The sequence below is a fragment of the Perca fluviatilis genome, chromosome 9 (genome assembly GCF_010015445.1).
Source record: "Perca fluviatilis chromosome 9, GENO_Pfluv_1.0, whole genome shotgun sequence".
Classification (NCBI taxonomy): domain Eukaryota; kingdom Metazoa; phylum Chordata; class Actinopteri; order Perciformes; family Percidae; genus Perca; species Perca fluviatilis.
In genome coordinates, this window is record NC_053120.1 from 17195329 (window position 1) to 17261639 (window position 66311).

The window sequence follows — 66311 nt, forward strand, 5'->3', positions numbered from 1 at the left end:
ATGAGTCACACCTTTCACCATGAAAAATTGTCCTCCAAACTTCTGTTTCAACATGCCTACAGTACACAGATGGGCATGAAGTTAGAAGAGACCTTCTTTTTCAGCTATACTTCCGGGTGCGTTCATGTCTAAAGGAGGCAAAGGAAATCAACTACAACTCTCTCAGCATTTCCCAGATAATGTATTGTCAATGTATCGTCGCTTTGCTTAAAGAACAAAACATTTGTTTTGTCTGCGCTGCATCTATGGAGACATTTACTACAGGTATGACCCTCTGGCTATGTTTAGGCAAAGTTAAGTTAGTTGTTTTCTTCTGCAGCATCTTTTCCACTACTACAGCTCATTAGAGTAAAAACGGCTGGTCTTCGTCGACATTTTTGTATGTCATTTAGCTGACTCTTTTATATAAAGTGACTTACAATTGCTATATAAGTCAGAGGTCACATGCCTCAGGAGCAACTAGGGGTTACGTGTCTTGCTCAGGAACAGATTGGTAGATGTATCACAGTGGGAATTGAACCCAGGTCTCCCACACCAAAGGCATGTGTCATAGCCACTGCACCATCACCACCCTACACTATGTCAGCCATAGTGTCACAGAGTGTGTGTGTGTGTGTGTGTGTGTGTGTGTGTGTGTGTGTGTGTGTGTGTGTGTGTGTGTGTGTGTGTGTGTGTGTGTGTACCTGTTTTACTATATTCGTGGGGTCCAAAAACCGGGGACTACAGTATACTTGTGGGGTCTGCACAGCCTCGTGGGGACCAAAATGCTGGTCCCCACGAGTTTAAAGGGCTGTTTGAGGGTTAAGACTTGGTTTTAGGACTAGGGTTAGAATTAGGTTATGGTTAAGGTTAAGGTTAGGGTTAGGGTTAAGGTTAGGCATTCAGTTGGGATGGTTAAGGTCAGGGTAAAGGGGCTAGGGAATGCATTATGTCAATGATATGTCCCCACAAAGATAGTAATACAGACTTGTGTGTGTGTGTGTGTGTGTGTGTGTGTGTGTGTGTGTGTGTGTGTGTGTGTGTGTGTGTGTGTGTGTGTGTGTGTGTGTGTGTGTGTGTGTGTGTGTGTGTTTTTTTATGGATTCTCTCTTTGTGTGTTTATTCCAAATTAAGTATCTGAATATACTGAGCATTAATCACTTTCCACTTCTGCCTCGCTCGACAGATTAAGTTAAACAAAGTTGTGCCAGGGAACTGTTTTCTGTTCCAACAGCTGAAAACTCTCTTGGTTGCTTACCACTGAGCAGCTTTACTGGACTTCTTTTAGAGAGCCGTTAACCAACATCCTGATTTACCAGCAGCTAGGTGGATGGTGCATGTTGTTTTGCACCTGGATAAAATATTATAATTTAAAGAAAATGTCTTATGTATGAAAAATTATGACTCATGTTGCACAACATCAGAATCATGGTTTGAAGTCATGAAGGTGAGAAATAGAGTCCAAGTTTGCAAAAATGTGTAATGTAATTATTGGCAGAGACAAAAGATATTTTATAGGCGAGTTGCACTGATTAATATGTATTCCCCTCATTTCCCATTTAAGAATTGTATAAAAGAAAGAAAGACATTTAAGATTACTTCCTTGGTGATTAGACTCACTCTTGTGGTAAAGTGCGGGTACATAATTGCTGGTCACTATAATCTATGGAGCAGTTATGGGATTCAGGTGGTGTGGTGATCACAAGCATGCTTGTTCTGTGTGCATGATGAATAGATGTCAGATTCAGGTTAAGGTATGTTGATTTTTTTTCTTCTATTTCCATTTAACGTAATACTGTGTTGGGTACGATAGATTGTTGAAGTGGCTTCTGGGCCTTTACATAAACTAATATCTCATCTGTATATAGGCTGATTTTGTGGTTAGTGATAAGAATTTGGGTTTCTGTTGTGTCTGTGTTTTGTCAAAATTGCAGACTCCTCAATACCTATGCTGACCAGAGATTGAGAGCCCAAAGACCTTTTCCTGATCCTTGTGTGCACTGTGAAACTCTGTGAAGTTAATCTACAAAGGATGATGCTATCAAGAATTTTGGGTTCACTTTTTCAAAAGCTTTTTGTCAAGTGATGTTCTGTTTCATATGGAGCGGTTGGCCAAAAGTGATTGTAGAATTCATTAGGTCTGTATTGGATAAAGTGATTGCCAACTATAACCAAGGTCTAATTCACACGTGTTAATTTTTCAATGGATATCCATTTTCTTAAAGTACTTGGGAAACTTTGATTGTCTAGGTGTTAATACCTGTATCTCTTATCACGATTTTAGAAATTGAACAGTTTCTTAGGAGAGAGAAAACGTGATCATCTAAATTTGGGATATAGGTATCAAATGATTATTATTATTATTATTATTATTATTATTATTATTATTAATGATTATCAGGTGAACTACCCAGGCGACCTAAATCTTTTGTTTTAGCTGGTGAGGTGATGTTATGGATAGTGATTTACAGTAATGAGATGTGAAATATATATCAAATATATTTATTGTGTGAATGTAGATACCTTTGGTATATGCGCTATGGATGGCCGTGTGTGTGTGTGTGTGTGTGTGTGTGTGTGTGTGTGTGTGTGTGTGTGTGTGTGTGTGTGTGTGTGTGTGTGTGTGTGTGTGTGCGTGTGTGTAGTCATGTACAATAAATGCATATAACAAAATAGATAGAGGTGGGTTATGTGAATGTGAGTGAGTAAATGTATGGATGTGTATGTATGGATGTAGAAAAGAGGGGCCACTGGTGAAGTGTTTGTTAGGAAATATATGAAAAAGGGTGACAATTGTCTTGCCATGGTATTGTCTGATTCTGCATAATGTTGAGGAAAACACTCAGAATTCTTTTAAGGTGTTAGCCGGAGTGGAGTGTAATATAATTTACTAGGATACAATGATCTTACATACACAGATCTAGCCACAAAGAGAAAAATGGAGCAGAGCAGCTAATGTATACTGTGAACAGAATGGTACAGTAGGAACTGATGCATGCAAACTAAATTGTGAGGTTAATAGGAGTTTCAGGCTGCTCTGTAGTTAAACAATAGAACCAATATTTAGTTTACAATGACATATAGAGAGTAATGAAGTCGACGTGATGAGATCAGAGAGGGTTAGATTGCATGTATGAAATCACAAAAGCAGACAATAGGGCACTTCAAGGTGTCTCTGATGAGTCTTATGTTCTTTGTATCTCCTAAATGTGCATTATTTTCCTTTATCACATACACAGATTCCTGTTTAGGCAATACAGAGTATACTGCTCTGTAATTTGTTTGTTTTGAGAAAACTACAAATGTGTATGTGTATGCAGGTTGTCTGTAAATATACATATGGTTATGAAAATTTGAATGGTATTGTGGAAACGTGCTGTGTCTGTGCTGAGATGAGCAAGGAGTATGGGTGGAAAATAGATACAGATTGACCACCGCTGAGTCCATGTTCAGATATAAAAGTGCACAGTGAAGAATTTTTTTGAATTATAGTTAATAGGTGATAAAATAATTTTGATTAAAGAATTGACCATCTACATACAATTTGTAAGTATGTAATTGTTCCTCCACCATTAAACATGTCCTATTTTCCAGGTTCTTGCAACTCTCCACAGGCTTAATTTTTCCATTTTTTTCTCCGCGATGGTATAGCCAGTTATTTTATGCCATGGTGTCACCAAGCGTGTTATTTTACTCAACAGCAAGGAACATCATCATGAAGGCTAACGCTTGTGTAGGGTCATGCTATCCCCAAGAGATCACCCTGCTTGTTTTCCTTGTTACATTTAGCTGAGGTTTTTGTTTAGTGTGTTTGGTGAGCTGTTCCTGGCTGAAATTGAGACTGTCCTTCAAGGGCTGGAGCTTTTTGTGTAAAGACCTCAATAAAATGTAATTCTGGATTCAAGAATGGAAAGATTTGAGTCTAAGAAAGGATTTTATTGGGGCACTGTTTCAGGAAAGGTCTTCTGTGAGTTAATGAGATATGGCTTTGTGTCTGGAAACTGTGCAAAGTCGTTGGTAGCATAAGGGCAGTTGGATATTGTGTTTAAATAGACCTTTAAGTAGAATATCTGCAAGAGTGGTCTCAGATAGAATTTAACGTTGATGAAATAAGGCTCAAGAGTGAAAACAAAAGGCCTCCCTTTTGTCCATGTCTTCCTTTTTCCTTTAGACTCGCACCCTCTTAATCTCAATATTTCTTTAAGTTCTGCATCCACATCATATATTTTTACAACAGAACTTGCCATTTGTTTTTGAACAATATTTTAATGTACTTTGTGTTTGTGTCTCATTGTGGGTGAAATGCTTCTTTGATGCATTTCTGTGGGTCTGATCTAAAGTAATCCGCAGCTGACTGAGTGAATGAATGGCACTTTCAAGTCAGGAACCCTAATGAAGCCAGCTTCTCTGGACAAATGTTGGTTTAGTTAAGCTACATGGAATCCCTTAGTGCGCTTCAGTGTATTTTCCGTGTTTTATAGCTAGGTCTGTGTGTCTGCACCTTAAATCGTCAAGAGTCCTTTTGTTTCCTAATTCACAAATTTTTACTTTTTATATATTATTATATATATTTTAGTGTACAGGTATAGATAACATGTAGAGTATGTTGTTTCTAAGATTTGATCTATGTACAAAAAAGACAAGGCCATCTTGATATTAACATTATCACAGGTGAATCTATAACCTTTAACCTCCACCACTGTGTGCCTCAGGAACCACATGTAAAATTAGAGCGGTGACCTGAGTACATTAGCATCTGACCCTTAATGCAATTGGCTACCAAATGGACCACTTTGAAGTTCAACCTAACAGAACCTGCCTGTTTGTTCCCAGCAGCTGGACGCTTTGTTTTAGAGGCAGGGAGGAACCGCAAGGCCACCACAAACAGTGATGCTTTGCAGATTGCCTTGATGTTGAGGACGTCATTCTTCTGGCTCTTGTTCACGTTCTTCCAGTTAGCATTTTATTTGGTTGTGTTTTGTTTTTGTTTTTGCAGCATGTTTCAGTTACACTTTACTTTAACTTTTCTACATAAGACTGACATGACACTGTCATGAACGTGTCATAAAACATTATAAACAAGTCATAAACGTTTATGACATAACTCTTTTTTAGTAAGTGTCATTCGGTTTTGTCATGACACGTTATGGTTAGGGTTAGGGTTAGGGTCAGGGTTCATGTGTCATGACAGTGTCATGTGAGTGTCATGTATTCATGACAGTGTCATGTCACTCTTATGTAGAAAACTTAAAGTAAAGTGTTACCCATGTTTCTATATTTGGTTGTGTTTTCTGAGTTTGCAGCATTTTGTTCTCTAAATGCTGCACGTGTTGCAAAATTGGGTGTTTTATGCATTTTGCTTTTGTTTGATCTATTTGCATGTGTTTTTTTAGGCTGCAGTGTCTTTATCTTCATCACCACCAAATTCCATATGACATAGTTTGCATTAATGCATCATAGTTTTGGAAAAGCTCAGTTTGCCTTGTAACATGAGGCAGGTATTTTCAAATGTATCCACTGTGCACAACACTGCCTTTTAGGTGTATGGCAGGTCAATACGCAGAGAAGACATTTAGTTTCAGTTTAGTGTGAACATGGTCTCAGCTCATAACATTCACATCTAAACCATATATGTCACCTTAGCACTGTACGCTTGAAATGGTATCCAATACATTACATCCATTTATACGATAGTAGGAAAAGTGTTTTGGTCTGTTAGTTTCTTCAACGTTATGTCTCTAATCTTGGCTTTACTCTGCACTGCATGTGTTTAAATCTTCTCTCACATACTCAGTGTATAAAGTGTATAAATTGTAGTTATTCGCACACCCACCATTTCATTCCTTATCTCAAACCCTTTCATCTAGCACATGGGGGACAGATGAGGAAATATCAGTAGCGCTCTTGTAGGAGGAAAACATCCACACAGGCCAAAAGCAAGGCCATAGTTTGATAAAGTCAGTGTATCCACTGTGTTGTACTTTGTGTGTGTGTGTGTGTGTGTGTGTGTGTGTGTGTTGTGTGTGTGTGTGTATGTATATATATATATATAAATATTTTTTTAATTTATTTATTTCATATATTTTTTCTCTTTCCATACTACTTTGAACTTAGTTTGAAGACAATGCAGCGTCTGTTGTACGTTTTGGTTTTCGGTTGTATATTTTTGTGTGTATATATATATATATATATATATATATATATGTGTGTACATATATATATCTGTTAAACTCAAAAATCTACAAAAAAAAAATAATAATAATAATAATACATGTTTCAAATTAATCTAAATGTGTGAGGAATAAATTTCAAGAAATTCAGCAAATACAGTACAATACATTAACTTACACAGTGCCAACAGAAAACTGAATGATTCATTAAAGGTTATTGGCTTATTGTACATTGATTGTACAGGTGTACCTCACACAAGGGGAAAGTCATACTTCCATTAGATTTTCACATAAAAACCAAATTTATTATTAATGTGTGATGCACCATAACCTTTTGCTGGCAGCCTCACTCATCACTGACATCAAGCAGTGATGCCACATTTTGCAAAATTTGGTTGTCCACTGCCCCATATTCTCAGGATGATGCATATCGGTCCTACTTTTAGGTAGAAAAGCACAAGAATTTGACCCTTTTTAAATCTATTTCTGCTGCTGAGCCCTGGATAAAGGAAGTCATAATTATAAAGCCTGGAATGAATAAAACTATCACGTCTCCGGGTCAGCACATGAAAGAAAACACCTCAATCTTAATAATGTGCCTTAGCTGAAAATGATTGCACCACTTTTGTTACCACTTGAGCATCAAATGATAGGTCTGTATCAGAGATTACACCAAGATTACAGGCCTATATCTTCAAATTGGCAAAAGGTTGCCCAAACTATAAGTATGATGGGCGTGGGTGGAGAAATTTCTCACTGATAATGATAGTTACTCCATCACTGTCATTCTTGTTCACATTTTTGCTGTATGTAGACTCTTTCATGCTGTCCCTATCCCTTGTGTTGTCCTTCGGGTCCCCGGGACCTGTTCAGTTTAGGGAGCGTTCGGTATTTATGGACTGGACCACCGGAGGAAAATAGGGGAGGGTCATGTCTTTTTATTCTTTGTTGAGGGGAGGGTCATCCAACATTTTTTAGTGCAGAGGGGGCTGACGATGGGAGCAGCAGGACGCAAAAAACAAAAATGACTGTTGCTAGTCTGGACATCTTACCGTGCCAAGGTTGCAATAAAGGTTTCCTAAATGCCACATTTGATGTCAGCTTACTAATTGATTGCGAGTTTTGTAGATTTGGACTTAAGTTTATTCCACTTTGTTTAAACGGCGAAGTGGAGGAAGCCTAGTCACGAGTCCATAGCAACCAGTTTGTGTGTTGAATGTTACCCAGAGTGCTTTGCTGAATGGTCTCAATGTTTTATTGTTTTATTTCATGTGAATACTAGTTTACTAGAGGAGTAACTTAGTAGTTAAAGTAATGCAGTAATGCAGGAAGTGTGCATTTAGTTTCCATGCTTTTGCGTTTCCACAACTATTTTAGTGAGTACATCTACTGAAATGGCCACCACACCATAACAGAGGAGTGTGATGCGTCAGATGAGAATGCAGAGGTTTAGTCACATATGTCATTGCTATAAAAAAACAATGGGACTCTGTATATCTTTGCCAAGCGCAAACCAGTACAGAAGGTATTGATAAATTATTGGGGGAGGGTCATTCCTTTTTTCCAAATTGTTTTGGAGGGTCATAGAAAAATGATTATTGGTGATGGGAAGGTCATGTCTATTTTGACTAAAGGTCCCAATACTCCTCCAGTGGCCCCTTAAATAAATAACGAACAGTCCCTTATTTGACGTTTTTGCATTGACCTGGCATTGAGCTTCGGGTCCCCCGGGGACCCTTGCGTACTATGTGATGTCATTTCACGTGAACAGCATGCTGCGATCAAACGCGTTTGGACAGACTAATACAAAATGTAAATAAACTAAGTCCCCATGACATGGACAACACAAGGGCTATTGGATTGGATCCAGATTGTGATTTTGATTTTATAGTTTGTGTTGATCCAGTGACAACAGCCTTATTCCCAGGCTCTTATCGGTGAGAACTTGTGAGGCTGGCCAAAATGTGAGTCTTCAGTTGTTTAGACACTCCTGTAGATGGACTATTTGAAAATATTGACGATCATGGTTCATTTGGTGTGCGTGCGTGTGTGTGTGTGTGTGTGTGTGTGTGTGTGTGTGTGTGTGTGTGTGTGTGTGTGTGTGTGTGTGTGTGTGTGGAAAGTGGGCAGAAGAGAGATAGAGAAAGAGGAAGCAGACGAGTAGATGCGGCCGGTTCAGAGTTGGTGGAATACGTTTAAGTTTTGTACACAGTGTGTGCGGTGTCTGAAATAAACCCCAGACTGAAAGCCAAGTTCATTAATTTGCTCACCAGAAACGGGATTCTAACCCTGACATTATTCATTTTATAACGTCGGCCCTGGAGGTAACGAGTCTCCCCTGGTTTTCTGACCACGGTCGGAAACTTAGCAATCAGGAAAGGTTAACACATTGAAAATTTTAAATTAAACAGCTTATTAACGTGCGCCTGTTGCCCCGTGTGCGCTGATGCGCTCATCTGTTGACATTTCTGAATGCCTTCCTACAGTTACTTAATAAAAGTGGGCTTTCCACACAAACAAGCATGTGTCATTAATATGAGAAAAAAAAAAATTTTTTAGATTTTAACTGTGTCGGACGCGGGCCGGGCTCGGACAGAATAATGCGCCTGTGCGCGCTGAAGTAGAGCAAAGCCAAAGTAAACAACTACTATTCTGTCTTTATTGTTAGACCTTTGCAGATAAAAATTTGATAATTGAAAAACAGTATTTTACCCATCCACCGAGTACTTTGTAAATAGCATCTCCAAATTTAGCGTCACCCCTCACCTAAACCAAATGGAGATTTTACAGTAAGTGAGAACGCATCTGACATGGACAATCTCCTGTTGTGTACTACATTCAATTCAATTCAATTCAATTTATAGTATCAAATCATAACAAGAGTTATCTCAAGACACTTGTGTAGGTCTAGACCACACTCTATAATTTACAGAGACCCAACAATTCAAGTAATTCCCCCAAGAGCAAGCAGTTAGTGCAACAGTGGCAAGGAAAAACGTCCTTTTAGGGAGAAACCGCGGGTGGTGACGAAAACTTCCTTTTAGGGAGAAACCTCAGACAGACCCAGGCTCTTGGTAGGCGGTGTCTGACGGTGCCGGTTGGGGGTGTGATGAACAGTGGCAATAATAGTCACAATAAAGATAATGGAACTATGACTAGAAATAGCAGTTGTAGTAGTTCATGGCGTAGCAGGGCATAGCAGGACGTAGCAGGGTAGTAGGACCACGGTGACAGATGCAACCATGATTTAGGTGCCAACCTAATCCAAGGAAAACTGCTGGGCGAAAAAAAACATAAGGACTCCGGGGAATAAGCTCCCTAGAGTTAAGTTAGTAACAAGCATTTCTGGGACATGTATGCACACAGATGGAAAGAGAGAGGAGAGAGGGGCTCAGTGTGTCAAAGGAAGTCCCCCAGCAACAGCATATTTAAGAGCTGGTGCAAGGCAAACCTGAGCCAGTTCTATAAGGGTTGGTAGATGAATCTGACGACTATGAAGAGAAGCGGAGAAGAGAAGGGGGTGTCGTGTCTTTAGATATACACCCTCCCTAGCCGGTCTAGGTGAACGCTGCAACTCCTCACTCCCTAACTATAAGCTTTATCAAAAAGAAGAGTTTTAAGTTTACTCTTAAATGTGGTGACTGTGTCTGCCTCCCGAACCCAGACTGGGAGCTGGTTCCACAGGAGAGGAGCCTGATAGCTGAAGGCTCTGGCTCCCATTCTACTTTTAGAGACTCTAGGAACCACAAGTTACTCTGCATTCTGGGAGTGCAGTGCTCTAGTGGGACAATAAGGTACTATGAGCGCTTCAAGATATGATGTTCATGACCATTGAGAGCTTTGTAGGTCAGGAGAAGGCTTTTAAATTCAATCCTGGATTTTACAGGAAGCCAATGCAGAGAAGCTAATATAGGAGAAATATGATCTCTTTTCTTAGTTCTTGTCAGAACACACGCTGCAGAATTCTGGATCAGCTGGAGAGTCTTAAGGGACTTATTTGAGCAACCTGATAATAAGGAATTACAGTTGTCCAGCCTGGAAGTAACAAATGCACAGACTAGTTTTTCAGCATCGTTTTGAGACAGGATGTTATGAAGGTGAAAAAGACTGTTCTTGAGGTTTGTTTTAAGTGGGCATTAAAGGATATATACTGATCAAAAATAACTCCTAGATTTCTGACAGTAGTGCTGGAGGCCAGGGCAATACCATCTAGAGTAGCTATATCTTTAGATAATGAGGTTCAGAGGTGTTTAGGGCCCAGCATGAGTGAAAGGGAAACTCCAAATTATGTCGGGACCTAATTCCTCGGATATTGTCCAAAGTTCAAATGTGAATTGGGCTTACCATACCATAGGCTACTTCACCTATTAGCTAATGTATTTTTGTGAAGGAAGTACCATCTGCAATCACATCAAAGCAAATTTCTTGCAAGTGAAAACTTATTTAGGCAATACAGCTGATTCTGATCTTATTGTGACATACTGTAATTGAATTTCCATAGTGGTCATTGACCAGATTATGCCAAGAAAAGGTGCAGTTAGACTATTTTCCTCAGACTCAACACACATTTATGGATTTTACATATTCATCAGGCAAGAAAATTAATATTATTAATATATCATTAATAATCCTGTAATCTCTCTTTTACCTTCATTCCTGCTAGATTCTCCTTGTAACTGATTTAGAGGCCTGCGCTTAGCTGAAAATGTTTGGCAGCCGTGATACACATCTGCACTGCATATTTCAATCTGAACAAGTCATTCAGTTTTATAAACTCTGTGAAGTTCAGATTCTAAATAAAACCTGAAAACAAAGAAGTAAAAACATCTGCTGATGGGATGTGCAGCTTTTTCCAGTTGTTCCAGGCTAGTCTTGAATCTAATCTCAGAGTCGTTAAATTAGGTTGATTACTCCATTTGCTTGAGTCTCTAGTCAGCAAAAGTCTTGCTACATTTGTATTAGAAACATTATTGTCGGACAGCAACAAAAAAAGAAGAAATCCTATGTTTTTGTGTGTTGACTAATCTTTCATTGACCCCTTTCTACAGCCTGTAGGGACCGCACCTCTATCTTCCCATCACACATACTCATGAGACAAATACCCCTTTTACCCCCACTGTGCACCACTGACTAACTCCAGTTCAGTGCTTAATGACTTTTCTCTGTTGCTCATTCTTCTGCCTAAAATACTGTGGTGTCTTCCCAGAGCCCTTCCCCTTTTGTCTTCCGGGGAGGGATTTCAAAAGGAAGCCTGTCTGGGTGGGAGAGATGAGTATCTGAGCTTCGGGGGAAGAGTGCAGATGATCGTGGGCTCCTGCTAACAGCCTGCTGCAGTACTTCATTTAGGACTTTATCAGATGGGACTTGTTGGGACTTGATGTGTGTGGCATGTTTCCCACCTCTTTCTGTGACTATTGTTTGTGTTATTAATTTTACTAGTGCAGAAAGATGGTTCGGATGGAGGAGTGCAAATCCAACTGAGAGTCAACTTGGTTCTTTAAAGAGCTTCTGTGCTGGTAAGACACATTTTAATCACTTTGTAAACAACCTTTAAAAAAAGAAGAAGCCATGTTTATGTTTATAAAACATGACAGATTACCTAAAATGTATCATTTAACGTATCTAAACTGTAGAGGAACCCCAAAAAATGTTTTAATATAGAATTGTCTTTAGTAGGGTCTTTATGATATTAGTTAGCCCACCCTTCCCTTGTACATTTATTATTAAAAATGTTGTTACAGTTTATCAGAATAAATAGAGTTGTTATAGGATTCGTATTTGTCAGGGCACCCAGTAGAAGTTGCATTTTGTCAATTTTAATGGTTTTGTTTTGTTTTGCTGCTATTAATTTGCAAATGTAAATGCAAGCATTAGACATTGTTTCAACAAATGTAAAACTGTGTAAGAAGTCACATTTCAGAGACATTCAGTAGCCTACCATTGATAGAAAGCTGCACTAACTTAGTTCAGTCTTATTCAAATATCGACAAACACAGCCTTCGGATTATTATAATGCAATTATAGAACTTTGTTTCACCAATTAAAAGTGATCATTCAAACTTTTCAAAAATCTTTTCTTCAAATAAGAATTTATTTTGAGCTTAATGGGTAATAGGCTACATGAGATCAACATTGGCCAGGCTTTATCAATTAACTCCAACTGATGATGCATATGTTAAAATAAACAAAAGCTCAACCCCTGTGGGAGAATTGTTTACCAGAAACTGAAACCTTTGACCCTAGATTTTTGGAAATGGTGCTGGATCGTGTTTCAACGCAGTTTCAGAAGATGTTTCTTCAATTCTGAAAGCACAACAGCACACTGTCAGTGACTCATACAGTTGGTATATCATAAGATATTGCTTCAAATGACGTATGTCTTCCTAAATCAAACATTCATGCTCTTTCTCTTTCTCTCAAACCTCTTTCTACCCAGCCTGCAAACACATATTGCCTAAGGGTCAGCTCCACAATCTTTGAAACTTGAAACTGTCTTCTCTCTCTCTCTCTCTCCCTCTCTCAGAATCAGTTTTATTGACCAAATATACTTACATACACAAGGAAATTGACTTTTGTCTCTGTACAAAAAGTAATAGTGCAAAGTAGTGTGCAAGATGCATATTGGAATAAGTATGTAATGTGTAGAGACGTGGGTGAGTGGCCAAAGTGGGGATGACCCCACTTATCCGCAGTTCAGTAGAGTGATGGTACTCTCTCTCTTTCTCTCTCTCTCTCTCCCTCTCTCTCTCTCTTTCTTTATCTAGCAGGCTGATAAGTTTATTTGTTCACCTCACTGAGAGCATAATGTCAAAACCATTGCATTGGCCAAGTAGACTAAATGCAATAGAATTTGGCTATGGCTTGTTTTTATAGTCTTGCATATGTATTGCTCACTCTCATGTGATTTTGTCCCTTTTGCCTTTATAAATTCATGCATAACAACCTTTTTTATTAAGGGACATTATAAATACATTTGAATAAGATGTTTGTAATACGAACAAGGAAAACAAATCATTATGACTGACTGAGCAGGATATTAGATGGACAGCAGACTGTCTCAAAAATGGTTTCATTTCAAGCAACCACAAGTACAATAGCTAATGTTTCACATCACAAACCTTTATTTGAATAGTGTCTCGTGATCCATGGCAGTTACCTATCCTCAGTTCAGTAACCTCTCGACAGATATTTTGCACACACTCTGCATTCTCCATGGCATAGAGTACATGCACCTCATCATTACGCTTCTGTGGTTTCCCATTAGTTTGAATAGGAAACCACTGGTCTGCCTCAATGAAGCAATTTTGATTATGACATATTGATTTTAGATGCTAACAGGGTCTTTTAGCTAATGGCACACTCTAAAGGTTTACAGGGTCATACAAGAGCTGGCGCCAAGCACGTCTGTCTCATCCTAGCATCCCCTAAGGTATGAAAGGACCTGTGTAGTTAGCTTTTAGCGGAAGATTCTCTCATTTCATGTGTCTTTACATTTTCAGACTTTTTGGAAGAAATCGACAATTAGGCAGACAAAAGAATATTGGCTACTGGTTAATAACAATACGTATTTAAAAGGATTATAACGTTTGAACAATGTGCACTGAACATCACTTATGCAGCACATTTCTTATGCCCACTTTGTTAATGCCAGAATAGAATCAAATATTTTCTTCTTAAATGTATGTAATACAATTCCTATCCTTAAGGTCTCAATTGCAGGGGCATTTTGTCATCAGGACATTTCAAGATTTCAAGATTTTCAAGACTGTCAAAGCATTTAACCCAGGTGTGAATCAGCCACAGCATATAAGTACTAAAGTAAAACAGCAGCAAAATTGATTTAAAAGGAAAAAAATAAGTAAACCAACTCAAACTCAACTGTAATTTGTGTGCTGCATGCAAGTTACCTTCTAATTTTGTTTTTGCTAAATTAGAAATGAATTAGTTTCACAGAATTTCATGATCTGCAAATACATTCCAAACAAATCAGTAGCTGGCATGCATGAAGTCTTTATAAACAGCAACACCAGTCCTGTCTAAAGGCTTAAACTTAGGACTGAAGTAACAGTAACAGTGCTCAAGGACTGTTGAATTTGAAGACATTTTTTTAACGAGATGGAAATGATATACTGTATGGGATTCAACATGTTTTCACCCACTGTTAGTAGATTTGTTGTTTCTCACTTTGGAGATTGGAATTCAGGGGTGGGGCTGGCTAAAAAAAAAGGCACCCATTTGCTGTTTTTGTTGTGGTGCAGCTGAACCGTCAGATGTTTTAGTTTTTTCCTGGAAAAGTACCAGCGTGTGCTACATCAGGCATGTAAAAGTCTGCAATGCAGCAGTGCTCAGTTGCATCATTACACATGATTGTGTTTTGTGCCAAAAGTTTTTATTTTTTTCTTCAGTTCCCCAAAGTTTAACACTAATATTACAGAATATTTATGAGAGAAGTAATAAGTGTTGGAACTTAATGCAAAAAGCGGGAACACATTAAAATAACAGATGGTGGTAATGATGGTGGTGAAATAAAGTAAGGGCTGATAATAAGTAAATTACTGAGATCTGGACAAACAACAGGAGCGGTCAGATGATCAGACAGGTTCTAAACCCCCAGTTCACAAAGAGAAATTGAAAGAAAATGGTGAAATAATTACAACTATCCTTTGTAATCATCCATTAGTTTACAGCCCAATTTCTTAATTCACCTTTGACTTGCTGTAGTTGTGCAACTACTATTATTTTTTGTAGTTTCAGCGCTTATTCTCATTGGTAACAATTATTGTATCTACCAAGTAAATTGCTGAGATCTGGGCAAACAACAAGAGCGGTCAGATGATCAGACAGGTTTTCTGGGTGTTGAATTTGATAGTTTTCAAACAAATATCTCTCTCTGCCACCAAATGCAAAGTTTTCTAGTGCAGTTTTTAGTTCTATAATGATCCATCCAGTTTTCTTTTTCTTTTCTCTTTCTCTTCTTTTAGACCCAATTTCCTTCTTCCTAAAAGTTGTATTGTATCTTGAAAAACATTACACCTACAAGGACATAACACCTACAGTATAGTATATCCTTACTCCTTTTGTTCACTGATAAAATTAGTGTCATTTTAGTGAAAGTTATTTTTGAATGGTGACTTGAATACATATAGTTGGTTCATCATCATTACATCGTATGGGTTTATTTGGGAAAGGTTCATCATCGTACATCATGGTATTTTAATACTTCCTGTTCATTTCTGTATTTTATTCAGAATGATATCAATACCCACATGATGACCACATCAATAATGTATCTATCAAATAATTGTGTATCTATTTGTTTAAGTAAAATGATGCTTATTTATTTCCCATATTTGATTTCACTTCTCAATATCCGGCCTAATGCGTACCTCCACTTTGCTTGAAGCCAGTCTCATACCATCTGACTATAACAGGCAGTATATTAGGGACAGAACACTAGGGACAACATCATAGACTGATTGCGATATTATGTGTTTATTTCCTGTTTGTTACTCTGTCAGTACTGTTCACATAACTGCATTTCCTGCCAGGATATGACAGCTCTCTCTGTCTATATCAGTCTTTGTGTCACTCTGTCCCATGCTGTCCCTGTCTGCTTGTGTTGTGGGTGTTCTGTACTTGCTGTATATGAGCTGTTACATTGACTTTCAATGAAAAGTGCACTCACTGTACTCCAAGATGCTTTGGATTTAAACATTTTAAAGGATATAGTCTTATTTTTTTGTAGTTTCACTACTACTCGCTCATTCTAATTGGTAACAATTATTGTACCTACCAAGTAAATTGCTGAGATCTGGACAAACAACAGGAGCGGTCAGATGATCAGACATGTTTTAAACCCCCAGTTCAGAAAGAGAAATTGAAAGAAAATGGTGAAATAATTACAGCGACTATCCTTTGTAACCATCCATTACAGTTTACAGCCCAACTTCCTAGTTCACCTTGCTGACTTGCTGTAGTTGTGCATGCACAGTTTTCCTATAAAATGAGAAAATATTACCAACATTTTCAGTAGAACCTTCAAATAAAGTTTGTTTAATCATCTGACCAACTCCTGTTTCCCTCAATATATGCAGCCATGTTCCAAGATCATGCAAATACTTTGGTAAATACAGAACAGTGATATAATAACCAATACAAAATATGAAAAGTAACATTTTAATAAACCAGAATGAGCCTTTAAAGGTCCCATGACATGCTGCTTTTTGGATGCTTTTTTATAGACCTTAGTGGTCCCCTAAAACTGTATCTGAAGTCTCTTTCCTGAAATTTAGCCTTGGTGCAGAATTACAGCCACTAGAGGCAGAGCTTTCCTTAGTATGTGCCATTTCTGTGTCTGTAGCTTTAAATGCTATTGAGGAGGAGAGAGGTGGAGGGTGGGGGTGTGGCCTTGACCCATTGCCATGCTTTGCTTGTTTTCAAGCCATGATGTCTCTCTCTTTGTCATGGGCAGGCCAAATTCTCTGGGCGGGCAAAGCAGAGAAAGGGGAGGTAACCTTGCTCCTTATGACCTCATAAGGAGCAGATTCCAGATCAGCCCATCTGAGCTTTCATTTTCTCAAAGGCAGAGCAGGATACCCAGGGCTCGGTTTACACCTATCACCATTTCTAGCCACTGGGGGACCATAGGCAGGCTGGGGGAACTTATATTAATGTTAAAAAAACTCATAAAGTGACATTTTCATGCCATGGGACCTTTAACATTTTTTATCAAAAGACTGTGATGGACTGCCAACCAATAAAGGGTGGTTCCTGCAGCCGCACATGACTCTAGATAGGAATAAGCATTTATATACAAAAAAGTTGATGGATAAATGGAAACCAATTTTCAGCACCAGCAGTTTCAACATACTCAGTTTGAATAAAGAGTTGATAAGCACCATTTAGCATTGTATCAACAAGAGTAAAGAAAAATACCATGCCACATTTGAAGTGCAACAAAACTCTCATAGTAGCTGGACAGTTTGCTCATTTCATTGGTATTGAATGTTTCAATATTTGACTTTTCTCTTTTTACTTTTGAGGTCGAAGAGAGAAATGAAATTCCTCACACTGGTATTGTCTTTCCATCTCTGAGTCATCTGAAATCAACGACCCCACACCAGCTGACCACCATGAATGCCTCCGCCGTGCCACTCGTCAACAACACCCCACTCTGCTACTCTGTCAACAGCCCTCCATTCAAATATCACCCTACCATCGCCTCGGCATACTTCTCATCCATCTTCGGCACTTTGGGTCTCATCTCCAATCTCATCGCCTTCATAGTTCTCCTCAAGTCCTTCCAGCAGACACATAGCCGCTCACGCTCCTTTTTCCTGATCTTCCTGGGTGGCCTGGTGGTCACTGACTTCATGGGTCTTCTGGTCACTAGCTCCATCGTGATCTCCTTCCATGTTACGCACTTTAATTGGCGCTATTTAGATCCAAACTGCCACTTCTGCAACTTCATGGGTATGTCCATGGTCTTCTATGGACTGTGCCCACTCATGCTTGGTGCCGCTATGGCTGTGGAGCGTTTCTTTGGCATCAACCTTCCATTTGCACGGACCACCAGCATGCCCAAGAGACGGACGGTCTACATGGTGCTGATGGTGTGGTTGATTGCAGGCGGCATAGCTTTGCTGCCCCTAACGGGCATTGGTAGCTACCACATGCAGATGCCCGGCTCCTGGTGTTTTTTCAACATCAGCTCGGAGGGAAATGATCTGGCCTTCTCCCTGGTCTTCTCTCTGGTCGGGTTGATGTGCATCACTGTGTCATTTTTGCTGAATACGGTGAGCGTTGTGACCCTAATCAGGGTGTGCTGCGGACAGGATAGGACCCAGCGTCGCAGAGACTACGAAATAGAGATGATGGTTCAGCTCATCCTCATCATGGTCATCGCTTCTATCTGCTGGTGCCCCCTTCTGGTGAGTTTGCATTTTAAATAAGTAGGCCCTATATGTGTGCATGCAGTATGTTAAGGACTGGCTTTATGCAAAATGATAAAGCTTCCTGGCTTGGGATGAGGCTAGGCACATTTTTTTAGCAATTTACTATAAACATCTTAGAATAATTATTCACTAGAAAGCTATTCACAAGACTTTATCCTTTCATTGGCTCCATATTTCTCTTTATCATACAAAGATTTTGATTCTAATTTGTAAAAGCATCTTAAAATGTGTGATCTAATAGACTAAACTTTGACCAAAACTAACAATGAAACAACTTCACGTATAAGGTTGTTGATGGGAAGATGTAAACACACAGTTATGGTATGGCAAAGCACTTTTAGTAATTGTGTCCACCAAATAACGGGTTTCTCAGGTATCTAAAAAACACCAGACCCAGACCCATCTATCCCCTGATATCAGCGCTGCCTTGTTTAAACCATAATAAGGCATCACAAGGTCCTAAGCTTCTTTTCTCCACCCCCCTCTATATGCTTCATTTCTCCTTAGCAATGCAGCTTCCTATCTAGTTGATCTCTGATCTCTGACCCCTTAATGGCTTAGTTGAGATGACACATCTCAGCTTTAGACCAGGGTTTAAATCAGTGTCTTTAAAAGGTAAAACTCCAGTTTATTACAACTTGGACTATACTTGTGTAGCTATTGGTTCCGTCAGTTCAGTTGCGCTCACCAATGTAATTAGTAATAACATGGCAACATCACTAAAAATAGTCCCAACAATCACACAGGTTTCTTGATTTAACTTTGACCGCCAGTGCCATAGTTGCGTGCATTTATGATATTTTTAATGAGAGATTATTAGCTGGTGGTAGCTAATCTGGCAAAACTGTTGCTTGTTCACAACCTGTATGGAGTCTTTTAACTGTTCTGCTGGAGGATTAATAAAGCTCATAACTATAGAAGCCCCATGAAGAATTTACTCCAACCTACTTAATCTCCACCACTGACATCCTCTTCCTTGCCTCTCCTTCCACTGTGTCCTCATCAGAGTAAGGAACAAAAGTGCCAAAGCTACAGTACCTGACTGGTACACATATTGTTCTGCAGTCCTATTTAACTAACTGAAGTTGTGTGACACTCTGCACAGATATATATTCTGATGAGCGTGGTGACTCCTGATCCTGTAAGCGATGAATTTGTTTTGTTCTACATACGAATGGCCACCTGCAATCAGATATTTGACCCCTGGATATACATCATGTGTAAAGTGTCCCGGCTAAGGCGAGTAAAAAGTAAAACGAAAACTTTGAAAGGTTATTACAATAACACAGCTTCCCTATCGTAACTGCACACCCCCATCATAACTTTGGGCTGTGGATGACCGTCTACCTCAGCATGTCCTAAACATCTGCCAATGAAACTTACGGATAGAACACTGTTTACTCCATGCCTTACAGCTTCCAAACCATTACCCATAAGTTCCAAGTATTATTGGAAGCATGCTTCATAGTGCATCCAGTGTCTCATCTTGGTATTGCTACTGCTACCTACACTTTCCATTCCTAGTCAGTTAATAAACAGTTCACTTAAATAGTTTCAGCCCTTTGTCATGATTGTTTATTGCCCTTGCGTCTGCTTTCATTCCCTGAAACTAACAGATGGTTTCTCATCCAAAACAACAACTACAATCTGCAGGTCATTAAACTATCAAGCGTAACAATCTGCAGATTGTAGTTGTAATTGTTTAGTTACTCAAACATTTCTTTGAAGCAGAGCTGCAGAAATCTTTACAGATAAGGGTTAAACATCAAGAAAGTTATTCAAGCTCAGTAATGTAATGCTCGTGAAAAATGCATTCTCACTACAGTAACTTATCTAGCTTGAAATAGCCTGTTGCCAGTAAGCAAACCGTGAATGCCACCCTCTGTGAAAGTGGAAGCAACTAAGCTAACATGCACACTGGACAACTGTGCCTCTTTGGAGCACCTCTGCCTCTGAGAAAAAGTTTGCCTTACTAAAACTGTGGTTTGCATTTCATTACAACACTTGCATGCAACAGTTTTTTATATTTATATAACTTTTTCCTTGCACTGCTCTGGTGTAAACCACAGTTGAACCGTTTTTTTGGCAACAGCTGAATTTGGAACAGAGACAATAATAAGCCATGTCATTCCTTAAGGAGCTTGTTAGCATGTTTTCCCACCACAAGAGACTCTTGGGCTAAAGCTTATAAGGCTATGCCTCACATAAAATTATGCAGCTTAATTAAAGCAGGGGGGTAATTATGTTGCAGAAGCTACTGCCTCAGGATGGCCATGGAAAATTGGTTGAGCTATTCCCTGTGTGTGTGTGTGTGTGTGTGTGTGTGTGTGTGTGTGTGTGTGTGTGTACGCGTGCATTTGCAATATTAACCAATTTCATCTTTTCCCTCTTGTTACTTATTTCTAACCTCTCCTGCCCACTCTTTTCAACTATAATTTGCTGTATTTCGTAATTTACATCTTTTTTCTTGTTTTCTTCTTACTGTTTGACTTCCTCTCTTCAAACCTCTCATCCCTCCCCCACTTCTTCCCCCCATCATTTGCCTCATTGCCTCTTCTTTTCTTCATCCTTATGCCCACTTCAACCAGATCTTTATTGCACAAACTGTGCTATCCGGACGTTCCCTCCAGATCAAATCCCTCCTGCTATGGCTACGCTTTGCCACCTGGAACCAAATCCTGGATCCGTGGGTATACATCCTGTTCCGAAGATCAGTTCTTAAGAGAGTCAACCCCCGCCTTGACTGGTCTCGGGGCTCCATCATGAGCTTGTACCCGTCTTTCACCGACACCGTCCGAAGGTTCACACAATCTTCACTTAGGATCACCCTGAGCCAAGGTGAAACAGAAGAGATGCCACCTCCTACTCCGTGATTGTTTGGATTTGAGTTGTTGCCACAGACTGAGTGACATCGTTGGGGTTATTAGTATGTGTTAGACTGTGTTTTCAAGCTCTGACGGAGTTTTCATGTTAACTGTGACCAAGATAAGAAGCAGGATTGCACCAATATTTTGTTATTTTATTGCATACCTTTGAAACAGTATTAGCAATGACACTTTCATTTAGAGCAACGTTTAAAGAGAGAGACCACTATACAGTGCACAGCAGTCACCTAAAATAGATTTAAAGCTATCTACATGGATTGCCCTTTTCTACATGTACTGTACTGTTCCAACTTTTTACAGTGTATATGGGCATTCTGTGGTAATTCAGGTGATACTTCATTCTGATGGGGCATGATGCCTTTTATGCTCATGTACACTTTGTTCAGATGCTCTTGAGTGTCACATTATCATTTAATTGTTTTTTCCAGCTCATACTGTTCATGTTTTGTTCCCTTTCTGAAAGTATTTAGCTGGATTTTGAAGGAAGATGTGAAGTGAAGATGCTTTAACAAAAATGAAATATAGCTTAGACTGCCAGAGGCATCCTACATTATTTCCATTTCAAGAGTTTATACAACACATGACAATGCATGTGTTTTCTATGTGTCAAATGTTTTGATAATGCATGCAAATCAAACCAAACTTTCCAGACCCTTGAAATGATCAGTTATTATCTTTTTCAGAATCCCTGAATGGGACCCTCTAGTTCAGTCCTCATGCTTGTCATTAAGCGACACACACAGGTTTGGCAGAAGAAGAAAAAAGGAAAATAAAGTGGATGCCAATGAGAACCTGATTATTGTACAAATATTTACGAAGACCCTGACATTTTTAAGATTATGTTGTCAATGATAGAACAATCCACTGTCAACTTCAGGCAGGCAAACAAATATGTACAGTAACAGTATTATTTTGAGATGTATTATGCTGCATGAAGGGTCATATCTACATAAATAGTTTGAAGTCGTTATCTGCTAAAGAACAAGACTATGTCAAAACCTAGTTAGTGTATGGTCAATGTGCTTAATTGTGGCCAAATTGTTACAGGAATATTCAGCGGTGGTGTCTCTAATGTGAATATAAATGAAATCTTCATCTGTAGTGGTCCAGTAATACCTTTGTTTGTATACTGAAGTAGCATATCATATGACATGGTTAAGATAAGTTTGACACAAATAATTGAGGACTGCTTTTCAACATAATGATGTTATTTTCAACAAGTTACTGTTCTGGATTACTCATTTGAAGTGTTATGTGTAATTAATGTTGCTTTGTTAAACAGACCAGACCTAGATTTCACCCCTTGACATTTATGAACCACAGCCTTAAATATTGGTCTTGAGGTAGTCTCGCTTTACCAAATCTACCTCCGCAGCGCTGCGGAGGAGAGTCTGGCTAGTCCACACAGCATTCCGAGATGGGAGAAAAACGTGCTGTGGTTTATTGGCATTTCTTTAAACCAATCACAATCGTCATGGGCAGCGCTATGCGCCGGACAGAGCCACGGTGCTGCTGCAAAATAGCCTCGGGAAGGACCTTGTTTTGGTGGAACCTGTACGTTCAAAGGTTGTTTTAGTCGTGCAACAGAAAACTCAGATTGAACCATAGACTGTTAATATTAATGAACAGGGCATGTGTGACGTCACCCATTGGTTTGTGGAAATCTGCTATGAGTCGTTGAGTTTGTCGTTACGGGCGCAGCCATCCTGGTTGCGGATGTGACGATTATTGCCCATTAATATGAACAGTCTATGGATTGAACAGATAGTCTAGCTAGCTGTCTGGATTTACCCTACAGAGATCTGAGGAGCAGTTAACCATAGTCCTCATAGATCGACCAGAGTTTTAAATGCCAACACAAAGAAAGTGAAAGGTAAATGAAAATGAGGGACATCTGGAGGAATTACCGGCGGCACCGGAGTAATCCCGGAAGTGGAATGTCATGGATATAGACTAGTCTTGAGGAGATGCAGCATTTATTCATGGACAAATTGAAACCTACACTGTACATTTACTAGCACCTCACAACTTCACTGTTTATTTCTTCTCTGCTTTCTTTGGTGCCTACTCCTTTTTGTTTCAGTAGTTAAAAACATGAGAAAAAAATGTTAAGTAACCACACAAGGTTAAGTGCAAGTGTGAGTAAGGGTAAATGAGAAAATACACGTCTAAATTTGGGTGAACTGACACAAAGACGACAGGCTTACTTAATTATCTTACTTTACTTTTATCTATTTTATTATCTTACATTGGAATCAGTGAATGATGGTGGAAGCCAGTACTCCAATATAAAAGTAAGTCCAATATTTCCATCTGGAGAAAGTAAAATTCCTTCTTCCTCTGGGCCTCACTGCAGTGCTAGCTTGTTATTTCTGCATCTCTCAGAGATGTTTAACTGAAACGTCAACTGAGAAGGTGTTTATGATAACACTGAACAGGGAGTGGGGGATGATTTAGTTGTTCAAATGTTCAGTTGATAATTCAAATTCAGCCTGATCATTTGGGCAATGTAATAGCAACATGGTAACATTGTAGATAGAAAATTACAATATAAATATAATAAAGTTAAACTAAAAGTCATTTTTTGCTCTACTAGATTACTCTGTCACCCAGCTATCCATTCCACACTGATCTATTTTACACATTGCATTATCACTCATGTCCATCAGAGTGTCACTCAATTAATTACCAAACCAATCACTGATAACGGCTGAGATGTGTCTTGCTTTAACTCTTTAGGAGTATCACCCAGTGAAAATGAAGTGTAAATGTTGAATGTGAAACGTGATTGTAACTATAAATAAAGAATTAGTAAAATGCAGAAAATAAAACTTTTATATGGGCTTTTCTGTTAAACACACAAAGGCTTGACAACTATGATTTCAACCTTTTTACTAACAATTTAAACATGTGAAATGTGCCATACATTTTCAGGTCTTCATTAAGAGGTGCAATCATATACAAAGAGTTAAAAGAAAACATCGCTATTAGACAAATACTGATGTAGCTGAAACAGCGTAGCCAGAATGAGTGAAGTCGAGTCAAACTGCATTTTGAAATTTGGCAGTTCAGTGTTTACTTGCTTACATGTATGCAACAAATATAACTTTAATACTTTGTTTAAATTGTTTGATAAGCCAGAAAACATGAAACTTTCAAACTCCAATATGTAGTTTGATGTTTCTTTTTAGTTTTGGTTTATTTTACAGTAAATACTCTCCAATGCAGAGACAGACAGAGAGCACCACATTGGAACTAAGTGGTACTGAAGTATAAAGACGGCAACAAACTGGTCAAGTATATTTACATTCTCTCTTTGAATCAAACCAGAAACATTTCCTGTGAACTTATAGCAAAAGTGGGAAGCAAGTGAATATGTGATACAAAGGTATTTTAATATTAGTGGGGCACAAAGACCTTCATTTCGTTCAGGCAACAATCGCTGCAGGGAACCCCAAGGAAATGGTTTGTATGCACACAAGATAGCTTTGTTTGTCTTCCTTTTTTGTTTTATCATGGGAATTTTGGGCTTGGTTCCTGTTTAACAGTAATGATAATGTATGAAAATGTGATTCGCAGAGCAGGGCCATACATCTGGAGAATATCCCTGTGATATTAATTATCATATGATTACATTTTCAGATGACAAATTTGTCTTAAAACAGTTCATATCAGTCACTTAGAATATTTAAATTGCAGTTTCTTTTTTGAAGTTTTAATTGCACTGGGGACAATTGGTAATTGAAAAGAGTAAACCAATTCTATATAAATATAATGCAACCTGTGCAAACATATTATAACTTACACTAGCTTGCATAGATTATTGGTAATGGCAAAGTAGACCAATACATTCTGACTTTGGGATGACCCAAAAATGTCTCCTTGTTCCTCCCCTGTTTTTCCAGAGGAAACAGGTTTACGTAGCTTATCTAACTTCCTTGATTCCTAGATGGCTTGCTGATTGTCCCCTTGTGTTTCCTGACACATTAGCATGTTAGCATATCCTTTACATAATGGTCTATACGGGAAGGAAGCCATAAAAAACATTTTGTATACTTTTTCTATAATCAAAAGAGATTTTGTTTTTGTGAACTAGCTAATTTGACTGTTACTGTTTTCCTGAACAAGATCATCAGCTAAATTCCTACACCATAAAGGTTCATTTCATCCTTGAGTCTTTCAGTACAAATGTAGTTAAAAACTACACTGCAATTTTCTGTGTTTTGTGTTTATTGTAAAGATTTGTCAAACAATATTAAGAGTTTATGGGCAGATTATTGTAATTTGACTGTTCAAAGGGAAATGGTTGAATTAATTGCAGTCCCTGGCATGGTTTTAATTAAAGTGATTAAAAGTTAAAAGCTTCTACGCATTCCTTTTTTCCCCAGTTAAATGTACCAGAGAAGAGAGCTCTCTCTTTATCTTGCTGTTGTGTATACGGTAAATTACTCTACATTTGACCATTCTTGATATCTCCAATAGCTCCCCATACATCAAATAAAAACACATCAGGGAAAGCAAAATCTCCCAGAACTGAGTCCAAGGCCTCTGCAAAGTCATCAGGGTTCTTCTTGTCTTTACCTGCTTCCACGATGGTGGTTGCTGCAGAAAAGAAGGGACGGAACAAGTTTTTAATCAGTCCAGGTTTAACTAACTACCGCCAAATGCTGGTAAGGCATCAAAAATGTATTTAGATATAGCTAATATTATATTTTTGGTAGCACTTTACATTACACCACAGTAATAAGATGGTAATAGTTATTTTGATGTTCAAATTACATAGCAAACCGAATCAGTTAACCAGCAGGCAAAATTGAGTGTACTGTAATCCCCACGTTAAATGCACTGCCAGATTGTTTAAATCTGAACAACAGGAACTGAAAAATAGTTTGTTTCTCTAAGCCTGAAGATATCTGAATAAAAGGACGGCATGTATCCCCCAGTGATAGATGATTTCTAGATGAATGTTGTTGCATTAGGTCAACAACAGAAATTTGATATCAACCTTGTCTTGTCTTTGAGAGTAAATCATATTTTTTCAAGTGCCTTTCTCACCATTATTTTTTGTTAAAAAAAAACTCCACAATATTTGGATGAAAATATTCAGCCAAACAGCAGATGAGATCATGAGACTTTTTTTTTTAAATGAGGTCTCAATAGCCAAACATCCATTTGAAAAACAGGCCACTGACCTTGGAAGTCTGGGAAAGGGCAAACTAGTATCATTGAAAATGTTAAGTATGTGGCCGGGTCGGCTCAGTGGGTAGAGTAGGCGCACATATACTGAGAGGCTTATGCCTCGACGCAGAGGTCCAGGGTTTGAGTCCGACCTGTGACGATTTCCTGCATGTCTTCCCCCTCTCTCTCCCCTTTCTCACCTAGCTGTCCTATCAATTAAAGGTGGAAAAGCCCACTCAGATTCCTGATTAATCCAAGGACCACTCTCCTGTGCTGACAACACAATTTGTCTGCTTACACTATTGTTGTTGATTGTAAAAGTTTATTCTTGAAAAATCTGGACTCAAGGTCCACTTTGTAACTTTTAAAATCTTTCAACCTCTTTTTACGGTTTTCCTCGTAAAAAGGATTGAGCGTGAAATGACATGCATGAAATCTCCATTAAAAATTTAGCAAACTTCACCCACAGGAAGATGGAGACAGTGAGGATGCAGATAAAAGCGCTAGTCAAACAACCAATGGTATTGCTATCCTCGAACACGAGCACTGAATACTGAAGCTCAGAGGTAAAACTATGGAGACAGAGTAAGTGCTTAATGTGCTAAACTAAAAATACTAAATTACCAAACACACACATAACGGCCCTGGAGGTACACTTCATCATTATAAATTATTTGTGGTGAGTATACATTATGGGGACTTTTCCTTTAATCCGACCCCGGGCTGAATTGGACTGGCCTATCTCAGCATGCAAGACAGGCCGTGAGTGAGGCAGTTTGGCAGTCTTTTACAGCCCACAGTAAACCCCACTGACTTCTGGATCTGTGTATGAACATGTTCTTACATCCACACAAGGCCTCAAATGTGCTGTGTATTTTAAGGACCCGAGTGTTACGTGGGTGGTCTTACCGAGTTCCAGATCTCTGATGCCCATGTAGCTCTCCAGCAGGTCGTCCACTTTCTTCATGGCACGTTCATCAATATCATTCTGCTGGCAGAGCAGACAGGAAAATACAGAGGTGTTAGTGGATTTCATGGTGTTCGCACTCTAGATATGGTGATACAAAGCGTACCTTCTTATGCCAAAACATGTAAGAGCCAAGCATATCTAGGGCTATTGTTTATCACTTATCTTTATGTTATATATAAATACATCAAAGTTTATAGATGACATTGAGTATTGCTGGTAGGTCTTCACTGCTTGTTCTATTTGTTCCTTCTTGAGTTTACCCCAGGTAATTTTCTCAGAGGATTTGCATCATAGTTCAGTGTGATGTGAAACATCCTGCACGGACGTGTAGGAAGTCAGAATAATTTAGTTTACAGAGGTCACTTCCGGCGAAGCTGATGGAGACATTGTTCTATAAGGAATAATGGATATTTTGTGACTGTGTGTTGATTTGTGATCAGAGTCAACTGGGGCTGTTGTTCAGTTCAGGTCAGGGTTATTACTAAAACTGAAACTAAAACTAAAACTGAAGTAAGGAGTGGAAAAATAGCTTTTGTAAACTGAAAATAAATACAAAATTATACTAAACTAAAACAATTTTGCATGGTATATAACATGGTTCTAACATTTATTTCAGTTTTCGTTTTTAAGATAATATTTAACTACCGAAAAAGACAGCATGAATTTCTGTCAACTCTCGTGACATTGATAGTAGTTAAGCAGTCATTGTCCAGTAGAGCGTGTGAAACTCACCACTTCCTGAACTGTAGCAGCACCCTTGGAGCGAAGACGCAGCGTCTCCCTCCCGTTTACCATCTTGCCCTCGGTAGATTTTGGCGCTCTCGTCCTCATTCCGATCATGTCTGACCACACACACACACACACACACACACACACAGACAAGATGATAGCTTATTAATTAAATTAATCAAATTAAAGAGATAATCTGTAGAATTTTTATTTGTGACATCGTCACAGTGGTCATCTGTCCTTTTCAACATTGTTTCTGCAGGCGGCACCCTTTCCTGTGTGACCATTGTGGCTCTTACTGCTAACCACCATGTTCTGCTTCTATCATTTAGAAACCACAAGTCTTTCCCACACAGTACATTTCTCCGAGGATAGACAAAGACCAAAGCAACAAACTATAATTCACATACTGTTGTTCGGATGTGCATTTCTTGTCTCTTATCATAAGACATGAAATATTGTTTTAATAACTTGGTGTATGATAAAATGAGAAGTCATTTTTAAAGAGGCATGCTGCCTGTTGGCAAGACATTTCAAATCAAATTTCAGTGTGTAGTTTGTTGTGATGTTGTGTCCCACCTACACAAAGAACAGTGTCGAAGCCAGTCATGTTTATGCGTTTTTATTATTAGGATGTCTCCAAAGTTACAGTAAAGGAATAGTTGTGTAATAGAGTTAATGTGTACCATGTTCCCTAACTGACAAGCCTAATAACTTTGTTTGTGTTAACAATTATGTTGCTTGCACTCTGCGCGCCATGTATTCTCTCTCTATAATATTTCTGATATTTAGGGCCATAAAGAGCCCTACATTCTGTTACATTCAGGATCGTAATTACTGTAATAAATCATTTTACACATGAAATCGAATCCATCGCATGCAGATTTGGCAGCCAGCCATCACGTGTGTGTTTCAATTATAGAGAGATTTACTTCACACCCATTAAAATTGTGAATGGCAGGTTTATACAGCGAAATGACTCTGAGGGGATGTGTCATACCAGATACAAAGCTGCTACTCCTGTTTAATTGTAGACGAAGCTTCCAGGAGGTTGTTTCTGTATTCCTATAAAAGGTGTTCTTAATTTCCTGTGTTGCATGTCTTATGCCTGAAGATGAATTGTAAACTAATTAAAAAAAAACTGAAATTCATTACTGTGCAGTATCTACTTTTTGAAGATCCTCGTTTTTTCCTGTGGCTGATGAAAAATACCTCAAGCCTTTTCAATTTTGTTTCGGTACATGATTGAGAATGAAAACTAATTTCAGTAACTGACTTTAAAGAGGTGATTAGCTATTCAATTCAATTCAATTTTATTTATAGTATCAAATCATAACAAGAGTTATCTCGAGACACTTTACAGATAGAGTAGGTCTAGACCACACTATATAAATTCTAAAACCCCAACAATTACAGTAATTCCCTCAAGAGCAAGCATTAGCAGTGGCTATTGCGACAGTGGTAAGGAAAAACTCCCTTTTAGGAAGAAATCTCGGCAGACCCAGACTCTTGATAGGCGGTGTCTGACGGGGCCGGTTGGGGGTGTGATGAACAGTGGCGATAATAGTCACATTAAAGATAATGGAACAGTGACTTCGAAGGTCATCGTGGAAGTTAATGTCATAGCAGGGCACATCGTGTCATACTGAGTAGTGCAGTCTCCTATACTGGATCCTGTGCGTATGAACATCACAGCAGGGAGCTGCAGCTATGCACTGCATATTTAATTTTTCACAAAAATAATTAACAAAGTTCTTCAATTTCTCTGTAATATTAAAGACTGTAAACAAGAACTGACAACCAAAGAAATATATTTTGTTTCTATGTTTTGCTAAGCGTTTTTCAAAGTTTATTTATTCAGATCTCTTCTAAAATAGCCATACTTTTCCCTGCAGAGCTACCATCTACTGTCACATAAGATTCTTCGGGCTAAGGCATGAGAACCGTAATACTGGTCAATTATTTGTAGCTGCTCAGTTTAACAACTTTTCCAGGCTCAATGGCAGCTAGCCAGTAATCTATTCAATGTTCCTATCTCCTTTTCCTGTTTGGCTGATGATATATGGAAAAGTACCAGAGAAGGCTGAAATCCATCAACCACTAGGAACAACTGAGGATAACAGAGTCTGGGGACAGTAGAATGTGGCCTTATTAGGAGAAATCATCTGTTGGTGCTACATCGTGCATGGACAGTCCGATCATAAGACACTTACCTCCGGGGCAGCTTTTGGCGCTGATAATATTTAATATCAGTTTGAATAATCATGGCCAACACACAATTCTGTTTTATGAGAGCTTTAGATGACAATAATAGTAATTTTTCATGCGTTTTATTCTATGTTTTCACTTCCTGGCAAAATCTTTGCTCTTGGTACTGAGCCTTTTCATCCCATTATTTAATCAGGAATGGATTTATACCGTGGAAGGCAAGTGATTACAAAGTCAGATGTGTGCAGAGACTATTGAGTGTTAATGGTATCAGTGTACAGACCCAGTGTCAACTCATATAGGGTAAAGGGACAGCAGTGCCTTTTCATTATAGTATTTGTCATATGTAGGCAAGCAATATTTAGCGTCAGGCCATGTTAGATTAAAGCCTTTGTAATTTTTTCTTTGCAGAAATGTACTACAAGGTGAACCCCATCTGTAAATGATATGTTTGCTTTCAACCGCCGACTGATTTAGGAGTGCATGTCTAGAATTCTCAATCTTCATCTGTTCTGCACATGACAGTGAAGCCCAGTCATCTAGAAACATTTTCCACTCACCAAAGGCTTTTTTGGGCCCTACCAGGCGGAGGGTGAAGGGGATGCCTCTTGGTTGCTCTTTTAGCATCTTTGCCACCTCGTAGTGTCGACAGCCTACAATGCTCTGGTCATTGATGGCCTCGATGTGGTCACCAACACATACTGTCTTCAGCTGGTCTATAGTGCTGCCTTCCTTTATCCTCTGAAAGAAACAAATTGAAATGTTTCACATGTGTTGAGATTCCCAGTTTGGAGCCTTCTACAAATTGAGATGACAGTGCCCAGACTGTTAAGCTCTGCCACTTGTTTACCTTGATGAAAGCATATCCAGCTCCATTGTCTGTGATAGTGAGGCCCAATGCGTCTTCCGTCTTCGTAACCTCAACCTCCTTGGTCTCCCCTCTGACATGAGCGAAGATGAAGTCTTCCAGTCCGATCTGGCCACCCAGTAGCTTCTGCATGTCCACTTTATGAGAGTTGAGGGTGCAGAACAGGATCTAATTCGAGGAAATGGACCAAAATGTTAGTTGTTTCTGTTAATTACTTAGCAGAATCCACCTATGCAAAAGTGAAACACATATTATATTTTATTTTTATGATATGATGTCCACACTCTGTAGTAAACAAGATTAAGACTCCACCAAGTTTTCCATTTACAAATATAATAATGTAATACTATTACATTTACTATTTTAAAGTGCCCCCTAAATATTTGAGAGCACATTATTCAATTAGAAAAAGTATACTATTGTTAATTTTTAAATAATGTCAGTAACATTGCCCAAGACTAACTACAACTTCAACCTAATTTTGGTTTAAACAAGTGCATGTAATAGCGTAGATATGGACATTCCTAGCAAATTACTTTTAATAAAAAAAAAATGTTTTGGAAAAACATAATTCCCTAACTATTTACAATACATGTGATAGTTTAGTTTCTGTATAGTTTCTGTGGCATTCCATCAGAATTCCTTTAGCTGTGCTGTATAGAGATTAAACAGCAGAGGGCAGTAAAGTCAACAATTTGAATTAGCTATTGTGGCCATTTTGTATGAGTCATAAATGTGACAACTCATTAACAGCCTCTCTATATTTTAAGATCAATGTTTGAGTCAATCACAGCACACATACTGTTTGATTAAGCATGTTTCTGTTTGTTTGAGGGCTTCAATCATGCTTGTTTTCAAAGGTTTGTTGCTGAATTATTGATTGAAAATGATAAGTGGCTGATAGTAAGATACTGTAAATTCTTTTTTCCAAAACATATAGATGTTATCAAATGTAACTAACTCTCAAGATTACACCATTTATCAGCCATGTATTTGAGCAAACACTGGCACAACACGTGACTCTCTCCAGGCTGCCCTTTTTAAAATGTATTTATAGTTTACATAGATTGTTTTTGAAATAACTTTAGTTTTTGCAAATTCTTTTTGTTTGTTTGATATTCTGAAGCCTGAGGTTGAAGTTCAACTTTGACTTCATAATCCATGACGGAAATTCAAGATAAACCGAGTGAACTGTTATCTCACTTGGAGCCGTTCCTGTTAGATATTGCTCATAGTAGTTCTCTTGGCAAGTGGAACAGTCTGCTTGCAGTCCAAGGTTTTCTTTGGCATCTGGCTGTGCTGTAACTTTATGCTGCTGCTGTTCAGTCCCGAGGAGGTCAAGGGAACTGCTCTCACTATCACCATCTAGTTGCCTACTATTTCCTATAGGAAGTCTTGTATCGTGAATTCTGACTGCAGTTCAAGGTCTGCAGTTCAAGAAATACAGGCCGTTAAATCAACTATTATTTGAATGTCTGACAAAACCATTCAATTATTGGTAAAAGACTTATTAATGTCTTGATTAAACAACAAATCATGCAAGACCAAAATAGGTGTGTTATTAATGTTATTGATTATTTATTAATCATTCTAGTCTTCTGAACTAGAAATATCAGTTTTTTTTAAAGGTCCAGTTGTTCATTATCAAAATCTGTGTTGCCCGTTCACAAACTTGTCCTTTTTCATGAATATTTACCTAAACCATCAATTCCAAGTATTCCTTTTGGCTTGAAATTTTACATTTGCATTCGCATGAACTGGGGTAGACGCTCCATATTCATGCGCCATCTTGTACTACGTTAGCCGGTAAGGGACATACAGGACATGATAAACTCACAGGTGCTGCTAATGCTGCTAATGGGTATCGTCGCTTCCTGGCCCCGGCAAGTTTGAAGAAGGAAACATGGAGGACCACACATATTCAAAATCCAAATTTCAGGAACAGACAAAGAAACTTCTTCTTCGCCCAGAAAAAGAAAAAGGATATTGAAAAGAGCAAGAGCCCGGCTTTTTGAAGCGTGAAGGCTATCGTAGCTGTAATACGTACTTTGAACTGTGTGGTGCGAGAGAGTTTATTGCGATATATGATCTCAACGCTAGATGGGAGAAATTCCTACACATTGGACCTTTAAAGCAACATCTGACAAAAACGTCAAAGTCTCAAGGTTTAAAAGATAAATTTTTTGCATTTATTATTATGTATTTCTTACAATGTGAGGCTCCAACAATGCATTGTTTACGATTAATGGTAATCTATCTGACCATTATTTAAATTGCTTATTCTTTCAGGACTGCTGGAGATTATCCCAGCATACACTTGGCAGAGTTTACCCTGGACAGGCTGCCAAGCTGCCACATGGCTTACATATAAGAAGACAAACACATTCACAGGAATTTAGAGTATCTAATAAAATTTGGACAAGAGTGTCTGATATATCAGGTAATACATCATACAAATTGTTATGCATACGTTTTCGTACGATATCATACAAACCCATTTATGAGAATGCATTGGAGAGTTACAACATACAAACGCCATGCAGACTGCACACAACAGATGCAAATAAACAGGATCCTTTTGCACAATCATGGTTGGTAGTTGTGTTATAAGATCATCAAGGTTGGCTCTTATGAAATGCACATATTCCTCATCTCCAGTCATTGATATCCAACAAGTTCATTGATAGGAAAGCCTTCATGCATGGTGGCCTTCATAATACTGATAAGTAATAGATTAGTTGAATGTTAATTGCTCTGTTGCCATAAAATACTGGAGAACCATGCAGTACAGCAACTTTCCGCCACCATTATCCTTATTTAACTTTTTTTTTTAAAAGATGACACTATTTTTACAGTGTATCCTTGTAGTATAATGTTGAACTGCATAAACAACCACAGCTTAGTTAAGTAAACCAATTTCTACAGACAAAGCATGCATATGCACAAGACAGAAAATCGGTTGCTTACACATAAAGCCCTGCTAGTTTTGTCCCACACACTCTTTGATCACTCTACTGTTGCATCTACTTCCAGCTTGTCTGGATAAATGTCATCTAAATGCCTGTACAAAATACAAAAATTAATTGTAGCCATTGATAAGTCTTTCTGTGACATCTGCCTGTGGCCTTTGATCGTGTTTAGCATTGAGAGCAGTATCAGGCTGCATGCATGGTTTGGCCTGCCCCGACCCGCTAAAGGTTTAGCTATTAGACTCCTTCTCAAGGATTCTGACCTTGTGAGCAGCTGCCTGCTGTAACCTGACTGCATAACCTACCACACCTTTAATCCCCATGCAGTGCTATGAATTAACTGTTTAGTCCTATAATGTTGTATAACCATTTTGGAAATGGTTTACTATTTAATGTCTCTAAAACACAGACAGTTCAGTCACTTGTTACAGCTTCACTCAACACAGTATTTAGATTTTTAGGGTTATGTTACTTCTTGGAGTGTTTTAAAAGTGAACTCCATTTTTACACACAAAAGATCAGCATACTAGTCATGTGGAGTACTAGTGAGACTGTGAAAACAGTTGTTTTCTAATGTCTTATGTGGCTCTGGAGGAGCTTTGTCAAGTCCGAGAAAAAAAAACCTTGCTATGTTATCGGGGGATTATCTTGGATTGGGTTTGGACGCCACAACAACATAAAAGAAAACCTGTGTTTCAAACTGAGTTTGAAAGATGTGGGCATTCACAAGGCAAGAAGTGTCCAATGAAAAGTTTCTAATATTTGCATCATGGGAAATGTAGGACCAAGCGTTTTTGGAGCTTCACCCATAGGGACTACCTCTGCCTCTGCTGCTTCTACACTTAATCACTGGAGTGCCCCTTTGAAAGGCTGTTTTTACTTGAGTATTTGACCACTTTAGCTTGGTTTCTGTTTGAGCTGAAATGTAGCACTGCTGGACGTAATGCTGATAATCATCTGTCCGATTATTTTTAATTAATTAGGCAAAAGAGCTACTGAAATTTTGACAATATTTGCATCAATGTAACTGAGCACCTATATCTTATCCCCAAGTTTGTAGTTTGAATAACTTTCAAAGCAAACTTTTCGTCACCTGGTTTTGTTTTGCTCTAAAGTCACTTCCCTTACTATAGGCCTATCTTGTTGTGTTGTATGTACTACACATAACATTATCTGGTTATTTGTTTCCATTATTGATCCTGGTCAAGGTGCAGACAAGAACAAAGTATGGCAGACAGTAGTGAGACCAAAAGATCTTCAATAGTGCATCATGGAAAATAGCCTAGAAAGGAAACCTAATACCTATTTGCAACTTGCCTGCCAGAGCAGAAATGCAAGAAAGGAATAACACCTTTTTTATTATCTTGAGTGTATCTTAACAGTGTGTCATTTCTCACAAAACTGGAAATGCCACTAATGAGCCTAATCATGTTTACATGCATAGCTTGGTTTGTTCTGTACCTCTGAGGGCGAGATGTTGAACACTTCAGCGATCTTGGCGTACAGCTCCTTGACGTTGGTGAATCCGTGAATGCGGCCTGTGGGACTCCCATGAGCCAGCTGGGTGTGGAAGATGAGCTTAGGTCTCGGGTATTCTGGTGGCCCTGATGGTGGCGGTGAAGGTGGAGGAAGCGGAGGCGCTGTAGGCGCCACACTCCCCTGATTCTGGCTCTGGTTCTGGGCCTTCTGCTCCTCCATGGCCTCAGCCCCTGCTGCTTTGTCCTGCGGGCTCAAAGCCTCCCCGTTCTGCATCGGGCCCCAGCTCAGGTAAGGGCCTCGTCTGGGAGCCCTGGTGGTGCACTGCTCTGGCAAAGTGAGAAACTCTGTCCTTCCCCCCGCTTAGCCGACCAACCAACAAATAGCCACCCAGAGCTTTGGGGTGAAGAGCGCAGATGAATTAGTGATGAGTGTAGCCCGGTAACAGTAGCTGGAAGAGGCCAGCCAGACCCTGCTGGGTAGAAACCCAACACCCTTTGAGTTCAGGACTGCGTGTGTTACACCTGAGCCTCTGGCAGCTCACGCATAAAGATCACAAACAAAACACATCGGGTTAGGTTTTTTATACACATGACACGGTTAAGACTCTAATCCCCCAGATCAGTCTGGGTGCCAGACAGGCATGACCCTGAATATGTGATCATCCCTCTGAAGTGTGAAATTGCCCAGTATATTACCACATAATAAATGATTTCCAAAGTGGACGGCTAGGAGATGGCCACAGACAATGTCCCAGTGTTACAGGTAAGATGATATTATTGGGTTAGGGAGTAAGGTGCTCCCCCCTTCACTGGCCTCATTGAATGAAATTGGCTGTTGCCGGGGTGAATCCTTGGTGATGCACTGACCTTTTTGACCCCAGAGACAGCCCACAGATACAGAAGATGACAGTTACAGCCGCTAAACAGATGTTTAATTCACCGATTCAAGGATTTAAAATATCAAACCTTGCTGTACCAAAATGTGTGTACATATGATAGCACTTAAAATAATGATAAATAATACAATACATTTTATTAATGAGCTCTTAAAACCAATAATATACTGTATGTATAAAAGATGCAAATTTAAAAAAGTGATGGGACGGTGCACATTGATCAACATTTCAGTTCAACCTGATCTCACAGAAATCCGTGAAAAAAGAAATCCGTGATGGGCTGGAAGAATGGTTGGGTTTAGGAAAAGAAGAACGGGACGGTTACGGTTGGGTTTAGGAAACGTGACACGCGGGTGAAAGCCCGGTCTCCTGGGTGAAAGTCCTGTGTTTGACCCATCCACCACCCCAACCAACCTCCCTATGTGGATTTTCAGGCTTTCATACTACTCGCTACCGTAGTCGCTCCTAATGCTACGTCATCTTCTCATTGACTTTACATTGGCATTGTTTTCCGTGGTGGCCACACGGAATTTTCACACATTCCGTGCCCTTGTTGCCCTGCAACTACTATCCTTCTGCATTATGAACTGACGTAGTGTAGGAATTGCAAGCCCTGTAAAACCTTAAAGGTAAGGCAAGCATCTGCAAAATGTTTGAACTATCTAAATTAAATAAAGAGTAAGACAAAAGTATAAAAGTATCTTGACTCGGAACAAAATGCGTTATATAAGTGACAAATAATGGAAATAGTGCTAAGGTACTAAAATGTATGATGAGACACATTTTCTCTATATCTTGAATCTGAGACAGATGTAATGAAACCGATAAAAGACTTAAATAGCTTGGTCCCTTTATTGAGTCCGCTCATCAGCCAACCTGAAGCTTGACAGACAATTACAGAAAGATGTTCTTCTTCTGAATCGTGGATAAACACCCAAACACTGAAAATCCATGATTAACATATTCCTATTTTGTTCTGCCATAATGGTCTGTTTGCCTTGACAATTTTATTTGTGGCACTTTTTCCCATGTGATGCATCACTCGTGCAAAACAAGGATGCTGTCATGCCAGGGCACAAAAAGCTATCTATCTCTCTATCAGATCTGGAAATTCCACAAAATGTGGAATTTGTGGGATTGCGTCTCCTGCATTGTGATTCCTGTGTAATTCACTTCAGACAAAGATTTTTTTAATTTTGTATGGTATGTATCAACAAAGTTTTGAGATGTGCAAATAGTTGAATAGTTTAAATGCCTGAAGTTAAAAGTCTTTATTATTTATTTGGCATTCACATTGCCATTGTATGCTGCCATGACTTAATGCTTTACTGTATTTTTCATGTGTATACCGTGTTAAATTTAGCCAAACATTTGTATTCCATCATTGTACTATGAGGGCAATGTGATGTAGTTTGTTTTACTGCTTCACAAGCATTCCTACACACCTGTGCTGTATTGTGCATAGCTGCAGCTGCCTGTGCGTCATAGCCTAGTTTTTCTAGGCCAAGGTGTTTTCAGCCTCCCAAGGTCAGAGTGTTTACACCAGCAGCTGATAATAGGGATCTCACTGACAAAACATTCCTTTTGCAATAGATAATAGGGAGTCCTAAGCAAAGGACATCTCACTTTCTCTTCTTGGAGAGACATACATGCTGATGACCTCTATCTACATTTTCTAAAGCAAACAGATGCCTGTGCAACGGGCAGGAAAAATATTTTGTTAGAATTTAGATATCATCATATTTGCTGAACAGGAGAGGAACTTCATTTAATGTTGTCCATTTCCCAATTTAGAAGGACTTCGTCCCTCCTTAACATAAACGCCTTCATTGTTCACTGACGAACAAATCAAGTCAAAACGTTAATTTAACTCAATGAAAGTCGTTTTCTGCATTTTCTGAAATATTGGATTTCACTCTCACTCCAATACTTTTCAAAAGGTATCCTCTTCTTTTTTTATTTGCAGGCAGCCCCTGATGCTTTGTTAGAAAATTTTCTAGATTAGTGCAAAATAAAGTCTAAACGTTATATTAACAGCTCAACAACTTTACATGCAAACAATAATGAAACCTGCAATATTCATAACAGCAGCCAGTCATAGCTTCCTTTCTCTGCAATGGTTGTGTTTTGTAAAATAAAGTAATATAAGCCAGTAAATGAAAGCTGCAAAAATATTTCTACTGTTTGCAAAAGCATATTTAAATATGCCTTTCTTATGTGACTCTCAGCTCATTGGCTCCGAACAGATGGTGTGTCATTTACAAATATTGACTACATCAGGATTCATGACTCAGAAAGGTAATATTAGCTAAATGTGTGGTCTTATAGGACTAAAGGCATTCACAGTGAGGAATAAACATGTTTCTTTTATTCTGTTTTCAAGGTTTTTTGATACTTGTTTTCATTCAGCAGTGACGGATTTTACGTCAAATTCACATCTTACTGACACAGTGCCTTTCTACGGGAAAGAGCCTCAAGGTTGTGATATTGTGCATACACACTGTGATGCCGGGGGTTTTGTGAGTGGTACCTGCGTGGTTCCCCAATTATCTATCCAGCTTTCACAGTGATGAATCAACACAGAAAGGCCCTTTATTGCCTACTTTGCACGTACACCCCCTTATTATATCACATACTTCCTTATGAAGCGTGATTTCCTCCTATCTATCTGATTTGTTTTCTGGCAGGGGAAACTGGAGGGAAGACCGTGGGCTGGCTGGTGTAGGCCAGATTACGTGAGTGGTTGGGTGGGTAGGTGGTTGGGTGGTGTGTTTACTGCATGTGACAATACACTGCCTCTTCTGTTTCTGGTGGCGTGTTGGTGCCTCAGCTGCCTGGTCAGAAAAAAAGGACTTTGCTATGTGAATTTCTCTAAACTGCCACCTAATAATGATTGGTTTTCTTTTTTATATATGATCATGGTCTCCATCGATGGAGTGGTAAAATAGAGTGAATTGTGTTTCAATACAAAACCATTGATTTGTCATGATGTGATCATGTATCAATGACATCAAGAGGAATTCTGGGACAATTATTGAAATTGACTAATAAGAATTATTAAGAATGAAGTAATAATAATTGTAAAAAAAAAACATCCTTCTCTTTCTGCCATGATCTATGGAGGTCAAAGTTCAGGGTCAGCTACAGAATACCCTCACACAACTTGTTCAAGGACACTTTAAATAACTGCTGTAACAGCAAGCACAAACCCAATCTTATAACATAATAAAAAGATTGTCTCAGGTCTCAATACGCCATTCCTCTAGAACATAGTCAATTTTTTTAACACATAAGGTAGTCACAAGTATCACACAGTCATCCAATGTGACTACAATGTGACTTAGCTGATGACTTATTTTTGACCTTATGGCCTTGGTCTGCTGATTGTACAGTAGGTGTAAGACTTTGCCATTTGTCGCTGCCTTTTTCTCCAGTAAAGGCTGTTTTATGGTTCTGCGGAGGCTCCACACAGAGCTTTCGCCATAGCCTATGTAAGTGATGTATATACTTATGTGCTGGTGTGTGCGTCGAGCCGGCATGTGCGTGTGTGTGTGTGGGGAGTGTGTGGTAGAGCGAGGGAGAAGTGAGAGAGTGACTGCGATTAGCTTTGGAGCGAGTACAGACTCTATAGAGTCATAGTGAGAGAAACAAAGTGTCTCCCCTGTGGGAAATCTGTAGCAGGAAAATTTTACTCTCTCCTTGATTTCATGTTGTTTATGGAGAAGGAGAACCAGGAAATGAGTCGGGGGAAATGCAACTCTTCCAAGCCACGGCTGAGCGACGTGCGTTGCTGCGATGTGTAGTTACATTTTTTGAGAGGTGCACGTCAGGCTACGGCGTAGGGTTCGGCGTAGATTTGTGTCTTCACGTACCAACATACGTACCAATGTAGCCTACGTAGTAACGGCGTAGATTTTACGCAGAAGTATAAATCAGCCTTAAGGGGGAAGTTAGCGACTTGGCCCTTCACTATAGCTGCATGCACAATGCTGGGCCGAAATTAAGTGTTTCATGCTGTGGCATTAGAATAAAAGCAACCAACTGAGCAATTGACTAGCCTTCTGAGTCACTAGCTTCCACTTCCCTTCATAAGAACAGGGATAAATGCTCATTTGTTTCCTGGCTCATTATAATTCATGAGATAAGAGTCATTTCACTTTTGAACTTTATGGCTCCTGCCAGCTTTTCCTACTCAGTTCTGCCCTTTTCAAAGGAATACCACTATTTGTTCTGGTTTCAAAGCATACATGTAATTATGTAATTTCAAAAATAAACAGCAGTATACCTTATGTGTGTATAAACATGTGTGCTATTTTATGTTACCACTATATTAATATTATGGTAATAATATAAAACAGCCCCACTCTGGTGTACCAGTGGTTATCTTTAAGATTTAGCATAGTGTGATTATCACACTATGCTGATATGCTGAACAATAGCGTTTATTATCAGTGATAATAAACGCTATTGTTAAATCACAATGTGTATTCCCCAAGTGGTTCAAACGTGAGACGTTAAAACTACATGCAAATCATTTATTTAAAGGACCAGATAACCAGCACAATTATAACACAGGCCTTAAGAAGAGTCAAGAAGGGGACAACCCGACTACCATATAAGGTAATGGGCGGTCGGTGAATGCCATCTACCCCGTTCTGATTGGAGAACCGGGCTGACATGACTTTTTTTCACAAGTCATCTCCGACGCTGATTGGTCGGCCGACTTGGTCCGATATAGGCTCATTATCATAATCAGCCGTGGATGGAGTGAGGGTAAAAAAAAAGAAGAAGAAGCAGAAGCCAAACAAGAACGGTGGAGTCTGGCGTGGAACGTCGACCACTGGTTGAGGGAAGAATGCTTGAAAACAAGAGAGACAGGTTGAAAACTTTCCTCAGGAAGATCGACGAGAAGGCCATCGTCAGAATCAAGCATTTCATGAAAGAAAGGTAGGCGGAGTGAATGTGGCGAGCTGAAACGCTATCTAACGGTAAGCAACATCAACAGGGTGGATGCTAACGGTTAACATTAGCATTTATTTAACGATGACAACCTGTCCGATAAGATTGGATTGTTTTATCTGATGTTATGGTGCTATTTAACACACACCAGGAAACGTGTTTGTATAATTGATTTGAACTGAAACCTACGTAAGGGGAGAATACGTCTTTTAGTCAATGAGTAACGTTAGATAATGCTAGCAGGTTAGCAACACGCCTGAATGAAAATGTGTTGGCATATCAATTCTTTTGCTAACGTTACAATCAATTACACTCACTGGCACGGATATTAAACCGTAACGCTAAACAACCAGTAATTGTTGGCTTCTGAGTTAAAATACACTTGGTAGTTGTAGACGGTGGCTGTTGTGAGTAGCCTAGATTTGCAATATCTAATGTAACGTTAACGTTGCATTAGCACAAATGGAGAATCTACACTGTGTTTTATGCATACGCTAGCTATATGTTACGTTGTTGGCCTAGCTAACGGGCATGTTTGAACTGTTGGTGACCTAAACACCTGATCATCGTTAATATATGTATAATGCTTAAAGACAAACTTGGATAACACTAAATAAAATGCTTTTTAGTGGTAAAATGCAAATGCGTGTTAGCATAATGGTGGCCATTTATCTTGGAAGTATTTTCATGGGTTTAGTTTCATGTTTGGCCTTTTTTAAGTGTTTGTACAGACACAATGCAAGGGGTTTCATTTGTGTCCTTTCTCATTGGGCTATTTCCAAGAACACAATGATTGGCCCATATTAGCACTGTAAAGTGGTGTTATGCATGTGTTGTTAGTGTCTTGTACCTGGCTAATCTATTCTAGGCAGTGTAAATAAACAGCATTGCATATGGTTGAGTGCCATAAAGGGATGCTAGTCCAGATCTGGTTGGTTCTTAATCTCGCCTGTGCCTCCTGCTCAGAATGTATATGGGTGAGATTGGCATCACTTTTTTGTCCTTCTGTAATAGATGATCCAGCCTTATTGAGATCCACAGCAGACCAGCCTGGCAGGGGCACATTTGTTCACAACCACATTCACTCATACACTCTTTTAAACATGCACACATATATTGTGTCATCACCAGGGAAAGACACACACGCTTGTCACGCATGGGACTGGTAAGTCTTATGTTTTCCCAGAAAAGATGGTACATGGTGTTATGCAAATTCTCACTGTTAGGACACCTCATCCTCTGAGCTTGGCCTTTCACTTTCCTCCCCATACATAGCCATTTGATGGAGTACAAGAGCCCTCCCAATCAGTCTTGGCCTGCTGCTTATCAGCATAGCTATGATGTGTCTGCAGTATGGTATGCGGGGTGATTATCTGTTCCCATAACACACACATACACGTAAATGTGTGTTATGTCAGGCCTCAGTTAGTCTCGCTTTCCTCCAAAGCGAGCTGGAGGAGAGTCTGGCTAGTCCATATAGCATTCGGGGATGGGAGGAAAACGTGCTCTGGTTTATTGGCATTTCTTTAAACCAATCACAATCGTCTTAGGCGGTGCTAAGCACCGGCGAAAAGCCCTGGTGCCACTGCAAAATGTGCTCGGAAGGAACTTGTTTTGGTGGAACGTGTGTACGTTTTAAAAGTTGTTTTAGTCAAGCAAAAGAAAATGTAGATTGGACAGATAGTCTAGCAAGTTGTCTGGATTTACCCTGCAGAGATCTGAAAAAAGGGTAACTGTAGTCCTCATAAATCGACCGGAGTTTAAAATGCCAACACAAAGGAAGCCCAAGGCAACGGATATCCGGTCTAAATGAGTGAAATCCGGCAGATTTTCCAGCGGCAACGGAGCAATCCCGGAAGGGGAACGTCCGGGATATACTGTAGACTAGGCCTCAGTGAGCCAAGGATCTTATCATGTAAATGCAGTATCCATCTATAGTCATTTATTCGGCTCTATGTTCTCTTCAGTTTGTTCTTAAACCTTTTTATCAAGGTGAAAATGGCAACAAAAAAAGTGTTACAGTTAAACGTGAGTAGCCAAGTAGTTGAAATGAGTGCATCACATGCTTTAACACTAAACGCCTACTTGCCAGCTCATTGTAAGTCGCTGCATACAGGTTTGCAATGCACACAGTGGCAAAATATGAATGGCCATGTTTCAACAGGGAAGAACATTGCTGCAAAGCTTGTTTAGACGGAGGAGCCTGGAATAGGCTGGGTGGGGCTGCTTCGCAGGCGTTCTGTTGGCTCCAGGAAGATGCTCCCAGGACAGAGCTTCCTTGCCGCTGTGGGCAGTGAATACTGTGTAGGTCTAAATTATGAGATGAGCTGCAGGCGTAGAGGAAAACCCCAAGTTAGAGGATGAAAACCACATCTGCTCGACTATTTATCGCTCAATGAGGGGTTGCTTACTAACCAGTTGGTCACAGTTGAAGTTGTGTGTTGCCTCTGTCAGGAAAGTCCTAATGACAACACCACTTGTCCAGAAAGGCTATATTCTTCTTAGCTGTTTCACCTTTTGGTACTCAAAGTAGCCTGGTGAATTCTACCTAAAGTAGCCAAGTTGCCATAGGTCAGACTAGTTTCAGACACATGCAGGCTTATCTAAAAGCTGGGTGCTTTTCTTTTTTTTTTTTTTTTAAATAGTAACTTGCTTTCAAGATAAACCCAGTCCTTTGGAAAGTAGGAATACATCCTTGGCATCACTGTGTAAAGGTAAGCTGCTCATTGAAGGTTGGAGTATCTGTAGGAAAAACAGCCAAATAAAGAAAAATGCAATCCACTCTCTTCAGAAAAAGTTTCACCCTAGGCACATGTAGCCTAGCAGTTTTGGATATGATTATTTACCTGGACAATCTGCTGCTCTGAGGAGCTGAGATCAACACAATTCTACTGTAGATTCAGTCCAAGCCCCCCTTGGATACATTAGAGGGGTCTACTTTTAATGATTTTAAAGTCCAGTCTTTCCAGCCACCATCACACCACACCATTCCCCCCCACCCCCCTGCCCCCCCAGCTCACATGCCTGGTAGCTGAAAGTACTCTTGAGTCGCCTTGAAGAAAGACTCTCTCTGTGTCCAGTTAGCACAGAGGAAGTGGCGGGTGATGCTGCATGCACAAGGCCACATGACTTCCCACTCACACAGTTGTTGCTGTAACACATGTACACAGGCTCGCTCTATTCCATTTGGCACACATGCACACACAGTTTTCCAGCAGCTGAGGTCTGGCCAGGCGCCACAGACGGCATGTTATTTCGCCATGACCACTGGCTCGCTTCCTTACCCTTCCTGACTGCTCTATCGAAGCTCGCACACATGCACGTGTCTTGTGCATGCATGTATACATACACAGAATCCCTTTCAGTCCAACCCAGAATAATATTTAAAATTTTCGCATTTTGGCAATAATTTGTCAGTTTCTGATTTTTAAAATAGGTAAAATAACAACAGAAAACTAAACTAGATTATCACAGATTAGGACTCTCAGGTGTGTGTGCGTGGTTGCAAAAAACTTTAAATATATTAATTATCCCATTGGGCTCAATGAAGCACAGCTGCTTTTTAAAATTTATTTATTTATTTTTTGGATTATGATGGTTTTGATTGGATGATGGGGAATCGGCTGTTCATGACATGACAAAAATTATCCACGGCTCTCCAGAAGATGGTGCTCTCACACTATCTGGTTTTGCAAATTCTCTGATTTCATGGAAATTACGTGGATGTAAAACGTTTGTCAGCCTCACATTTAAACCTGGGGCTCATGTTGTTGGAGCAGTAATGTTGCCTGTAAAGGGCACTAGCACTAAACAGCTGACGTCTGCAGCAGGACTCCTGGGATCATATGTCCCATCTCGGGACAGCAAGTCAAAGCATCATAATTATATACCCAGAAGAGTTATTTTGTCGGCTGGAGCAATCGGTCGCCATGTCAGTCCAAACTAGTTTCCAGTGAATTTAAACATAATTTTATAAGTCTAGTGTAGATTTTAATATATAACTTGCCGGTGATTTATTCTTTAAATATTAATGATCAATGACTAGAAAGAGGTATTTCCTGCCCTGTTTTATACCATAAGAGGGCCACTGTCAGCCTTGTGCATATGCATTTTAATTTGTGCAATTCAGAGGTTTATAGATGAATATCATGAGAAGTGCCCTTGCACCCCCTCACAAGCATTTTGCAGTCTTACCTGTAGATAAAACGGAGAGCATGACCAAACTAGTCATACATTATGTCATTGTGTAACTTATTGATAAAACTATAGTGAAAATGAATGATTGATTCCCTTTTTTTTGCTGGGGACCCCCTGGAACACCCTGAAGGACCTAGGGCTGTGCAATTAATTGAATATTGAATTTTGATTTTGGCTCCCAACGATCACCAAAATAGTATAATCGAGAAAACGATTATTTTGCCATGTTCTCTTATTTTGTCTTGTGTTCTGAAACACACGTGCATGTGCACATCCGCCCCTCCTGAAGCCAGTCAGGGAGGCAAGTCGTGTGCTGTGCGTATCATCCGCTGGAATTTAAAAACTCAGAGCGAGTAAAGATGGCAGCAGCGTTTGGTGAGCAAAAAAAAGGCAAAACCAACTCCGTTGTCTGGGAACAGCTAACGTTAGCTAACCCTGCGGTCCCTCTGCCTTCACCCCCCCCCCCCCGCTGTACGTTTTATTCACTTACTGTTTAAAACGTTTTCCAGCTTAGTGGGGGTGCAAAGGCATACTGCTCAAAAACAACATGAAAAAACATAGTAACGTTCCCTCAGCATTTAGTTTTGTTGTTAAACTGTATGTAAATGAGCAGGGACGTTAAATCACCTGTTTCACCTAATGTTACTCTAAGGTACCGTCTATGTGCTGGATTTTTCCTAAGGTTAGCTAGCAAATAAGCCTACTGACGGCGACATTATTGTTGATATTTTGGCACAATGTTTCGTAGTGACAGTAGTAGTGGTCATAGTGAGTGAACATGTGATGTGAGATGCACATTGTGTTAGGTCTGTGGAACTAACACACCTTAAAAACGAGATGGTGCATCTTAAGGGGTTACTCCTAATAAAGAAATTTCCAACAACGTTATGTGTGATATCTGTAAAGCTGGACCAACTCACAGTAGTAAAACAGTTTTTATTCTATTCTTTCTGTGAGATAAAGGACACTAACAGATTATACCCTGGAAACTATCAATTATATCCAAATGTTAATGAGATTATTATTTTTTTCATAATCGAGCAGCCCTCAATCCAACATTGAGTGTTTTAAGTTGTTGGGACACAGGACAAATGTGTAGTCTGTTGGTGAGCAAGTTGGGGTTTCAGTTTCAGGCACAAGAACTCTGAGAGGCCACACGGCTGTAGCAAGGAACAAACCTTTGCCATTTTGATTATGGCAAAATGTATTTATAACCGCGTTCATCCTGCAGCTCCACGACGAGAGTTGTACAGTGAAAACATGGCAGGTGTTGGTGAGACGGGAGAGGTAAGGGGTGACATATGGTGGCTAAATTTGGACTGATGTCATGAGTGCAGTTGTACTTTATCTCGAGTTTCCTGAATAGTGATTTTAATAGGTATAGAAATGGCCTATTGAACTGCAGCACTCAGCTGAGGTTTGTGAATGAAACGGGTCAGTTACATTTACAGTACATAGTGTACTATGTTAATCTACTGCTTTTAATTATAAATTATTCTTTGCTTTTCTCACATTTTCCCTCTAGTCAAACACAAATAGTCTTGTGTGTGATGGCTCTATTTACATCATCACAAAGAGTATGTGCTAGCCATTGTCATGCACATTGCACCGGCTGCTTTTAAAGCCATCTTCTTGTTGTCATGTAAAACAGGCTATTGAATTTTGTTGTTTGGCCTTCTAAACGGAGAATAACCTAGCACTGTTTCTCTCACCCCCACATTTCCACCGTCTACCCCCTACTGTTGTAGCTGTTTTCCATTATATCTAGACTGAGAAAGGACTCTGAAAGGACAAAGCTTGGGAGGGCATTTCAGGCTTGAACCCCAACCAGTCTTTTTATTTTATTTTATTTTTTAACTCTTTTTCACCCCCCCTTTCTTTTTTACTTTCCTGCTGTGTGTTTCTGGCGCTATCTTCACGTTGTGCTCTTTGGTGCTCTAAAGCATGCAGAAAAACAGACCTTTACACCCTTATATTTTGGCTCAGTGCTCAGGGTCTAAGTGCAAAAGATACAGCCTACTCATTTGGCTGCCTGGACCAGTGGTGGCTACAAGCTTTTAGAGATCGTGGAAAACGTGGAGGGAGAAGTCGTTTGGTTATGGAGAGAGGGAAAGGCTTGTTGAACCAACAGGGTGCTGTGGCCGAGTCTCATTGCTCTGAGGATCTGGGAAGGTAAGGCGAGCACGCATATCCAATTTCTGATCTCAGACAGTACTTCTCAACCCGTCTCCGATAAGGAAGCGCTAACTTAAGCAACATTGAGGAAATGTAGGCTCATTGTTTTCAAATAGGGAGAAAACCTAGCCAAAGGCTAGCTACATGTTTTTATTTCCACTGTGGGAAAACTTTGGAAAAGTAGTTTTGTTGGTCATGTGGTCATCAGTCTCATATCAGTGCTTCAAATACAAAAAAAAATTGTGATCAACATCCAGTTTGCCTCTGTGATGAAGTGATTTGTCTCATCTCTTAAGATGATACCAGAACAAATCCAGATAAAGAAGTGGATCAATGTGTTTGTCAGTAATCTTCTATTTCACAGAACATGTCTCATGTGAGGTTGCCGTTTGTTCTGTAACACCCCCCCCACCACCACCACCACCACCACCACCACTCTGAAGCAAGTCCAGCTAAATTTGCCCCTATTACCTCGTGCATGTCCATTTTAATCCGCAGAGAATTTGATTTGCCTATGCCTGCTTTGAAATGTCAGACCTGGGGGTACATCTATGCCTGTTCCACGCTCGCCTATGGCTAGCCTCCACCGGGAAGCTAACGTTAGTTTAGCTAACAGCTAATTCGGCTAACCACTAGCTGACAGCTAGATTCAGTCTAAAATAACGTTAAGTCAAACTTGATGGGAAAAGCAGGCTACAGCTAAATTAAGACTTTACAGTAATAACAATAAAGTTAAAAATTAAATATTGAGTGATTGTATTTTAAATGAGCACAAGTAGAACTGATGTAACAGCTGTTATATATGTTAATGTTTATTTTCAAGTTTTATTTTGAGGGTCTTTTAAAGTTATTACATGCTGTCTCAGCTAGCGGTTAGCCAAATTAGCTGTTAGCTAAACTAACGTTAGCTTGGCTGTCGACCGGAAGCGTGGAACAGATCGTGCAGTGTCGTAAATCCTCGTACAACAGCGCATGTGCAGAACGGATAGTGCAGGCAGAACGGATCGTGTACCGACAATTCGCACAACGCACCCAATTCAGGCAGGCTGCCTCAAGCTTTGTAAATAGGAACTATGCATTGCGTAGTTAATTTTGTAAAAAGGGTTTTCTCCATGCTTTAACCTTTTGATTATTACACTGGTTATTGTCACGCACATGTTCACCCTTAATGGCTGTGTCCCTGAACATTTTTATATGGCTGTGGCCTTGAACACTTTTATAGGTTATAGTCTTTCCTTTCGTTTCACTGTTGGATCTTACATCATCAGTTTCTCTGTGACGGTGTTTCTCGGAACCTCTGCAATAAACCTACACGGTATTATTGAGTGGCTGACTGCCAGACTGTCTGTGTGTGTTTTGACACAAACTACATGCTTATGAGGGTACAGATAATCATATCAGTCTGAGGATCGGTCGTCAGAGTAGTGCAGGGACTTTACTGTGACAATATTACCAAGAAATTCAATTAAAATTCCAGAATCTGTAGAAAAATTGCAACCCTTAACCTGAGGCCGAGTGCTTCTTAAATATAAACCACATCCATCTGAAAGAACTGCGGCGTGCTGGCAGCTGCCCGAGTGTTACAGGAAGCCTCTTCAACGTGACCCTGTTAATGGTTAGGGTTAGTCCTGAGTAAAGAGAGGAAGTTGTTGAGAAATTCAAACGGTCAATAGTCTTTAAATACTGCTTATATCGCCCTGCCACTTTAAATGGTTTCAGGTGAGCATATTTGAACACAGTCAATGGTTGACCGCCTGGTCAGTGGTTCAGCACTCATTATAAAATAGTTCTCACAGTGTGTTACCTTTTATCTAAACACCAGCTATAGTAGCTTACTTACCCAAAGTTTACTAAGCTGATCTGGTATTGCCTTGATATTTTATAATTCATTCAATTTTATTTATAGTGTCAAATCATAACACTTTACAGATAGAGTAGGTCTAGACTAGTGATGCACCGAAATGAAAATTCTTGGCCGAAACCGAAAACCGAAAAAAGAGGAAACCAAGACCGAAAACCGAAACACCGAAAGAAATTAAGCCAATTATTAGTACCATTGCATTTATGGCTATGACTGTGTACTAACTTTACTAAAATCAAGGCATTGCAATTGTATAAATTAATATTAAAGTTTAATGAAAAAAATATCTAGCAGAAATATGGCTACAATCTGATAGTCACATACAGTACACAGTAGCCTAAGAACAGAATAGCTTACCTGTTGTGGTTGTTGTTGTTGTTGTTGTTGTTGTTATTATTATTATTTGAGGCACTTTCTTGCAGGATTTCACTGAAGAAAAGACACTTTGCAGGTGGATCGGGTACTGACACTGACATGTGCAGGTCGCGGTTTCTGTTTGCGTCATCACAACATTTTCGGCCGTATTGTTACGGTGATAAAAGTATTTAGGCCAAAAAACGAAAATGAGCTTTTGGGCCATTTTCGGCCGAAAATGTTCGGTGGCCGAATATTCGGTGCATCCCTAGTCTAGACCTACTCAACAATTTACAAAGACCCAACAGTTCCCCGCCAAGAGCAAGCATTTGGTGGGACAGTGGCGAGGGAAAACTCTTTACAGGCAGAAACCTCGGACAGACCCTGACTCTTAGTGGGTGGCCATCTGCCGCTGCCGGTTGGGACACAGAGACACTGATACAGTAGAGAAATATGATTCATAATCATTTTAGCAGGTATGATGAACAGTGGCAATTATGGTAACAATAAAGATAATAGAACTATAACTAGAAATAATAGTAGCCGTGCAGGGCGTAGCAGGGCGTCAAGTAGGACCACAGTAGCAGCTGCAAACACGATTTAGCTGCCACCGAAATCCAAGTAAAGTATATATTAGAAGTTAAAGTTATAAGTATTTTATATTTTAGAATATAGGACTTAACATGATTAATAACTAACAGACATAAGCTTTCATGACACTTAAGAATGTAACTAGATTCAACTACACAAGCAGGAAATCACTTCTTTAATGTATTTATTTATTTTTGTATTTTTTTTTTTCTTCTTTTTTTTGTTGAAAGCTCTTTTTGTACTGATATAAGGGAGTGTTGCTGGTCGCAATTTCACAGCCAGGACTGGTTACAGGTTTGCCATGCACCTGAAGTGTGAAGATGCCACCCACTCAGTTTTTCTCTTTCTCTTTGACCTTCTCCACTCACTCAGTGAGTGGAGAACATGGAGTACATGGAGTACATTGTTCAAGGATAACTGATGGGATAAAAGATAGTAGTACAAACTCCTCATCAACCTAGACTGATTATTCTTTTTTTTTAATAATGTGCAGGACTTAGGCAGTGAAACGCCCTATGCACTCTTAAGTAGCCTATTTTTTATTATGCTGCCAGTTGTTGAGTCTGTGTCCCTTTTTTCAAATGATTTCTTTTGAAGTTCTTAACACCTTGAGTGTGTTTAAGGAAGACTTGAGGTTGTGTTGTGTTGTTCTGCTATCTCCTTGGTATGATTCATTGCCTGAGGGGAGATGGATAATTTACCACTCCGAGATCGGGCCAGTCTGAGCACCTCACAAGTACTCATATATAACACAATAACACACCAAGCTTTTTTTATAAAGTCTCTGCAGTGCTTTGCCGCACCAGAACAAATACCAACAAGACCGGTTTTTGATGTTGGATGAAGTTTGTCAGTGGATTTTCCCTGTTTTCTTAAGTGTGTGTGTGTGTGTGTGTGTCTGTGTGTGCACGCATGCGTGCGCATGGCTCTGGGGGAGTGGCTTGGGGAGTGGTTGGGGGAGTGGCTGGGGTTGATGTCACCCACTACGGAGTGTCACACCATTCTCATCACAAAGTTGTTTCCTTGTGCAAGCACTTTCACACTGCAATTCAGCAACAGCTTGTTTTTTTTTTTCTTTTCTCGCAGGATGTGGCAAAGGAAACGTTGACTTAACTAGGACAACAACTCATCTTGGACCAAACATTTAAAACCGAGAGAACTATACAAATCTTTTTGGGCTTTTTTATTATCTCGGTGTCTCTTTATTTTCAAAGTTCTCAGCTTTGATGGCGTGAGACCAGGAAGCATAGCTCAGAAATAACAAACGTTTTAAGTTGGGATTGTTTCTATAGGAAAAGGAGATGCCTACTGTCGGTGGGTATATGAGTTTTCGTTCATCAAAGCGATTTAAATTGACCAGGTAAGGTGGTCTTTGTTTGTCTTTAGTAGTTTAGTAGTTGAAGATGTGTTTTTTTGGTTTTGTTTTTTAACGTGAGATGGAGGCTTCACTCAAACAGTTGGTTTGTCTTGTGTAGTCTCATATTAGTCCTGTATCATCATTGTTAATATGATTTACAGGTTTAGATTGTGTCATTAGATTTATACAAACTCTCTTTCAATCGGTCTATGAATTTGTGGCTTGTTAGTTCCTGGTCAATGACAGATCATGGCGTTAAGAGTACATTGTAGTAAATCCTGCAACCTTCCTTTTTACAGGCTGGCTTGTTTTACATTTTATTGAAATGGCATATTTGCCTTGTCAGTTTTGGAGCATGAGCCTACGTTGATCAGCTTGTAAAGCAGCCAGGAGTTGCACCTGTACAGCCACAACCAGAGCGTTGACGCAACGTATATCAGTACAACTTTGTGTAAGCTTTCCCAACACACCATAAAGATAAGCCCATTGTCTATCAATCGTCAGTCCAGTCATCACATAGGGTTTTAATTTGAATAGAAATGGAGTGATTTAAGTTACTAAGATCTGTTGTTTGGTGCTAGATGATGACACTCTGTAGAGTACAGGAGATTGCTACAGGCATCTTTAACAGTAATAATGCTAGGTTCATTCAGATGGTGGCTGGTGTCGATTTGCTACACTGACTTCCTCCTGTCTTATTTTAATATGTTCTCATCATTTAGGTCTTCGTCATCTGTGTTCATGTTTTTAGCTGGGGTAGAGTCATTTTTCCACAGAAGTAAAGTTTTATCAGTGGGTGTAATTGTGCTGTTTGTTTTGTAATGTCCTTGCTGTAAGTCTTCTTAGAGAAATTCCCCATGCCTAGTGAATGTGCACACGGAAATGATTGTAAAACTATATATTGCATGTTTCTAAATCTTAATTTTTTTATTTTTTATTTTTTTCTTCAATGTCCAGCAGCTACCCAGTAGAGAGCAGTGGTGGCGGGCTGCCAGCCAAGGTGAAGAAAAGCAGGAGCAGCTCAAGCAATGGCAGTATCAAGAAGGTGAAGAGCAGGAAAGACCTGAGCATGGAGGCGTCCCAGCTCGACCTCCAGCAACCGCACAAAACCATCACCAGACAAGAAGCCATCAGGTAGGACTGATGGGAAAAGAGTGGGAATTATACAAAATGCAACAACAACAACAAAAAAAATCAATGACTCAAATGATCAAAAAATAAAGCTCCTTAAAGCTCAAAATTGTTTTTGATTATAATCCTTCACAAGCACACACAGACTGTGCTAAATGTTTTGCAGAACTCTAAATCTTAGACATGAGAGTGAATCGCGTGCAAGGCAGTGACAAAGATCGAAGAAAATAAAAAAACTCTGGCACTCAGAGATAAATAATGTTCTTTATTACTTCTCTGTGAGTGCCAAAGTTTTTTTTTTTTCATTCATAGATCCATAATGAACCACTTATGAAAACACAGATCTACATTCAGATTCAAACATTCAGCCAAGAGAAGGTCTTACTTTCACACGTATTTCCAATTTTACAAGTTGTTTTTAAAATCTAAAAACTGAAATGTAAGCGATAAACCTCGCAGACTCTTATCAAGTCTTATCCGATGTGGGGAAAATACTTTTTCTCAGTCTTGGAATGCAAATGACAGGGATGAGTGGAGGCTGTTCTCAACACGTATCACAAGACCCAACTCTCAGCTTGTGTTCAGTCGTGACACACTCATGACTGCACAGCTTTGTCCACTGACTGTCTTCTCACATGATTCAAATGTTTCAGCTAGATTTGTGTTGGTAGGAAGAGTGATATTCATCCCCAACTGCTGCCTACGTGACAATGTGATTACCCAGCCACTTGCAATGTTATTTTGGATTGAGTAACCTCAACACTAACCAAAGTTCAGTCAAGAAAAAGGCCTGTTAGTGGCCGGGTTAGCTCAGTTGGTAGAGCAGGCGCACATATATAGAGGTTTACTCCTCTACGCAGCGGCCACGGCCGTGGGTTCGACTCCGACCTGCAGCCCTTTGCTGCATGTCATTCCCCCTCTCTCTCCCCTTTCATGTCTTCATCTGTCCTGTGAAATTAAAGGCCTAAAAAAAACAGCCTGTTTAAAAATACTAGAATTTTCCGAGTGGGCATGGTGAACACTGCCTTACTTTGCTGTTGCAGTTTCGAGCCCCCACTGCCCTGCCACCATAGTCGGATAAAACGTACTGTAGTTACAAAACAAATATGGAACTAATCCTTTTTTACACGAAATGATTTTGTCATCAAATATTCATTCGGCATGGAGATGTAGGCAAGTCGTGTAGTCTGTCTGTATCTTCTCACATAAACCTGCTGAAACCACAGATTTCGTTTTCAAATTGACAGTTGTTCTTTTTCTCTGCAGGTCGCAGACATTTGATGACAGCAGAGGCTTTGAGAGGACGCAGGGCACTGGCACACAAAGCGTAAGTCCACATCTTTTCATTTAAACATTTGAAGTAGATTATCATACTTCAGGTACAGCCCTTTGTAATGCACCATGATGTTGTTGGGTGAAAGCTGCTCTGCTGAAGGGTCTGGATTTTTGCTTAAATTGTTTTCTCTCTTTTAGAGTTTCATGAAGCACAACAAGACATTCCACAAGTTGTTTCCAGAAATATCCGAGAGTGAAGACTTGATACATGGTAGGTGAACGAACAAAAAAGGAAAGGGAGAATAAATGACAAAATGAATGAACCACCTAAAACTAAAGGCGTTTTGTCTTCCTTTCCTCTCCCAGCATACATCTGTGCCCTGCAGAAGGAAGTGCCCTACCATGGTCGACTGTACATCACTGACACCAATGCCTGTTTCTACTCCTCAGTTCTGCTCAAGGACACTAAGGTAGGCTGCAGCTCTGCCCTGGCTATACATATGTAAATAGTTCGATTTCTTTTTGTGATTGGTATTTCACCACATTGTTCACACTTTTCCTAACCTTTTCTGTTTGTGGCTGTGTCCTCTTGCAGTTAGTTATTCCCGTTTCCTGCATCCACATAGTGAAGAAGCAGAACACAGCTTTACTGGTACCCAACGCCTTGTCGATTCGCACCACAGAAGGAGACAAGGTCAGTTTCTCACCTACAGCCCCACACAGGCATCTCAGTAAACACTTGTGATGGCCATACAGTCTATTTAATAACTAGAGATGGTTGAAGTCAAATGTAAGCTTTAGATGTAATCTAATCAGTGACGGTGTTTGGCAGATGGCTAATTTTAGTTTTTTAATTCCCTCTCATTGTTCAGTACCTGTTTGTGTCGCTGCGGAACAGAGAATCATGTTATCAGCTGCTGCGTTCAGTATCTCCTCAGCTAGAGGTGAGTTGCTCAGATCAAATGTTACAGAGTTTTAAGACATTTAGAAGTTCTGCAATGGTAAAAGGAAAACCGTACATTTGCTGATTACAAAAAATGTAGTTCTGGAAATGTGTTTAGTTTTACAGTGGAAAGAGGGCAGCAACCCTGCTGTTGTAACCTTGTTGCACAGCTCTAAACAATTTATTTATATTTTGACTAAACGCAAGTCCGAGCATGCGGACTATCAAATCCATTCGCCAGAACTAACTTCATGATAAGTTACTTTTCAAAATTACAAGTTTTAATACATCTAAAAATCTAAACATGTCTCTCTGTTACAGGATGGCAGCACAAATAGTAGCCCTATCTTCTCCTCGGCTGAGAACAGCTTCGATAAGAGCAAACTTGAGGTAAGAGACCTTTTCTCAATATTGCAGACGTGTAGTCTCACGTTATTGTTACAGGGCTCAAAGGTAACATTTTTATAGGAGTACATAATGTCCCTGTAAGTACAACATTGTGGATCTGGCTACATTATAGGATAGACCAGTTTGTGACGGTGTTCCTTGCTCTTGTATCTCAACAGAACTCCAGCCAGTCCAGTCTGGACAACAGCTTGGACCAATTCGATGGCTCCGAGTCACAATCTTTACAGGACCAGCCTCCGCACAGACCACACAGAGGTTAGTCTATGTTTACACTATGTTTACATGCAAAACGGCAAACCAAGTTGTTAATGTAACAACTGTTACCTTTTTACCTAGAATTATCTTGCATGATAGAGAACTCTAAACAATATTTCTAAGTAACCCATGGTGCATTTAAGTGTCTGCAAGAATCTTTTTGGGAAGTTGACGGTAATGCTAATCCTTCCAAAATCCAAAAACTGTTGGCCGTTTTGTTTTGGTGCCGTTATCTCCCGTTCTCATGTCTGTTCAAAGCAAGTTGACGTGCAAAGTTCAAGGTCTAATAGCAGGCTAACATTGATTTCTTTTCTCCCATCTCTCTCTCTCTCTCTCTCTCTCCTCCTTCTTCAGAGGCAGTGCCTAATGGGAATGTCCCAGCTTTCAGGAACCTAAACATGCAGCAGAGTGACAGCTCATCCTTTGAGGAGCTGTCCGTATCAGGTGAGACACGCATACAGATTGCAATTACTTACAAGCTGAATCCTAAACCCTCAGCTCAGCTCTTGACTGTGGTTGGTTGGTTTTTTTTATCAAAGTTGCTTGTAGATTAGACAACTGATTGTCATTTTAGGCACTTTAGGGGCCTGCAATAAAAAGTGGCTTGTTTTTAATTCCCGATGCAGGCAAATATAATTTTGGAAAAGTGTTAGTTGAAAGATGTCTATATTTGAATCTTGCAGTTACAAAGAAGCCCATCATTTCCTTTCTAATCATAAGGGTTTTCATGATATTGGGATAATTTCTCTGTTTGCTCCTAGCTTCATTGTGCATCTCGCACTCTGCAGTCATGTCTGTACTATGCATGTACTGTACATACTGTAAGTTACATCCTACCAACATGACAGCATTGATAATCGTGCTATGTTTACTTTTCGTTTCCCGGGTTCAGGTGGATCGTGGGTTTGGAACGTAACAGAAAAGGCCAAATCCCTGCTGGTTCAGAGAGAGGCCAACACACTCAACACTCTACTCTTTATTTACTTGATTTTGTGAGTAGCACTTCCTCTCTATAATATGTTCTGTCTTCTGCTCTCTGTCTTTGTCTCCCTTTTATCGTCAAATCCTACGCCTTATCTTACCTTTCCTATGTGCTAATCTAAATGTGCTCCTCACTCTTGAAGTCACTGCCCTTAAAAGAGAGGCTGAGGAATTTCAGAAAGTAGCAACGAACTAGGTGATCTTGTAGAGTCTCATTACGTCCAAGCTTGACAAATTTTTTTTTTTCTTTTGCAAACCAGTTTTTGATCACTAGCATAAGAAATGTACAGCAGTCCCTTAAACTATATTGCAACCCATTAAGGCTGAGACCCTTTTTTTCCCTTCTTCCTGCTTACATACAATAAGTGGTCCTCCAGTGTTGTAAAAGGTAATGTTTTATTGACAGTGCAGTTAATGGATATGCAAGTGTGACATGCAGTCCTTTTGATCCCTTCTGAAAGGACTATAAAAAATATAGGCATTAACCAAGTGTTGAGCTGTTAGTTCTCTATGTACCTGCTATCAGCCGAAATCATTGACCTTTATCACGGTGAATACCTAAGCATGAAAAAGGCAATATGTGTGACTAATATTTTTCTGTTACAGGGTTGTGCTGCTGCTGTTGTCTTCTGGCTACATTGGCTTACGTATCGTGGCCCTGGAGGAACAGCTGTCATCCCTAGGGGCGCTGTCTGAGTTCACTTTACAGAGCGGGTAAGAAGTCTTTCTCTTAATATAAACACCCGTCTTATAGGTTGGCTGCAAAAGAGATAGAAAAGTTGAAGCAAGCAGTTTGTAATTACCCAGTACAGCAGTTCTGCCTCACAACTACACTCAGCCATTAAATTCAACCTTATTTGTGCCCAGATGGTCCTCAGTCATTACACATTACTGCCACCTGGTGGGCAGTGTTGTGTACTTACTAAGATACAAGTAAAACACAGAAGACAAAGTAATCTTAGTTTCACAAGGCTCTAAAAAAAGATAACCATATCCTGTTCACCTCAAGACTGTACTGAGGCTTAGGAATCAGGAATGTTGCATGTGTTAGCAGATTATATCTACATATTCCCTTTTACTCAGGTATTATATTATTGTGTTCTCTTTCAAGGAAACTGGTTCAATTAATTCCTGTAATGGGTGTAGCCTTGTTACCAAGTAATTAAATACTAAAGTGTTAGTGTGCTTTTTAATATGGCACTCAACTGGTTCCCTCTTGTCTTTCCATAGGTACCAAGACACATAACACTCAGCGACTGAAGGAGAGATTGGTTGACTCGTGTTCGGAGGATTACTTCAACCTCTTCCAGCAGGACGCAGCGGGAGAAATTGAATGTACTCAAGACTGTGCTCCCAACATGGCCTGTGCTGTCGGCTAGAGGAAAAATGGCCAACCTGTGCAATTTTAGAGGCAACTTGTTAACTTGAAGGGCTATACTTCCTCCTAGTAGACAAATGGACATGCCACGGTTTAGTCACACAGCCGAACCAAAATCCATACACACCCTGCCTGGTTGCAGCGTGTCTGTCGTCGAAAACCAAAGCCAAACGGCTCCGACTTAACAATGTTCCCCGCTGGCCAGGTTGACGGGCACTTTCCTGACAGAAACCGTTCCACATCTGTGAAGTCACGTTATCCATCGTCCTTCACACAGACTCCTCTCCCTGAGCATGCGGTCTGAAAACAGGGCTATACCAATCAGCGTTAGCCTGCTGTAGTGCTTATTATTGCACCTCAACACCAGAGACGTAGTGCTACGCATAACCAAAGACGCACACAGTGCACGTCTTTATAGCATGGGTGCACGGCGAGGATTTTAAAATGACTTTCTATCTCTTATTTACCCATCCAACAGCGGGATTTACAAATCTGTCTTTTGTCCTTTTTTAAATTCTGTCGGGTACTGCTCTCCGAATGGTTCTTATCTTTCCAATCAGGTGTGTGTTGAAATGATGATAGCTGAAGCCTCAACATCAGATCAGCCCGTGGAGGCGCGATACTCTCCTGATGGTCTTAGCCTTTCTCTCTTTCGCCAATCGGCAGTGATTGCAGTGTTACTTTCCTCGTCTTTGGCGTGATTTAACCCCGTTGATGATCAATGTTCAGAGGTTATTTTCCCTGCAGTCTCCACTGTGGACGAATGCATCATCAATGCACAAATATGTGATACAATAGGACACGAGTAGGTTGTGTCAGAGGCATCAGTATGGCTTTTCTAGAGAGTCAGTTTCAGATGTCTGATGTACTGTCTACCAGTCCAGTCTGACCACGTTGTTACAAGTACGAACCTCTTTCTTTCTCTGACAGGCCTCTTGAAGACCAAGTGGCATTTCTCAAATTTTCAGGTTATTTCAAGTAGCACCAATAATGTATTTCTAATGTTCATGAATGTGTCGATATCGACACTCCTGACTGATACTGTAAATGCGTTTCTCCCTCTTGTCACCTGAAGAGGAGAATTTGCAGCCCCGCTTGCTGTAAGGTCCCTCGTTTTCAACAGCAAAAACAAGTGGTCCCAAGACGAAATTTCAATATGCAACAAATTATTATGCATGGCAAAATGTAATTTATCTTTGTGTGCCGTTTTTAAATGGAGCTTGGTGTTTGTGGGTAAGAAATTGTGTAAGAAAAAAAAGCGAAAAAAACCCAGATTTGAGTGAAAGGAGCAGCTCAATCGAGCGAGCGCACTTTAAAAAAATGTGTTGTGCCTGTCACAATCGGGACTGAGAAGAAATGTCAAAGCTGGCGTTTTGTGGTATCGGACGGTGCTAAGACCTTTTTAAAAACAAATTGTTTTCACTCAGGGGTGGTGGGCACTACCTGCCACATGGTTTATCTTTTACTTTGTCATTTCAAAGTCTCGTGCTAATGATGGGGTTCATGTTTTGTACATGTTGGCTTTGGTGATTTCTCAAATGTCCATTTGAGAAGGAACACTACTTTTCATTGAGATTCACTTGACTTTACTACTTAACTGTATTCAGCTCCTCAGAATGTTTCAGCCCCCCCCCCATTTGACACTTTTTAAACTAACCTAACAATTCATATCCACGCCACATCTCAGTGACTTAACATCACTCTTGTTGTCGACGCTGTTCTTGACGAGGTGTAGCGATGGGGTTAACTTTTGCTACATCCTGTTTGAAGAGAGTCATATTCAGCAAAGGTTATCGTCAGCATGTCCTATACAGTACTGTCAGTTCTTCTAATCTCCCACCAGGGGGCAGCACACACATCCACTGTCCTTGAATGGACTCGCAATGCAAGAATCTCAATGACGAGGGCAGTATATGTGTGGTTTTGCACTATTCAAAGTGTTGTAAATAATTTTGTATCATGTCTTTAATTCTGCTATGGTCCTATTTGCATTCTGTGTAATTTAAAGTAGTCTCTGTGAGATGACTTTGCTATTGTTAAAAAAAAAATAAAATAAAAATGTTGCAAAGTACATGTCTTGTGTATTTGCTGTCCCTACACAAGACTTGATCAAGTTACGTTTTTTGGGGAATGGCACATGTAAATTGGAAACAAGTGAACATTCACAAAACAAATTGAACATTTGCATTCCACACCTAGTTTGTGTTATACATGTACAGACAGTGATTTAAAATGTTGATATTCAATAAAATAAGATCTAGAAAAAAATTTGAATTGCTGCAAAGTGTTTCCAGTGCAGATTATCCATGGTTTGACAGAAACGTCTTACAGTTTTGGGGCATTAAAACTCAACTGAATCTACTGTTTATACTTATAATTGTAACTATTGCTTTTGATAGTTTATCATTCTTACTTATACTTATATCTTACTAGGATATTTTAGCAAAGTCAAATTTAACCGTACTAGCTGTAGCGTTCTTAGACATCTTTCCTCTAATGCAAAAATATTTTTCAGTTGAGCTGAAGACATCTACATCTTCAAGCAATCTGAAGTCGAGTTGCCTGTGTCTTAGGACATTACACTATATATTCTACTTCATCACCTGTTAAATGTGCTGCTCCTGAGCTGTGTATTGGGATTCAGATTGGGTGTTTGTTCCAAAGCCAACTGGTAACCAGTTATTAATAACCAGTCAGCTAGGGTTTTCATTATTAGGTGAGTAAGTGGAACTAAATAACTCAAAACGCGTGAGTAATGTTAACTCACTTTGCCACACAGGCCTTATCTTTCAGCCGTGGGGTTTGTGCCTCTTGTGTGTGTGTGGGTGTGTGGTACAACACCATCATCCAGTGGAGAATCACTAGATGCAGACAATACAGCAGAACACTACACTACATTATGAATGGGCATTTTAATTCTGATTAGTGGCACACGTCACCCGGTTTCTTCCTAAAAGGGAGTTTTTCCTCGCCACTGTCGCAATAGCCACTGCTAATGCTTGCTCTTGAGGGAATTACTGTAATTGTTGGGGCTTTGTAATTCATAGAGTGTGGTCTAGACCTACTCATAAAGTAGTAGTAGTACTGTAAAGTGTCTCGAGATAACTCTGTTATGATTTGATACTATAAATAAAATTTAATTGAATTGAATTACAGGAAGTCCTTGTGTGTTTTAGCAAAATCAATAATAGTCCATATGTTGTTTCAGTTAGTGATGTTAAAAATATAGTAAATTAAAAGTAGTATTATGGTGGAATGTTTCTCACTTTCCATTGTTTTGTCTGGATAAATAAAATAAACAACCCAAAAAATAAAAATGATCAGTGGCCAAACAAATGATGTTTTATGGGGTCGGGTGGTCTTGAGTATGATAGAGTGTTTGAACATTTGCTCTAGGTGTGTGGGGTCAAAAAAGCAGATCTGACAATTTACCCTGAAAAAAAAAAGCTAAGATGCAGCTGACACAGACCATCGCCTGAATCCATTCTTTATACTACTTCCATCCGGCCGCAGATACAGAGCACTGAACTGGACTAAAGCCTATTTCAAAAAAAGCTTTGTCCCCACCGCTATCACAATGCTGAACAAACTATAATACTACAACCACCATCTCAAAATTCGCATTTGATATGTCTATATATGGGTGTCTTAATGTGATGTTTTTGTATATGTGTTATATGTTTTATGTGTTCTATATGTGGTGCTGTGCTATGGAAAGAAGAGGAAGATGTGTGGAAATGATTATCCCTATGGGACAATAAAGACTATCTATCAAGATGTTTTAAAAATTTTGGGGGTCAACATAAAAAAAAAGATTGTCAGTGAATCATAGTTTCAGTGAAACCACACAGGAGTCTATGATTTCTATTTATTCCATTCTAGGTACTCAAAAGCAGCAGTGACATCCATTAGAACGGTCCTAATCAGCATGCTCATCTTGTTTAGCTGTCCGGGTTATTTGAAGGAGCAGGTTCTGCAGTGGTCCGCTGGTAAGCACAGAGCTGAAACACACCTGAAAAAAAATAAATCAAAAAGCCGAACTAAGTAACACAGTAATCTCCAAATATAACTGATAGTTTAATTCTTAAGTGACATTCATCTCACTATGACCAATGATTGTTGGCAAAGAAAGTGAAAAGCACACTTTTGTTACTAAGTTGTGGATCATTGTTAGTTTTACTGAATCCTACACATACTTAAATAACTATAAAACACTTTAAAGTTCTGCTTATTTGGGAGCCCACTGGTTTAATGCAGATCCATGGACACCGCCTCGGTGTAACCATGTCATCTAAAGTAGTTTTTCCAATGAACAACATCATTAAAGTGTTAGATCCTGATGCACAGTACAGTATCTGGCAGAGTCACTTAAAGTGTGTTTACTCCCTTCAGAGTAAGGATATCTAAAGGTGCAACAACAGGTTTTTTTACTGACCAAAGAATGTGCAATGTTGCAATGCACATATTTGGATACTCTTGTCCAGGCTGCTGCCCAAATTTTTTTTGTTTTTACAAATACATTAATAACTGATAACTGAACAGTTAATACCTGCTGCAAAAGCCAAAATGATGGCCACCCAGCCGATGATGTAGGACCAGGAAAAGCGCCAGTCCAAGAATCGTTTGCCAAAGAAAGTGACAGTCACTCCGGTGTAAATCGCCAAAGCAAGCAGAGCAAGAAAACCTGAGAACGGAGGGTAAGAGGAAATAAAAAAATAAATAAAAAAACATCAAAATGAGTAGACCTAGAATAGATTTAAGGAATAAACTCCAATCTATATAACCTGTCAACAAGTCTGATTCAAGGAAATAACAACCATATAAGCCTACATGTTTTTGGAACTGACTGTTAATTTAACTTTAACAGAAAGGAATATATAGATAGATAGATAGATAGATAGATAGATAGATAGATAGATAGATAGATAGATAGATAGATAGATTGATTGATTGATTGATTATTCATCCCAAGGGGAATTTTAGGCATCCAGTAGCTTAGACAACCATAACACAACAAACACACATAGACACATATATCTCACATACATAAAAATCAGTCACAGAAATTAAAAGAGTTAGAACAGACCGAAACATAGGAATGTAATTGTAATGTAAAGGTATTGTTGTATATTGTTGTAAGTTATTGTAAGACCTGAAAGATTGTATGCTGTATTTGCATATCTATTTGTTTTGTAATAATATGATATTGTAAAGGTCCTAATAAGCTGTATGTTTTCGCCAGCTCCTTCTCAAATGTATCCTTTTTTATTATTTTTTTGGTCTTTGGTAAATTCCGATTGTTTATGTTTTAATTTTGTGGTTTTCATTTTTTTTTCTTTTTTCTTTTGCAACATTGTTGATTGTTCGAGATAAATAATAAAATAAATAAAAAACAAACTGGCACTACTCTGCAATCTTATAATCACTCTGCCTAGAAAAAGAACAATCAGGTTTATAATGTGATGAACACGCTACTTGTGTGTGTTACCTGACAGGACCAGGGCGATGCCGCCTGTACGGACCCTCCTGTTCTTGGTGCCATTAGTGAAGGCGCTCAGGCCGAGCACCACGCCGGCGAAGCAGCTCAGCACCGCCAGCAACATAAAGGCCCGTGTGGCATCCCAGAAGGCTGGACACAAAAAGGTCAGGACCACATACACGTCAACACATACTTACACTTAGGCCTGGACTTCACACTCACAAAACAGAGTTCCTCTGCAGTACTGTGCAGTTGGGACATTTTTACTATGGGGAATTCTCGCATGAGTCTTTATTTAATCTGCTCTTCTTTCCATCAGTAACAAAATGAGGTTGCCATGTCTTTAAACAGCCTAATTCAAGTCACTAGTAAATCTATCTAGATACTTTTTAAACAGGTGTAACGTGCTTTGACCTGCAGAAATGACCAACATGTGTAGGTTGCTGTCAATGTGTTTGATATCATATTTACTGTCATTTATCAAGAAGGGGACTGCTCTTTCACTTTCCCCAGCCAGATGTATCCTGCCGGTCTGGGGATTAAACGGCTCTGCTTCTCTAAACTTTAGGCACCTTAGGGTCTCGTCCTCTTGTCCAAATGCCACTTCTGAAGTACTCACCTACAGTTATGGTGTGGGCATGGCATTTGTGGTTAATGCAGAACCTCCAAAGCCCCTGATTGGCTGAGCTACCCGAGTATCGATACTGCATCCAGAAGTCTGTTGCCGTAGAAACAATGAGAAGCACAAGGGCAGCCACACCGCAAAGCGTGCCCCCTCCCGCTAAAGTATACAGCATCGTGGAGAAGCCAGGGGAAGCACTGTCCTCCTACACATTCAGCAACTGTTAGGGAAGAGAGGACAGGGGGGGGTGTTACATCATTTAGACGTCATACTCATTGATTTACTCCTTGATGCCCTGAATGCCAAAAAATATCCATTATACATCATTATCTATGTCTGGTCAAGAAAACAAAGCATTCCAGTATACCACCCTCTCTCCCATCCACACATTATGCAAATCAGACATTAGTGTAAGTCGGAACATAACTTATTAAGTTTGTTGGATGTGCGACGCTGGTTACATTGGTTATGGGAGGTGTTCACTGACCTGCTGCAAACCTGCTGCGAGAGCCAGGTTTAAGTACATTTAAGTGCTCCCTGTAGTTTCTGAGCAGACAGAATAGACTGACCACACTCCAAAACTAAATGTCCAAGTGTGACCAACTGTTTAAAGAGTTTAAAAACAATAGCAAGAGTCATTTTCCCAAATGATCCTCATTAAGCATGTCTCTTCAAATATAAAAGCCAGAGATTTGACATGAACATTTCGTACACACACACACACACACACACACACACACACACACACACACACACACACACACACACACACACACACACACACATTAGACAAGAGAGTGACTCGTTCTTTAGTGAAGCTGTCATATTGGTCACAGCCAGCAAAGCACTTGACCCAAACTGCTGTGTGACAATAAGCTTGCCTATCAGGCAGTTCAGAGCCATTGTTCGCCACTAATTCCCCTCCATGCACTGCAAACTAATCTTCCAATACTGAGCAACTGAACTGTCAGCAGTGTAGCTCTCTGTCACACAGCCAGCAAACCAATGAATTCATACACTGGTTTTCAACTACCGTACTCCCCGCTCTTGAAAAAAAATAAAAAAACATATTCCAAAATCACATCCGAATAAGACCTTTTCATCTTAATCCCAAATGTGTCTGACAATATTGGTGTTTGTCAAGAAAACGAGAACAAACAACAGGTCCCTAGGCCCAATCTGTAAGCTGTAAAGATCTTTTCCATAGACAGAGGTCTCCACACTTCATCTCTCCGGTCTTTGAAGTTCCGCTTGTTCTCCAAATGCAGGTTCTTAGCTGTGGATTTGCCTTTTAAACCTTCAAAGAAAGTAGTACAATAAAAAACAGATTCTCTGTAAGTCCAAGTTTTTTTTGTTCTGATACCTCTGGGTTGGCTGGTGTCTCTCCAGGGTTGCTGGCTGTGACAGTGTGCGTATCCTTTTTAAGCCCTGTACCCCTGGCTCTCATTGTCCACCGCACAAAAGAGGGAATGATCGAGCGCAGCATGTGAGTGATGGTAAATCCCCCCCTTGCGCTCTTCTCTACAGTTACCTCCATCCCTCTATCACCTCTCTGTTTCTCTAACCTCTTGCACTTTGTCTATCTCTTTGTGTCCTGGGTGACTTCTTCTCATTTCTCCATTCCTTCCTTCTTCAATTTCTTTCTCTATTATGTTTTCCACAAATTAGCTGATCATACCTGGCACCTACAGTAAATGCATCATGAGATTTTCTTCTGCCAAAATGCCATGAGCATGTCCCAACCCCCACAGTTTAGCCATGCAAGTGATGGTAGTATGCAGGACAGGCATTCACAGTCCTTCTATGCATAAGCAACATAGGCAATTACCTTGAGCAGAAAATATGTGTTTGTGAACCCTGCATATATATCAGGTAAATAAAAAAAAACATTTTTATTTAATTTCACTTGTGCGTTCTAAACAACACACACCACAATGCACAGTCTGATGACACTTTGTTTCTTTATTACATTAGTTAATTTACAGCTCCAAAGTGTAACTTAAAAATACCATTATTCATTTGAAAGCACAACATGTGGTGTTAGACAGCCACTTTTTGATT

The 66311-nt window shown here is 39.6% G+C and overlaps 4 protein-coding genes across 10 annotated transcripts; 2 read left to right on the plus strand and 2 right to left on the minus strand.

The window, feature by feature from the left end:
* Window positions 1-11441: 11441 nt before the first annotated feature.
* tbxa2r (thromboxane A2 receptor) lies at window positions 11442-22462 on the plus strand. Its single transcript, XM_039812487.1, has 3 exons — window positions 11442-11665; window positions 17192-18079; window positions 20692-22462. Exons 2-3 carry the CDS (start codon window positions 17282-17284, stop codon window positions 20974-20976), a joined length of 1083 nt encoding a protein of 360 aa, XP_039668421.1. The 5' UTR covers window positions 11442-11665; window positions 17192-17281; the 3' UTR covers window positions 20977-22462.
* A 2723-nt stretch (window positions 22463-25185) lies between these two features.
* Window positions 25186-35720, minus strand: gipc3 (GIPC PDZ domain containing family, member 3). The gene is made up of 6 exons (XM_039810240.1): window positions 35372-35720; window positions 30924-31109; window positions 30634-30814; window positions 27869-27978; window positions 27076-27157; window positions 25186-25590 (listed from the first exon to the last, which is right to left on the minus strand). The coding sequence occupies exons 1-6, from the start codon at window positions 35660-35662 to the stop codon at window positions 25439-25441; spliced, it is 1002 nt and encodes a 333-aa protein (XP_039666174.1). The 5' UTR covers window positions 35663-35720; the 3' UTR covers window positions 25186-25438.
* A 5325-nt stretch (window positions 35721-41045) lies between these two features.
* On the plus strand, window positions 41046-60220 carry si:zfos-943e10.1 (GRAM domain-containing protein 2B). Of its 6 annotated transcripts, none has more exons than XM_039811669.1 (13): window positions 41046-41231; window positions 52739-52912; window positions 54176-54236; window positions 54383-54455; window positions 54551-54654; window positions 54780-54878; window positions 55057-55128; window positions 55449-55517; window positions 55694-55790; window positions 56145-56234; window positions 56683-56782; window positions 57378-57485; window positions 58002-60220. In XM_039811669.1, exons 1-13 carry the CDS (start codon window positions 41140-41142, stop codon window positions 58015-58017), a joined length of 1155 nt encoding a protein of 384 aa, XP_039667603.1. In that variant the 5' UTR covers window positions 41046-41139; the 3' UTR covers window positions 58018-60220. The 6 variants fall into 6 exon arrangements, with proteins under 6 accessions (XP_039667603.1, XP_039667602.1, XP_039667604.1 ...); XM_039811668.1 differs by having other exon boundaries at window positions 41047-41231; window positions 52736-52912; XM_039811670.1 differs by lacking the exon at window positions 41046-41231 and adding an exon at window positions 47439-47612 and having other exon boundaries at window positions 52736-52912.
* A 1755-nt stretch (window positions 60221-61975) lies between these two features.
* On the minus strand, window positions 61976-65696 carry lim2.2 (lens intrinsic membrane protein 2.2). 2 transcript variants are annotated; one of them, XM_039810345.1, is made up of 5 exons: window positions 64738-64951; window positions 64248-64470; window positions 63638-63778; window positions 62699-62833; window positions 61976-62161 (listed from the first exon to the last, which is right to left on the minus strand). In XM_039810345.1, exons 2-5 carry the CDS (start codon window positions 64423-64425, stop codon window positions 62091-62093), a joined length of 525 nt encoding a protein of 174 aa, XP_039666279.1. In that variant the 5' UTR covers window positions 64426-64470; window positions 64738-64951; the 3' UTR covers window positions 61976-62090. The 2 variants fall into 2 exon arrangements, with proteins under 2 accessions (XP_039666279.1, XP_039666278.1); XM_039810344.1 differs by lacking the exon at window positions 64738-64951 and adding an exon at window positions 65614-65696 and having other exon boundaries at window positions 61982-62161.
* Between the last annotated feature and the right edge of the window lie 615 nt (window positions 65697-66311).

Excerpts from the sequence above, each read along its gene's own strand:
- tbxa2r (XM_039812487.1), top strand. The coding sequence starts at position 17,282 with ATGAATGCCTCCGCCGTGCCACTCGTCAACAACACCCCACTCTGCTAC. Across the intron at positions 18,080-20,691 it reads TCTGCTGGTGCCCCCTTCTG|ATCTTTATTGCACAAACTGT; the intron begins GTGAGTTTGCAT and ends CACTTCAACCAG.
- gipc3 (XM_039810240.1), bottom strand. The coding sequence starts at position 35,662 with ATGCAGAACGGGGAGGCTTTGAGCCCGCAGGACAAAGCAGCAGGGGCT. Across the intron at positions 27,158-27,868 it reads CTGCTACAGTTCAGGAAGTG|CAGAATGATATTGATGAACG; the intron begins GTGAGTTTCACA and ends CTGCTCTGCCAG. Across the intron at positions 25,591-27,075 it reads CATCAGAGATCTGGAACTCG|CAACCACCATCGTGGAAGCA; the intron begins GTAAGACCACCC and ends TCTTTTCTGCAG.
- si:zfos-943e10.1 (XM_039811668.1), top strand. The coding sequence starts at position 41,140 with ATGCTTGAAAACAAGAGAGACAGGTTGAAAACTTTCCTCAGGAAGATC. Across the intron at positions 54,456-54,550 it reads GAGTGAAGACTTGATACATG|CATACATCTGTGCCCTGCAG; the intron begins GTAGGTGAACGA and ends TTCCTCTCCCAG. Across the intron at positions 55,791-56,144 it reads TCCGCACAGACCACACAGAG|AGGCAGTGCCTAATGGGAAT; the intron begins GTTAGTCTATGT and ends CTCCTTCTTCAG.
- lim2.2 (XM_039810345.1), bottom strand. The coding sequence starts at position 64,425 with ATGCTGTATACTTTAGCGGGAGGGGGCACGCTTTGCGGTGTGGCTGCC. Across the intron at positions 63,779-64,247 it reads TGCCCACACCATAACTGTAG|CCTTCTGGGATGCCACACGG; the intron begins GTGAGTACTTCA and ends TTTTGTGTCCAG. Across the intron at positions 62,162-62,698 it reads CATTTTGGCTTTTGCAGCAG|GTGTGTTTCAGCTCTGTGCT; the intron begins GTATTAACTGTT and ends ATTTTTTTTCAG.